Raw genomic sequence first — 72,089 nt, 5'->3', positions numbered from 1 at the left:
GCATAGATTTACACACAAGCTATACAACGCATCTAACAGTAAATACTCACTTGGTAATAATTGATAATGAAGATGGAGTTGTGAACAAATTATAGAAGGTGATGATATATCTTCCTTTTTGTTTTTCTTTTTAAAGTTTCTTTTTTTTAAGACTTTTATTCTTAAGTAATCTCTACTTCCAATGTAGGGCTCAGATTTATAGCCCCAAGATCAAGAGTCGCATGCTCTAACAACTAAGCCAGCCAGACACCCATTCTTTTTTGGTTTTATTTTTATTTTAATTTTTAAATAATATTTATAATAATATAATGTATAATAATATAATAATATTTGTAATATTTTTATATTTATGTTTAATGTTTATTATTTATTTCTGAGAGAGAGAGAGAGAGAGAGAAGAAGCAAGGGAGGGGCAGAGAGAAGGAGACACAGAATCTGAAGCAGCTCTGAGCTGTCAGCACAGAGCCCATTGCGGGGTTTGAACCGCGAGATCATAACCTAAGCCAAAGTCAGAGGCTTAACCGACTAAGCCATCCAAGCACCCCATTCTTTTTTGGTTTTAAAGAAAGAAGCACGTTTAAAACACATTCTCAGAAATTGTCACAAATAATTTACACTAATAAATATTCCTTTAAATATTTATAATTCTTAGGAAGTATAAAAAGGGAAGACATGAAGAAAAGTACCTTTGTACTAAGGTATATTAAATGTTTTATTCTGTACTGGCCCTCATTTCATCAAAGCAGTGATTCATTTTATAATACACTGTTTATATGGAAACATGAAGTAAAGGAGTGAGAAAAACAATTTTTGTTGTTAGGATAACAGCATAATGTAATGGAAAGAACATGAGTTTGGAATCTGAGGGAAGTGAATTCAAATTCCAGCTTCTGTCTCACAAGCCCTGATATTGTCAATAGATTACTTATCTTTTATCAAACCATGGTATCTAAATTAGGAAAAATAGTAGCTGATAAGATTTTTTGAGGGTGTAAAACAATAATTCCTAGTTACTTTATCTGACTCACTGATGCATATAAATACCCCAAATATACTCGTTGTTTATTATCATTATCCTTTATAGACCTGATAACTGTTATCATTGTAGTATCTTACTTCTCTTTTTAAATTATCTGTAAATTGTTCTCTGTAAATTTAGAATTAAATTGGAAAAGTCTAATTATATGTAAAGGAAGCTAAATCAGCATTGTGGAGTATATTGTTTTAGGTTATTTAAAATACTTCCCAGTTGAACTTATAGCTTCATTAGAGTAAGAATAATATAATGCAGATTTTTTAAATTAAATGAATATCTTGATATAGAAATGTAGAGATCTATCAATGCCTCAGTGTATCAGTTTACACTTTCCATCTACCTACAACCAAAATTGAACTGTTCATATATTTCTCTAAATATACATTTATTGTTATTGCTTATCATTATAACCTGAAATTAACTTCCTGACAATAACAAAACACCAAAAATAAGTTTCTCTTTCAATTACAGTAATCAAAATAAAGACGCTAATGGCCACAAAAAAAGCTTTTTTATATAGGGAAAGGCATTCTAGAATACTTGTGTGAATTTGAAGTACCATCTGACTATTCAGATGGCTTTGAAATATCTAGAGATAGATAAAAACTAAATTTGCATTGTTAATCTGATAATGTCATTGGTTTGAAAACAACATAACAGAAAATCAGAAGGAAAATAACTGATGCATAGTTGCAGAAGTTGAAGAATAAGTGCTTTATCACTAGTACTTACATGTGTGTTTACATGACCAAATGGAGAAGAACAAAGACTGAATGCAGAATTGTTTTTCTATTTTATTTTTTTCTGGCATAACAATTATAGAAAGAAATCCTTCTGGGGTACCTGGGTGGCTCAGTCATTTAGTCCCACTCTTGATTTAGGCTCAGGTCGTAATCTTGTGGTTTGTGGGATTGAGCCCCCAGTAGACCTCTGTGCTAAGCATGGAGCCTGCTTGGGACTCTTTTCCTCTCTCTCTGCTCCTCCCCTGGTCCCTCTCTCTCTCTCTCTCTTTCTTTTCTTTCTCTCTCTCTCTCTCTCTCTCTCTCAAAATAAATAAATAACTTTTAAAAATATAAATTTAAAAAATAGTAGAAAGAAATCCTTCTGAGCGTAAGTTGTACAACCAACTCAGTTTTGGAAGCATATGTGCTATTTTTTATAGAATCTTAGAAGGCACAGAAAGCATAAACACATAGAATTTAGTAATGCTGGCTTATTCTTTCACATTGGAGTGCCCTCCACCTAACAATAATATTATAGAACATGATTAAAACAAATTTGAAAATCAAGATAAAATGTGCAGACACGTGTATACACACACATGTATATGTGCACATATATATTATATTTTACAAACATTTGGGATTGTAAATGTCTATGCATTTACTTACTATGAATTGTATTAAAATGATAAAACACTAATATGTCAAAAGTAGATTTCAGCAACACTAAATTAATAGTGTGCTGAATCTTTTAATCAATAAAGTAAATAATGTCGTTTATGTCAGTGTGGTTTGTAATAAACCAAACCAGATGCTTTAAAGAACAGGATAAATGCAAAATATTTTAAGAAAATTATTTTTTTAAACATTTTTGAATTAGGACATTTTATCACACATACCATGTTTACAATGATTTTTGAATCACTATACAGAGTCCAGTAATGTTCTGTAGAGAAAGGAGAATCATTTCTGTGATCCTGAGTTAGACCTTATTAGAAATAGGCCATGTGGAGAAAAACATAGAGATTTGCTAGAGATCAATTTCTTTTTTTTTTTTAATTTTTTTTTCAACGTTTATTTGTTTTTGGGACAGAGAGAGACAGAGCATGAATGGGGGAGGGGCAGAGAGAGAGGAAGACACAGAATCGGAAACAGGCTCCAGGTTCTGAGCCATCAGCCCAGAGCCCGATGCGGGGCTCGAACTCACGGACCGTGAGATCGTGACCTGGCTGTAGTCGGACACTTAACCGACTGCGCCACCCAGGCGCCCCTAGAGATCAATTTCAATGCATGATGATCACAACTATTCTCCCACTTTTCTCCATCTCATTTTTCCAACATGTATCGCTAGTCAGCTTCCATGATTCATAAATAATTCCCAACAGCGTGCATTTGTGAGCGTTGGATCTTCACATGTACTTATGGTATTTTTCCAAATCTTAGGGGTTAGAAGTAAAAAAAAAATGAACAAACAAAAAAACAGAACTTGGATTATAGAAAAAGTTCTTTTGTTTGCTTGTCTGCTTTGCCCTCAACATATGTGATGTATTATTAAATCGTCCCAACGATCCTGTGAGGAATTTAAAATTTTCCCTACTTTGCTAATATTGGAACTGACTCTCAAAAAGATATTGTCCTCAGATGTTCAGTCATGAAAACAAATACTTGAAACCATGTTTGGTTAAGTTCAAAGTCCATAGGTTTTCCGCTTAAATATTTTGGCTGTCTTTTTTGTTTGTTTGTTTTCTTTTTTTAATGAAATGTGAAAAAAAATCAGCAAGTATATTATCATTGAAATTTCATTTTGGTCTTTCTTTCATTAGTGCGGTTAATATGGAACAAATATTTATGTATTTTGAAGTGTGCATTAGAAGATACACTTTTTTCTAGTAGAATAGTTTTATTTGATTTCTGTGGAATTAATTCAGAGATGATTCTAAATACAGTCTTTAAATGAATTTTTTAAATTTTAGAAAATATGTATTTGGATAGGTAAATTTTAATTACATAGAAAATACTAGAAATAAGGTCATTATTCTCTTCATATCCCTGTATTCAGTTATTTTTTAAAAATATTTTAAAATGTTATTTATGTACCATGGACACTGGTGAATAATAATGGACCTGGTCCCTACTCTCGTGCTGTATACTGTCTAGCAGGAGACATATATATGAATAAAACAATCATGGAAATAAATATAAAAATTTAGAGCATTATAGAGAAGAGACTAAATAAAACAAGTAGTAATTTGATATTTTTAACTTGAAAAATAATTATACAAAAATTAAAAACATACATGCTCAAGCAGCATGTAATATGATACTTTTGAAAGTCAAGTCTAGTAAATATTTATAGATGTTACACACATACAGATATATTATATGGTTTATAAGACAGGATAACACCACAAGGGAATTAATATGAATGCAAAGTAAAGGTGGTCAAACTACTGAGCCTTGTGACAACAAAATTAAAAGTCCAGAGAGAAATAGTATTAAGTAGTAATAGGAATACTCAATAGGTCAGCAGTAGTTATTACTTATTAGTAACTTAGGAGAATAACATGTCTTCTCCTGTAGGATAGATTTTTTTTTCTTTCTTAGAGAGTCCATGGTCCTAACTGTACTTGGGGGCTCAGGGTCACTAAACCTAATAATTCATCTTATTTTGTCACCAGGCTTTGTCATGCCTGGTGTAGCTCCAAAGCCTTTGGTCATACAGATTAATAGATATTCCCTCTGGAGCCACTAACTTCAACATGTTCCTACCTCTCTGTATTCTTTGTAGAGTATCCTTTGGAGGGAACTTTGTTGGGAGAGCAAAGGAAATTCTATTTTTTGCCCATACTACCCATTCTTAAAAAGCTGTTGTCTCGAGGAGCCAAGTGGCTCAGTAAGTTAAGTGTCTGTCTGACTCTTGATTTCAGCTCCGGTCATGCAATTCATGAGTTTGACCCCACGTGAGGCTCTGTGCTGACAGAGCTTGTTTGGGATTCTCTTTCTCCCTCTCTCTCTGCCTCTCCCCTTCTTGTGTTCTCTCTCTCTCTCTCTCTCTCTCTCTCTCAAAAATAAACTTTGGGGCGCCTGGGTGGCTCAGTTGGTTAAGTGTCCGGCTTTGGCACAGGTCATGATCTCACAGTTTGTGAGTTCCAGCCCCAAGTCAGGCTCTGTGCTGACAGCTCAGAGCCTGGAGCCTGCTTCAGATTCTGTGTCTCCCTGTCTCTCTGCTCCTCCCCCACTCATGCTTTGTGTCTCTCTCAAAAATAAATAAACATAAATTTTTAAAAAATAAACTTTAAAAAAAGATTTAAAAAAATGCTGTTGTCTGATTTTTTAAATTGTTTTAAAGAGTATGGATTTTTCATATAGTTACTGTGCAACATTACCAGAAACAATCCAATGCATTCATTTTAAATTTATTTTATTTATATTAATTGATAATATTGCAGCACCATTCTGTTAAAAATAAAATCTTAAGAATTATAAGTCACATTAGTCTTCAAAATATTCACTATATATGGATATGGATATCTGTACGGTCACACATGTATCCATATACACAGGCTTCTAAATTTAATTTATGTTTCTACTATCTTTATAATGAGACTAGGTCTATTCAGTTTATACTTATCAAGAACGTATATGTCAGCCTTTTACATCTCCTAATATGGTGATAACACCCTTCATAGCAATAGTGTGGACCATATGTTTCTTCACTCCATTAAACTAAAGCATGAGAATCATTTTTTAAATTGTATTTGAGTATAGTTGACATGCAATGTTACGTTAGTATCAGGTATAAAACATAGTGAGTCAACTTGTCTATATGTTATGCTATGCTCACCACAAGTGTACCTACCATCTGTCATCATATGATACTATTAAAATATTATAGAGTATATTCCATATGCTGTCTTTTATTTCATGACTTATTCATTCCATAACTGGAAGCCTGTATCTCCCACTCCCCTTCACCCATTTTGCCCACACCCCACTGCCTTCCCTCTGGCAACTATCAGTTTGTTCTCGGTATTTTTGGTCTGATTCTACCTTTTATTAGTTTGTTTATTCATTTGTTCTGTTTTCTTTTAGATTCAGCGTATGAGTGAAATCATATGGTATTTGTCTTTCTCAGTCTGACTCCCTTCACTTAGCATAATACCCCCTAATCCGTTCATGTTGTCACAGATGGCAAGATCTCACCTTTTAATAGCTGTGTAATATTCCATTGTGTTTGTGTTTGTAATATTCCATTGTGTTCCATGTATCTTCCTTATCCAATATCTATCAGTGGACATTTAGGCTGCTTCTGTGTTTTGGCTACTTGAAATAATGCTTCAGTAAACATAGGGGATTATATATACTGTTGATGTTAAGATTGATAATAAAGAAAAAAGAGGGTAATGGCTGCATATAGTACATACTTATATACCTATAAATTTATTTATCCAAGGATATTATTTGAATATTTTCTCTGTGTTTGTATCTGTGTTAGGATACTGTGTTTGTAATACTTTGGTGATGAAAATAGATAAAAACTTTGTCCTAAGGATATTTCAGTAAATATGGCAGAAATTGATGAAAAATTACAAAAAAAAATAATAGTGGAATAGTAGGATTTATCAGATCTTCTCTTTGGTATTCTAATAAGTGACTGTTTCATTCTGTGCAAATAAATTAACAAAGTAGTTGGTGGAAAATATTTGGAGGATGGTTGAAAAGGAGGCTATGAGTGACTAAGGAGAATGGCCATTTACAAAAGGGTAAATGTTATTTTTAGAGCATTATGATTAAAAAACTTTACAGGAGTCAAAAAGAGAGATTTATTTCTTGGGTGATATTAAGGGTCCACATGCTTATTTTTCTTTGCTGATGCCAATAAGATGACCTACTGATTAGCAGCTTAGTATATTAGAAATGTTTACTATATTATACAAATTCTCAAATATTTTCTCTTACTTCTTCAATGTTGCAATTTTGTCTGTTTGACATTTTTAACTACGTTTCCTGAGTCTTCCAACATCTCCTCCTTTGTTGCCTTTGAATCAGCTCTTCCAATTTGGCTTAAACGTTGTACTCAGTAATTTTACCATCTGCTTTAGAAACATCATATTTTATTTTTAAGTTGTTATTATCCATTGAAATAATTTCATTTCTTCCCACAGAACTCCTCAAAATCATTCAATGTTCAGGACTCACTTGTTCTAATACTACTTTATTATGTATTTTCATTCAGTATCTCCTTACATCATGCTCTATATTCAAAGAGTAAATGTGATCCTTGTATATATGTACTATATCCTGGTCAAGAGGCTGTAAGTATATGATAAGGGGAACAGTAAACATCTCAACATTAAGACTCACATGTGGCTTACAAATGACCTTGTATAATACTTGTTTATTTTTTGAATGAATAAAAATGTTTTTCTGCTTCTACCCCCAATAATTAAAGGACACTAGAAAGTTAATTAAAGGACACTAGAAAGTTAACTGTACTTTTAGCTAATCATTCATTTTATTATACTTCAAGCATATAGCAGGTTACTATCCATGACTCCTTAATAACCTTTGGTTTGTAGAATAATATAATAAGCTTCTTTTAATCTAAATTTTGGTCATATTGCCCATAAACTGATGAGATGATCCGCCCTTGACATGCTTATCCTTAGATGTGCATGCTTGAGGAAATTTTATCATCTTGTGTGTGTGTGTGTGTGTGTGTGTGTCTGTGTGTGTGTGTGTGTAATGTCCTATTAACACTTCTCTCTAGGAGATTCTTCGGTACAGTAGAATAATTCTCTTGAAAATGTGAGCATATGATTCCTTTTAGTTTCTTGTTGTACACAGAAAGATTTATTTAAATTCCTGAACAATCATATATTCATGTCAATTCTTGCCAGTATATGTGTCCTAAATGTCAGTTCCTTCATTTAATCAATATATAAAAGTTTGATTTTACCCAGAAATGTGTTTCCACAAGTCTCTTGTTTCCTGTGAATATCTTCTGACATTAAATGAATAGTCAATCAATTTATGCTTGTTTTGTCTAAGAGTTGAAGAAGAATGTTATGCTTATTTGATCACTATCTAAAATTGTGTGTGTGCATATGTGTGTATGAAATATCCATATACTGTTGCACAATTCAACTCCTGCACTTTAATTTATCCACCTTTGTATAAAAATTTCCACTTTTGAAACCTCTTCACCAACATGAACAACCCTTCATTTGGATTTATTTTTTGTTTCATTTGCCTAAGAAAAGTAACTTAAGGGGCACCTGGGTGGTTCAGTCGGTTGAGCGTCTGACTCCCCCTCGGGTCATGATCTCACAGTTTGTGGGTTCGAGCCCCGCATCAGGCTCTGTGCTGACCACTTGCTCAGAGCCTGGAGCCTGCTTCAGATTCTGTGTCTCCTTCTCTCTCTGCCGCTCCCCCACTCACGCTTTGTCTCACTGTGTTTCTGAAAAGTAAATAAATGTGTAAACAAATTTTTTAAATAAAATTAAAAAAAAAAGAAAAGTAACTTAAATCTAATTGCAAGAGGTTTAGTAAAGGCAGAAACAAAGGAGGAAACCATATTGACATGCATTCTAAGGTGGCTACTTAGCAACTGAGTTTTCCACCTCCCTAGCCCAGTGGTTCATTCTCACACAAAAGCCTTCTAAAATAAACTGAAAATGACCACACATCAATGACCATTGGAGTCACTTGCAAATATCTGAAGCTGGGAATGATAAATCTTCATATACCAGGTTTCTGTAATACATATGCCATTGTATAGAACCATTTTCACTATAATATTTCACTTCTTTTTTATGTTTATTTTTCAGAGAGAGTGTGAGTGCAAGTGGGGGAGGGGCAGAGAGAGAGGGGGACAGAGGATCCCAATGGGTTTCTCACTGACAGCAGACAGCCCTATGCGGGACTCGAACTCATGAACTGTGAGATCATGACCTGAGCCAAAGTCAGACCCTTAACCGACTGAGCCATCTTGGTGCCCCAACTTCTTATCCAATATTTCTATATTCTTTTTATCACAAAAGGATTGTTCTGCTCCAGGTGGGTCTTTTACTTAATTCGCAAAAGAAATCAATACCTTCAAGTGCCTGCTGAATAGTGAAAAATTAATGTGGACTTCAAGTCTCCTTCATAAATAGGCTGGAGTGCGTATTATAAATAACAGTAATCTTAAACAGAAATGAGAACTTTCCCATTTTAGAAGGTTTTCAGTAATCCAGAAATTGTTCTTTTCTTGAATTCAAACACTGCTTGTCTACAGATGAACAAAACAGAGTGCCTGACCTATTTTTTTCCGGAAACCTCTGAAGTTCTAGATAGCTACTTTAGCTCTTAGCTTCCTATTCTCTGTCAAGTTAGTACTAACTTTATATTAACTTTGTGTCTGCTATCAAATCAGTTTCAATTACTATCAGAATAATAGATTCAGCAATGTTTCAAAATTCCATGGCAGATTTTTGTTTTCTATTCTGAAAATGAGTACTGCTTCTTTGGATCATGAGCATGACTTCCCAAAGAATACATCCAACATACACTACCAAATATAAATTGTTATATTATATAAATTGTTACATTACCGAATATAAATTGTTTTCCTGTTGCTTTCCATTAAAGATGCTTGATGAGAGAGGAAGTACATTGGCCAATTCCCCAAGTTAACACTGTGATTAAAGCATTTAACTTTTTACTTTTTTTATCTGCTTCCTTCAGTGATAGCCTCATCCTTCCGCTTTTTTATAAGGAAAGCGATGACCAATGTCTGTGCTGTATGGACCCCCAAAATATCCTTAGAATTCATAACAGAAGTATTATAATTTAGGACTATGGGCACGCACACACACACACACACACACACACACACAGGTCTGTTACCAATATTCAGCAGATTCTTCATGATTTGTGTTACCTTGTCTGCCTCTAGGCCAGTGACCTTCACATTTTTTTTATATATAACAAACAAATCTTTTACTCAAGAATGAAATGTTAAGTGTAGATTCAATAAATGTCAAGTGGCTCTATTCTGACACCTCTAGTTCTGTGGTTAGAGGTAGAATGATGGGCCAGAGATGGGTCAGAGGCATGGCAGAGCCATCCTCTCCTTTATCTGAAGATACAATAAAATTGTAGTGGAAAGGAAAAAAAAAAACCTGGCTCCTAACAGCACAGTTTGAGCACTCTTGCTCTAGATGTTTCCATTGCTTTGGATTCTCCATGAAAGACTCACTTCATCAAGGTGGATAGGAAGGTATTCCAAAGTCAAACATTAACTAAAATGATGAGTTTTCATGCATTTTTCCTAAGTGACAGTTGCAACATGAAAAGACTCAAGTGAGGTTTTAATGTTAAATATTTTAAATGAGGTTTTCAGTGAATTTTTTTTTTTTATTGTTGAGAGTATGGTTATTCTTCAAATGCAACATCAGTCAAAACTTGGTGCCAAATAAAATACACCTAAGGTAGAATAAATTTATTTTAAACAAGTGCTTAAAAATGTGAGATAATATAAGTATAAACCGATTTGACTTCTTCATGTTGAATTAAAGGTCTGTATTAAAAATCAAATGTTTGAGATGTACTTAGGCAGACAGATAAGAATTAGGATCAGAATGCCAAATAATAGTATGCTATTAGTCTAAAAGGGGACAGAAGTATTGACAAAGAGCACACTTTCAGGGCTTTGTGGTGTAGTTTAGTGTGTTTGTAATTTGAATTAAAGTGTATCTTAAAACTGAGGAGTTTTCTTGAAGCACATAGGAAGAAGAAAGGAAGGAAGGGGATAGAGGGAGGGAGAAAGGGTAGGCAAAAACGTGAGTACAAGAATATTTCATGATAATCTAATAATTATTCAAAATGTGGTCTACAGAGATGTTGTTAATAGTACCTGATGAGGCTGAAAAGCAGGAGGGCCCAGAAAATAAAGGAAAACACGAGAAATTTAAGGTAGTAGAAAGTCATTAATGCTTTGTTTTCTGATTTTTGCATTGGCATGTGACTGAGGAACATGACAGAGAACACTTACGAAGCTTGTTTTTTGTTTGCTGGTTTGTGTCTTTGTTTGCTTTTAGCTAATGTGCTACTGATACTTTGTGTTTCCTTTGCCTAGGGCTGGGGTTTTCTACCTAGCAGCACATTAGAATCACATGGGGATCTTTCATTTATTTATTTTTTAAATATGAAATTTATTGTCAAATTGGTTTCCATACAACACCCAGTGCTCATCCCAATGGGTGACCTCCTCAATGCCTATCACCCACTTTCCCCTCCCTCCCACTCCCCATCAACCCTCAGTTTATTCTCAGTCCTTAAGAGTCTCTTATGTTTTGGCTTCCTCCCTCTTTAACCTCTTTTTTTTCCTTCCTCTCCCCCATGGTCTTCTGTTACATTTCTCAGGATCCACATAAGAGTGAAAACATATGGTATCTGTCTTTCTCTGTATGACTTATTTCACTTAGCATAACACTCTCCAGTTCCATCCATGTTGCTATAAATGCACAGATTTCATTCTTTCTCATTGCCAAGTAGTATCCCATTGTATGTATAAGCCACATCTTCTTTATCCATTCATCAGTGGACGGACATTTAGGCTCTTTCCATAATTTGGCTATTGTTGAAAGTGCTGCTATAAACATTGGGGTGCACGTGCCCCTATGCATCAGCACTCCTGTATCCCTTGGGTAAATTCCTAGCAGTGCTATTGCTGGGTCATAGGGTAGATCTATTTTTCATTTTGTGAGGAACCTCCACACTGTTTTTCCAGAGCAGCTGCACCAGTTTGCATTCCCACCAACAGTGCAATGGGTTCCCGTTTCTCCACATCGTCTCCAGTATCTATAGTCTCCTGATTTGTCCATTTTAGCCACTCTGACTGGCGTGAGGTGACTACAGGGCAATATCCCTGATGAATATGGATGTAAAAATTCTCAACAAGATACCAGCAAATTGAATTCAGCAGTATATAAACAGAATTATTCACCATAATCAAGTGGGATTCATTCCTGGGCTGTAGGGCTGGTTCAATATTCGCAAATCAATCAATGTGATACATCACATTAATAAAAGAAAAGATAAGAACTATATTAGCCTATCAATCGATGCAGAAAAAGCATTTGACAAAATTCAGCACTCTTTCTTAATAAAAACCCTCAAGAAAGTCGGGATAGAAGGAACATAGTTAAACATCATAAAAACGCCATTTATGAAAAGCCCACAGCTACTATCATCCTCAATGGGGAAAAACTGAGAACTTTCCCCCTGAGATCAGGAACACGACAGGGATGTCCACTCTCACCGCTGTTGTTTAACATAGTATTGGAATTCTAGGATCAGCAATCAGACAACAAAAGGAAATCAAAGGCATCAAAATTGGCAAAGATGAAGTCAAGCTTTCACTTTTTACAGCACATGGAAAACCTGATAGACTCCACCAAAAGTCTGCTAGAACATGGGGATCTTTTAAGACTACCTAAACTGAACCCCATATCAGGTCAGTTAAAATTGCATCTTGGGCAAGGGGTAGATCTGGGCACTAGCATTTCGTTATTATTATTTTAAATTCTGCAAGTTATTATAATGTGAAGCCAATTTCAAAGTATAACCTAAGCTAGGGCAAGTACTGGACTGAAATTGTGAAGTGAAGCTAAGCCTAAGCTGTCACTAAGCTGGCAGCAATAGTGGGAAAGGAAACTGGACGGAAGAGTTCAAAAGCTAAGTAACAATGATAGAATCTAAGAGATTAAAAGGTATTGCATGTTAGTTACTGCAGTCCCATGATACAGACAAGAAGCTGACATCATAACTACTGACATTTGTTTATATCGTTATAGATTAAAAAACAATTCTTCTACTTTATCCATTCCTTGTTCCTTGCTGCTTGCTTCCTGACCAGTAACCACTTCCAGCCTCCTCAAAATGTTTTACTTTTGAAGTTCATGCCTTTAGACTATAACAACTCTTGCCAGCACATGGATCATTGTACATCTTTCTGCTACAAATCCTTCTGTAATTTCTGGACATGTCAAGAGTTTAGCCATTCCTGATTTTCCAATTCCTTGACTCTGTCTTCTAATGCCTGTCTTAGTCTCTCATCCTGTAATCCAATCCTAGTCCAAACAGTGATGTGCATGACCCTAAGTTGCCTTTCAAAACGTGCAGAAGTAAATCACAATCTCATGGTTAACTTCTACCATTCTCCCTGTATCTGTATCCATAATTCTGCCTTTTCTATTACACCATTACACTGTTCTGTCCATTATTAAGCCTTCCATTTGAATTCGAGCCTCATTGACATTTACTCCAGAATGCTGATTCCTATAATTCTCCCCTATATATCCTGCAATATCCCTTTTTGCTGGACCATCTGGTAGGTCCCCTCTTGTATGTTAGGCACAGATCAGGTGGAGAGTGTTATGTAACTTAATCAGGTCCTATACATAATAGAAGTGTAAGTGATAGTAACTAAATGTTTTGATCACAAGATCATTATTCTACTTACTGAACTAAACTCTGTAACTTGTGAGATCTTCATTCTTTTACTCATTTACTTATAGTCTATAAAGTGCCAAAGGGAATTTTTCATCATACAAAATTGATAAATGTAACAGAATTTTTAAAGGTCAATTTGGCCTTGCGTGAATATATTAATTAGATCTGTTCCTCTGTGATTAACATTAAAAAAGTGATAGTCAAGAAGATTTCATTGATTTGTAGGTATAGAAAAGCAGACTATATCTACATTGCTTTTGCTAAGTACTATATTTAGAATAAAATTTGCATTTAGCTCTCATAGGTTACTTCTTGTGGCCACATAATGTATTTAGAGTTTAGAAAACAGAGCCATTCATTTGTCCTAGAAACAACAAAACTTTTGTTATAATTATTGTAAAGTTTATTGGTGTGTCTCTTCCTTGTCTGGGGAGTAGAAGTATGAAGCTTTTTATTTTTCTTAAAAATTAAAATTATGGGCCAATTTCAGAGATCAGAGCATAGCAACTCTATTCTTTAAAAATTTCTAAGGTTAAATTCTGATTTGAATACCTCTATAGTTAATATAAAATATTAAATGCTTTGATTAAATTAAGATATCAATAACTTCCTGAACCACAAAATTTTTCTTGATTTTAATAAAATAAAATGCTAAATGGAAACAAAACACACACTTTTATAAAAGAGAATCAAGTTCCAGTGCTCCACAAAGTAGATAAATTTTTGTAAGACAGTTCTGTTATTGATAGACTTTAATTTCAAGTTTATCATAACCCTTACTAAAAACATACATTTAGGATAAATGTATATTTAATACATACATTTTAAATACTCAGAACACAACATAAAAAATATGTAGTATGTTTAAAATGTTATATTTTACTTTAATTTGAATTTTAAAAATTTACCTGAAAATAAAAGAGAACTGAGATGGGAACATTGTAGTATCTGCTCTATAACCAAATAAATCTAGATTTGTTTTTCTGCTGCAACAATTATAAATTTGACAAATTGTTTACTTTCTGAGTGCTACATTTTTAACTATAAAATTACAAAGTCTCTCATAAGAATTTGTTGTAAATTAGAGAATAGAGTAAAAGTACTTGGATCAATTATTGGCACTTAGTGGGGCACTTGGGTGGGTCAGTCCATTAAGCTTCTGATCTCAGGTCATGATCATGATCTCACAGCTCAGGTCATGATCTCACAGTTGGTGAGTTTGAGCCCCATGCACTGTTAGTGCAGAGCCTGCTTGGGCTCTCTCTCCATCTCTGATCCTCCCCTGCTTGTACTCTCTCTCTCCCTCAAAATAAATAAACATTAACAAGTAATAAAATAATTGACATGTAAGAAGAGCTCTCTGAGGGTAGTGGTTATAGTTTTAGTTCAACAGCTTTACATAGTATTTGGTGTGTTCAACATATAATCTCATAACCTTATAGTTTCTCTGTGTCATGTACATAATTACCCTGAACATTTCAAACCGGCATCTTGCTAAAGTGCAAAGACTTTAGCCAGCGTTCTTTTCATAACAACAAAAGAAAGATCTTTACTGCCTCTTGGGCTTCAGTACCTTTCACGGAGTGTTTCATTGGTTCTCACAAGGAAAGCCCAATGGTCCTGTGGCTTTTCTGTTTGAAGAAATGGAAAGCCACAGGAACCCACACAATTCATTCCACACTTTTCTCTCCAACCTTTGTCAACAGTTTTATATAGTTTATTGATTGGGAAAACAAGTGAAGCAGAGAAGAAGGAATAAAAACATACTTCTTGATTCTTTATAGAAACCAATTGTATTTAACTCGTGTCCACATAAATATTTAGGGTCTATCTGTTTGCACCTCTCTATGTATATGAAACAAATCCATAATACAGAAAATATAAATGCATTTTAAATTTCTGACTTTGAAGAAAGGTACATCATAGATTGCTTTTGGAATATTCATTTGGGTGAAATGATGAAAGTTTCAAGAAGAAATTTAAGATCTAAATAAAAATTGAAAAAATAAAAGATTTCTGAGATATCTAAGAGAAAAATCTAGTTATATCTCAAGTTTTATTATAATTAGAAGGCTAGTGGATCAGGAAGAAAAACTAAAAAAATAACAATACTAATTAAGGAGACAAAATAGTTCAAAATGAAGTCACCCTTAGCATTATCTGCCCATACTAAATTGTAAGCATTATAGACTGTTAAAAAATATGGGGTGCCAGGGTGGCACAGTTGGTTAAGCACCTGACTTTGGCTCAGGTCATGATCTCTTGGTTTGTGGGTTGGAGCCCCAAGTCGGGCCCTGTGCTGATAGCTCAGAACTTGGAGGCTGCTTCAGATTCTGTGTCTCCGTCTCTTTCTGCCCCTCCCCCACTCACATTCTGTCTCTCTCGAAAAAAAATTAGAAGAAATTAAAAAAAAATAATCATAAGTGTGCTAAACATAAAACATAAAAACAATTGAAGTCTAACCTGAGCTAATTATGATTCAACTTGATAATTACAGAAAACTCAGTAAAATATTTTTGAAAAACTTAGTGAGATTTAAGTATTGCTCTCATTCTGCTTTTACCAAGAATGCCATACAATATTTTTATATATTTATTAATTATCTCTTTATTTATTTTTGAGAGAGGAAGAGAGAGAGCACATGCACACACATGTGCAAGCAAGGTAGGGGCAGAGGGAGAGGGAGAGAGAGATTTTAGGAAGGCTCCACGCCCAGTGCTGAGCCCAATGCAGGGCTTCATCTCAGGATCATGAGATCACAACCTGAGCCACAATCAAGAGTCGGACACTTAACCTACTGAGCCACCCAGGTGCCCCAAGAAAGCCATACAATACTATTTTATAATGAAACTGCAGTTATTAACTTCACATTCATTTTCCTCCAACATGTTAATACAGAGACAACATAAGACAAGATAATCTTAAGCAGCCAGAATAAGGAAGAAACATAATACAAAATGGTTGATGGCTATAAAAGCGTAGCTATTCATTAGGAGAAATAAATGTTAGCTAAATTCATGAGAGATAGAAAGTTAATTTCCTATTTAAAAGATAGAATATTCTCAAACTAAAATATACTAAATGTATGATGAAATTAATATTGTTAAAATAAACTTATTGCTTATATATAACTATTATTTTAAGACTTCATAGGACATAAATGTGAGTCATATGCCCATATGCCATAAATGATACCTTTAAAGGTGATTCAAAGACATCTAGAAAAATTAAATTGTGTACTGTATACCAAAAAAAATCAGCTTTAATATTATATAACTCCACATAATCATTATTAATGACTTCAGCTTGGCTTTCTTAGTCCATCTGTGTAATAAATCTGATCTCCCAGTCTACAAGAAATGTTACATGTGTACTTTTAAAATATTTTGTCTAGTCTTCCCAGATTTTCAAATACCCACCCTAATCTCACTGCCAGCTGACTATCTTGCCTCTGTTTTCCCTTTGCTTAGAAAAATTCTGAAGTGTGTTCCATACTGTCTCCCTGAATTATAAGTGTGCAAAATTGCCACCTATTTAATAACACATCTTTTATTTGTTCCCTTCTCTCTATTCTCTGGATTCCCCATTCTCCTCCTGGTTCTTTGTGGGATTACCCCATGTACTACTAGCCCACAATACCTTTTTTCAGGGTCTGCTTCTGGAGAACCCAATAAAGACACGTGGGCTTCAATTAAATGTATATAAGAAGATCTATAGCATTGCTGCAAATGTTAACAGTTACATAACAATATATTTTCAAAAAAATTAAGTTGTTTTTAATCTTTGTTAAGTAAAGCAAACTTTTCTTATCTTCCACGAGCTATCATAGTGAATATAAGGAAAATATAAAGTCCTTAAAATGTCAAGAGTAATAAAACATTAAAATATAATTTAAAATTACATATGCTATCATTTGATAGTAGATATCTATATAACAAAACCGTTTGCTGAATAAGCAAGTACTTTAAAATTGCTGGTGGTGCTGCCTGCTGGACATCACCTACTTAAGGCTATATAACTTATATACTGTCAAAATTAGCTTTGACAGCAAACTGAGAAATGAAGCTTTGGGGCTTAAAACCACCATTAGTATCCAGATATATCTTCCAAATATTCTTTTAATTATAAAACATATCTATATAATATCTATATGCTCATATAGATATTATATAATATATATTTATTACAGTTATGTAAATATTTGTTAGGATTAAGCTCTGTGGTTTCATTTAGTTCACGGGCTGTGCTGATGATTCCCTGCCTTTCTTGGTTACCTCAGCATGTTTGGTTTTCAGAAACTTTAACTCAGAATTATGAATCAAATGAGAGTCTTCTGTAAATTGTTTTAACATTAAAGAAGCTATAGTTCAGTCCATATTAAGTAGAAGTCTACAATTAGGTCGCCAATGCTGTCGATGTATTTCTAAATACAAAAGGAACACAAATAAAGTATTTAAGAGCATAGTGAATAGTGTAATAAATATTTCTATAAACTTTTTACCTAATGTCCTTTTTCTGTTCCAGAATTCCATCAGGAAAACACTCTGCATTGAGTCATCATATCTCCTGAGGCTCCTTTTGGCTGTGGCAGCTATTCAGGTATTCCTTATTTTTGGACTTATATTTTGACGGTGAAGGATGTGAGGAGTCCTGGTCAGGAGTTTTGTAGAATTTACCTCAACTGAAAAAAAAAATAATGCTTTTTTCTCATGATCATATTTAGAATATGGGTTTTAAGGACAAAGGCCATAGAGGTATTCTTACTGGGCTATTATTATGTGCTATTCTTATAATACCAAGTATACATTCTACCCAAATGACATCACAGTTATTATAAATATTGATCACTTAGCTGAGGTGGCATTTGTTAGATTTTTAAAAACATTTGTTGAGATAAAATTCACATCATTACTAAATTTCAACAATTTAAAATGTATGATCTGTGGCTTTTAGTATATTCACAGTATTATGCCACCATCACCACTATTTAATTTCAGGACATTTCCATTACCCTGAGAATATACCCATATTCATTAGTGGTTACAACCAATTTACTCTGCCCCGCATCCCCTAGCAATCACTGATCCACTTTCTGTGTCTTTACATTTCCCTATTCTGGAAATGTTATTTCAGTGGAATTTCACAAATGTGGCCTTTTGTGTCTGGCTTCATTAATTTAGTGTAATGTCTTCAAGGTTCAGCCATGTTGTAGCATGTACCAATACTTCATTCTTTTTTTATGACTGAATGGTGTTGCATTGTACAAATATAACATTTTATTTATCCATTCACCAGTTAATTTACATTTGAGTTGCTTTCACTGTTTGGCTATTGTGAACAATGCTACCGTGAACATTCATGTTCAAGTTTTTGGGAGAACAAATGTTTTCAATGCTTTTGGGTATATACCTAGGAACAGAATTGCAAGCTCTTGTGGTAACTTTGTGGTTAATATTTTGAGGAGCTACCAAACTGTTCTCCACTGTGGCTACCCTATTTTATATTTCCACCAAGAATGTATGAAGGTACCAATTGCTAGTTCTTTCAGCTCTGATTCGTTGCAACTGGAACCCTCTTGGTGTGGTGGTGGTGTATGGGGGAGAGGCTCCTGTATATCTCCTTCTTCTGGATGAAACTGCAGACTTCATAACTGTTTCCCCAGTGGTATAGTCCCCACCCCTTGCTCCTTTCTCCTGTTTCCATCCCTGGCTACAGGGTTCTCCATTTATTTCCTTGAAGCTCTAACTCTTATTAACTATGTTTTCACCCTGAGGTAAAATAAGAAGGCTATAGGAGAATGTATTGGGAGGAATGTCCTTCCTCCAGCAGAGATAAGGCTTTGGTATTCCCATGAATCCACTCCCCCCCAACACCCCACCCCAGAGTAGGCTTTTGTTACCAAGAAATTGCTATCATATTTCACAATGGTTATTTTCCTCTCCCCTTTTGCCATAGTCAAATGGCCATATTTCTCATGTGCTCATTTTAAAAACAATAAAATGAGCAACAGGTAAAAGTACAAAGAAAGAGTAAAAAAAATCAAATATATAGGCATATTAAAAAGTAAAGTGTTATAAAAGACAAAAATCATGGTAGTGGGCCAACTTATGGGTGGAGAAGAAGTGAGATGCAAGTTTTGTCCATTTTTTTGTGTTAAAGGGCAAGTGAAAGGACATGGACTTTAAGGGACTTCCAATTCATGAGTAACGACTGAAGATATTTTACAACTTCTCCATCATATCCCAATCCCTAAATTCATTAATCACAGTCTAGAAATGAATGAATACAAATCCTAGTCAAATGCAGGAAGATGAGTATTTGCAGTATCATGGACAATGGAGACACTTGTAAAGAAGGCACATAATTAGATTCTTACTGAAGTAGGATCCATAGTCCAGGACGGATGAGAGAAAAAGAATCGTAGGAATGAGTGGTAGAGCCACATGGAGAGGTGAAGAAAGCTGAAAGCAAAATATGGACATCTTGTGTGATTAATTGGAGTGCTATAAACTAAAACAGCCTATCTCCAACACAACTCTAAAACTTGAGCATAAACCATTAGATAAGAAGGTATTTGATTCTAGCCAGGAACAGTACAGTTTAGTTTTAGTTTGGTGTGAAAACAATCTCTCAATTAGCTGGTGTCAGTCTTTAGGGAGTAAGAATACCTTTAAAGGAACTCTGTCAAATGGCATGTCCTGCCCCTCCATCCTTCCATCCTTTCTATTGGACACATAAAATAAACTTGTCTGCCAGAACCAATATAGTATATCCAGTCAGCACCCCACTCTCATTCTTCCCATGGCAGGCTGAACAAAGAGATGAGGCAGTTGATGTAAGAGAACTCTAATTTAAAAATGAAGGCACAGTTCAAAATCAGCAAACAATTGAGGATATCCCACACTGTAAAAAAGGGACAATAAAATCTAGCAATAGAAGATCTTTTACACAAGGGAAGCACTCAAAGGGCAAGCAGGAAAAGCAGGATTCGTGAATTTTAAAAGTATCCTTAGGTGTTATTTCTTGATTTATCAAATTAATTTTTTTCTAACTAGGAAAACAAAGAATTGTAATTAACTATATCTTCTGGAAATACAGGATTTATCTCTCGAATCTTGAAATGGATATGAAATTAATTTATTTGATGATAGTTTTTATTTAAAAAATGTAATTTCTCACCCAGTGGACAATTTCACTTTAAAGACTCAAGTTTTTTTGCTGTTATTTGTGTTGTTGTTTTTAGCTTGTGAACTTTCCAATTTCATGGATTTCAAAAAATAAAAGTGTCAGTAAGAAGAGATACAATATCTTGAAAGGAAAGGAAAAATAGTTTTCCTTTGACCCTTCTAACTTCTCACTCTGGGTCTCTGTAACAAAAGACAGATTAACAAGAGAAAAACAGAGAAGTTTATTAACATGTGTATCTCATATGTACATGGGACAGACTCAGAGAAAGAGTACAGCAAAAAGGTGGCCTAGAATTAGAACTCAACATCTCAACATGTTGAAGAGCTTAGCATCTTCAACAAAGAACAATAAATGTATAGAGCAGTGACAGGATAAAGAAATGCAGTTTTAGGGGCGCCTGGGTGGCGCAGTCGGTTAAGCGTCCAACTTCAGCCAGGTCACGATCTCGCGGTCCGTGAGTTCGAGCCCCGCGTCAGGCTCTGGGCTGATGACTCAGAGCCTGGAGCCTGTTTCCGATTCTGTGTCTCCCTCTCTCTCTGCCCCTCCCCCGTTCATGCTCTGTCTCTCTCTGTCCCAAAAATAAAATAAACGTTGAAAAAAAAAAATTTAAAAAAAAAAAAGAAATGCAGTTTTAGGCTTCTAAGGGAGGGCAGCACAGGGAAGATAACTGTATAGGAGGAAAGTGATAAGAGTAAGGTTTATTTGCAGATACTCTGGTGCTATCTCTGGGATAAGAGTCTAGAGTTATCCCAGTAAAGGAGAATGCACATCCTGCCTTTAGACAGAAAGGGGGAGTAGAGAGAACTTTTCTTGTGTTTGTTCCTTCTTAAATTGCCTTCAGCTCAAAATAGTATGTCAAAAAGGCATGTTTTGGGGTGACATCTTCTGGTTTTCTTCAGTCATTTTTTTTAACAAAATAGATTAATTAAAACCAGAAATAAAACTCAAAGTATCAACCATAGGTGAGGTCACAGCTTCTTTCTTCCCCACGAATCCTCTTCTATCTCTTAAACATTGAGCACAGGTCCAGAATTTGACAGAGTACAGGCAAGAAGGGAAAAACCAGAAAGTATTGGCATATTGGTGGCATTTGAAACTGTAAGCTTTGAATCGGACTTCCCAATATATACTTTAAGCTTGATAGATGAACCATAGCTGGACAGCTGTCACTTTTCTTTAGAGCTTAATAATTATCCAGTCTGAGAAGTTTATAATATTGTCTTTCCAATTTCTAGCCAAAAATATACATTTGTTTGTTGGCTGCACTTGAGATTAAAGGAGTGTTGGCATGCTTGCTGACTTTACAAGGTAATAGGAAATCAACAAGTGATGTTATATTAGCATAAGAACAAAGAGAGTTGGATAGCATCCCTGAACTTATTTGTACTGTGAAGCCTTTTTATTAGATCTTAAATAGGATCCAGGTACTTTCTTCGTTAAAAATGCCATCTTACTAGGACAAGGCAAAGAAAAACAACCACCTTCTGGATGGTTCAAACTAGCAAATGTTAACACCTAGGGAATTGGGGGGAGGTGGTAAAGGCTTAGAAATAATCTTATCAAAGTATACTTGGAGAGGGCTTACTCATTTCCTTGAATTTAAAAGGAATAAAAAGAATTAAAATTGATTTATATATAACTAAGTTAAGTCAAATAAAGACACTTAAAAATGTTTCCAGTTTGCAAAATTAAAAGTGTGTATTGGCCTGATCACTTATAAAATGTTATCATACTCAGTTTTCCTAACATTAGTAAATAGTTTGGGCCAGCCTGACACATACTGCACACTAAACAAGTAACTAATTGTTTAATTAATTGTAATGATTTAAAGCTTTCCATGTTATATTCAAAATCCAGCAGTTTGTATATTGCTTACGTCTTCTGGTTTAGTTTGTATGTTGATGACAGTCTTCAATATCCATCCCTCTTTTTTTTTTTTTTTTTTGATCTTACAGTTCTGTTGAACCTCTGGTAATTACAGGCAGTTGTTGTTTCCTCAAATGCAAATGTTGAGGGTGTGTTTAGAGAAGAATGGCAATGAGGACATCATTTTGGTTTTTGTTTTGTTTTCCGGACTTATCATCTAATTAAGACAACAGTAGTATTAGGAAAGTAAATCTTGCTAACATTTGTTATGAAAAACGAGTTTTCCAATAGATGTTAAATTTCAGTTGCCACTTCACACTTGAAAATAAAAGTCAGGGTCCCTGGGTGGCTCAGGTGGGGTTCTGTGCTGACAGCTCGGGGCCTGGAGCCTGCTTCAGATTCTGTGTCTCCTTGTCTCTCTGCCCCTGCCCCACTCACACTCTCTCTCTGTCTCTCAAAAATAAATAAACAGGGGCGCCTGGGTGGCGCAGTCGGTTAAGTGTCTGACTTCAGCCAGGTCACGATCTCGCGGTCTGTGAGTTCGAGCCCCGCGTCAGGCTCTGGGCTGATGGCTCAGAGCCTGGAGCCTGTTTCTGATTCTGTGTCTCCCTCTCTCTCTGCCCCTCCCCCGTTCATGCTCTGTCTCTCTCTGTCTCAAAAATAAATAAATAAATAAATAATAAAAAAAAACGTTGAAAAAATAAATAAATAAACATTAATTTTTAAAAAATAATACATAGAAAAAAGAAAAGTCATTAATGCTTAGACATAGTGGAAATGAGAAAAAAAGGAGCAGTATTGCATATATCATTACAAACATCATAAAGAATATGTTTGCCTTGGCGATGACAAAAAGCAGAAGGAACTACATTTGGCAATCCAGAGACTAATTTGCAAAAGCTTATACTGAAAAATGTTGTAGCTTTATAGCTTCAGTACCATTTGGAGGTTAGGTAGATCAGTCTGTAATTCAGAGCAATGCTTGGAAGTACTCTGTACATATTAACAAAAGAATGTACCGTATTCTATCAATCCTAGTATGTGACATCATTCTCTAGAGCCAGTGAGTTTACCATGAGGTCTCATTAAAATGAAGTGCGCTAATCAAATCACAGCTGATGAGACATGGAACCCATTCAAGGCTACACAAGTCGTGGTATTTTGTTGTCTTTCTCCAGATGGTTCCTTGTTGAGTTAAAACAAAATTAAAAGCTCGATTTTCTTATTTCTTAAGAGTTTATCAGAGGCACTGTTTAAATAAGAATTAAGAAGCGTTTCTATCCTTCAGTGCAGTATTAAGTATGGGCTGCCTCTTTTCCATGTTCGAGGCACCCCTGGGATAGTCATAACCTTGATGTAAATTGTAGCCAATAGCTTTACTTCAGCTTGTGGAAACAATAAGGATGTTCTACTCTAGCCCTGCACCCACCCCCCAAAAGAAAAAAACTTAGACATGGTATACAGAGCTTACCCATAACCGCCATTATCTCCTAAGGCTCTCATGAGTGAGTTAGTTTGAAAAGAAAAGCCTACTGGTTTAAAGACTAATTTCACTATTTTATAATTTACTACAAAATAAATTTTTGTTTATCTTTATCAGAATAGGAAAATAACTTTATTTGAAAAGTGACTAATGTGAAAACTTTCACCTAGGATTCATCTAAAGAAAAATGAGTCTCCTTTTTTTAATTAGAAAAAAATGTATTGGGGCATCTGGGTGGCTCAGTCGGTTAAATGTCCAACTTTGGCTCAGGTCATGATCTCACAGTTCGTGGGTTCGAGTCCCATGTCGGGCTCTGTGCTGACAGCTCAGAGCCTGGAGCCTGTTTCAGATTCTGTGTCTCCCTCTCCCTCTGCCCCTCCCCTGTTCACACTCTGTCTCTGTCTCAAGAATAAATAAACAATAATTTTTTTAAACTAATAAAAATTTTAAAAAAGTATTAATGACATTACTGATAATGTAGTGCTAGCCACATGATGCCACATAAGAGAAATTTAAACAAAAAATTAATTGTATAGTAAAGTGGTATTTTAAGTTTGTTTAATCTGAAATCTGTATAGACCTGCAATCACAAATGTGCAGAATTATTACTTTAAGAACACATGGTTAATTTGCTGTGTGGCCTATTCATCTAAAGGCCTTCTAAAATTTTCTCTTTTAATATATGTATTTTATTTTATATGGAAAATACCTGTCTGCTTTCTTTTCTCTGACCTTTTTCTCCTAAAAATTGTTAAGCCCTATGTCATATTAATTACTGTTTTTTCAACATTTTAGGCAAAAATATAATTCCTTCTTCTTCCCAAGTTTCTTCCCAACAGGTTTCATAAAAACACTTTCTGAAAACTTGACTCCGTCTCATTCACTTCAGTGTCTATCATTCATCTCTCATTCGTCATTCACTTTGTTTTTATAGATGCTAACTTAATGCTTGTTTTTATTAACTACTATTTTTCTTGAGCCAGTATTTATGATAATTATTTTAAAGCCAAATAAAATATGAATTCTAATCATACCCACCATTTGAAAAATATATCTCAGGGTGGCTGGGTGGCTCAGTTGGTTAAGCATCCAACTTCAGCTCAGGTCATGATCTCATGGTTTGTGAGTTCGAGCCCCTGCTTCAGATACTGTGTCTCTCTCTTTTTCTGCTCCTCCCCTGCTCACACTCTGTCTCTCTCTCTCTCTCTCAAAAATAAATAAACATTTTAAACAATTGAAAAATGTATCTTAAAAAAAGAAAGTCCAAATAAAATTGTACCTATAACAACACCTCAACATCCTGCCAAATGATATTCTACAGGTTATAGATGAAGGAATTAAAAAAAAAGTAGTCTCCTGATTTTGGTGAGCAGATAACAAAGACACTATTAAAATATACAACAGTAAATATTTTTTGGCAATTCTGTCACATACAATATATGAATTTTTTCTTTCTTTTTTTGTTTCTTTTTTTCTGTTCTTTTTCATTTCTCCTTAATGATAAAACACTCTACTTTTTATCACAGGAACATTCCCCCCTCTTTTTTTTCACATTTATTACTACAGTGTTTTGCTAGTAGATTAGGTTATTGTGCCCTTGGTCATTCAAGTAGGTTCTTGTAGTTCTTGGGAATACAATATGGGAAACAAAATGCCCATCTGCTTTCCTTTACTTCTTGCTAGAAGCACTGCATTTGGCATTCCAGATGGCTATCCAACATCTATTATCCTTTACGCTGTTGAGAGTTTTTTGCCATGTTTATTATCCCACAGGGAAATATGCAATTCCTGTGTTTTATTTTTCTTTGTATTATTTACTACCGCTTTTCTTCAGCTACGTTTATCAACTAGCATTCAGCATCATATATCATAGGAAAAAGGACAGAGACATTAAATAGTGGTTTTCATTCTAGGAAAGAAAATTTGATTCCTGGAGTCACAATAAATTTGCTCTTTTTTTTCCAATCCTCTTTTAAGTAAAATTATTTATTAAATTACAAAGTTCAGCAGCCTAAAAAAATCAGTGGACCTGTAATCAGAGAAAGAACAAATAGCATATGACTTTATTTATACATGGAATTTAAGAAACAACACAGATGAACATAGAGGAAGGGAAAGAAAAATGAAGTAAGGTAAAGACAGAGAGGGGAGCCAGGCCATAAGAGGCTCTTAACTATGAGAACAGGGTTGCTGGAGGGGAGGCGGGTGGGGGGATGGGCTACATGGATGATGGAGATTAAGGAGGACACTTGTAATGAGCACTGAGTGTTATATGTAAGTGATAAATCACTAAATTCTACTCCTGAAACCAGTACTACACTGTATTTTAACTATAGTTTAAATAGAGTCTTGGAAGAAGAAAACAAAATCAGTGGACATGTATCCGAGTTACCGTTTTGTCACTAGTTTGCTATGTAATGTTGGACAAACTCTAAACCTCTAAATTTCTAATTTCTCATCCATTAAATTAAAAGGCTAATATAGCAAGGGTAAAGCACAGATTTTGGATTTACTTATTTTTTTTTTTGGTTTAGATAATCATTTTACTGAAAGGAATGTTCTTTAAATTGCACATATCTTTGCTTGAATACAGATAAGTATCAATCCATTAAAAAAATATATGCAACCATGGGTGCCTATGTGGCTCAGTTGGTTAAGTGTCAGACTCTTAATTACAGCTTGGATCATGGTCTCCTCGTTCTTGAGTTCCAGCCATGCACTGGGCTCTGGGCTGACAGTGCAGAACCTGCTTGGGATTCTCCCTCTCTCCCTCTCTCTCTCTCTCTCTCTCTGCCCCTCTCCCACTCATGCTGCCTCTCTGTCTTCCTCTCAGTAAATGAATAAACTTAAAAAATATATATATATATTTAACCAAATGTCTTATGTCCAGTATTGTATCAATGAAACTACAGGAGCAGAGCAAGATGTATCTTGAATAGCTCAAACTACGTAAAATCTCATAAACAACAGAAATCAACCTGATTGTCATAAAAGACTGTGCATATTAATCGACACATATAGTGTACTGAAATTGCAAGTAACAGGTGTTCAGAGAAAAGAGTGAATGTTGTGCCTGGTATAATCTAAGAAATAATCCATAGGGAATGTATCACTTTAAGGTAGACTCAAAGCACATGAACGAATTTAATAAGGGGCACAGTTCTAGGTTACAATTTTTTTAAATTTTATATTTATGTATAATTATTGTGTGTGTGTGTGTGTATATATATATATATACATATATACATATATATATGTATACATATTGTATACATATATACACATTGTGTGTGTATGTATATACATTGTGTGTGTATATATATATATACATATATATACATATATATATGTATATATATACACATATGTATATATATATACACACATACATATATATACAATTTGTGTGTTAATATTGGAATCTTAGGTAATAGCTCTTGGCTAGGTCAATGTCTGTTTTTTCCATTTATAATTTTGGTTTAAATTAGCCATTCTTGGGGCACCTGGGTGGCCCAGTCAGTTAAGTGTCGGACTACCTCAGGTCATGATATCACAGTTTGTGGGTCTGAGCCCCATGTCAGGCTCTGTGCTGATTCTCAGAGCCTGGAGCCTGCTTTAGATTGTCTGTCTCCCTCTCCCTCTGCCCCACCCCTGCTCACTCTCTGTCTGTCTCTGTCTCTCAAAAATAAATAAACATTAAAAATTTTTAAATTAGCCATTCTTACACAGTTACACTTTCCTGATTAATGAGATTAATTAGGTTCAATTGTTTATAGTCATTTTTACATTTTATTTTGTGGAGTGGCTATTAACTCTTGCTCATTTTTCTATTGGGCGATCTCTCTAAAATCAGATAATCTTTCCTTTGATTTTTGAGATAATCCTTCTAGATTTGCTGTAAGAATTGTAGAAGTAACTAGTGAAGTATTTAGAATAAGGAGAACTTTAAGTTTACCTAGACACCACAGAAGTCATGATTAACTACCATTTTGCTTCCCTTTCATTCATCATGTCAGCTATTGGACCCAAAGTTTTTGAAACAATAGCACCTCACTTTGTTGAAATTGGTATACTTGAAATATGTACTTGAGAGAATAATACATTAAATTAAAAATTAAATGTATTTTTAAGTTAAATGAATGGGGAGAGCAGGTGAGGGAAGATATGTTTTTAGTTATTCTGTTATCATGAATAAAGCAATAATAAGAAAGGGGAATCATGCTGTAACAGGAGGGTGGGAGAGATGCTGGTCCTTATCTCATGAAGAATGGATCTCGCAGACAACAGAGAGTGGGCAAAGTGGTAGAGTTTATTGAGAGAAATTATATAGCTCTCAAGAGTGAGAGCAAGACTGGGTAGCCGCCAAGGATTTTTGTCCCTGACTTTTATTGGGACCTTACCAGAATGTTTGTGAGACTCCATTCATGGCATCTAGCCCAGGCAGGTCTAGGGTACCTTTATCCCTTTTTTCTTTCCAAGCCTTGCCTGCTTCTTTAGCCTCCCACTTGCAGCTGCAGTCTGCCTCCCAGAAGGTCCTTTATTTCTCCCTGCCTAATGTTAACCCTTTCCCCACTCAATGCCATGATAAATGCATGTTATAAAAAGTCAGCCTGGATTTCAGGCCCGGTTTTGCCTCATAGTTGATCTGTGAAACTGAGAAAACAACTACTCTAAGGCTGCTTACTCTTCTATAAAATGAGAAATATTATTATTTCAGGATTAAATTAGGTAATATAAGTAATTGTATTATTCTGAAAACTATTAGCAATATTCAAATACCACTGTTACAGACTTTAAGTCAATAATGAGTGGAAATATAGACAAGATATAATATAAAGGATATTTTTTCTCAAGAAACAGTGACTAGAACTGAAATCGTATACAGCTTAAAATGTGGAGAAATAGAATAAACTTGATGCAAACTCGATTCCCCACTAATACAAGGAAAGCATTCAGAAGGTGAGCACTTAGTGCAAAGATAGCCCTGCAACCCTTCCAAGCCTCAAATTTTTATATCATATTTGTATGCAAGGTTTTCTATAAGTAAAAATTAGTGACAAAATTGAATTCCATATGTGAAAAGAGAGACAAGTTTTGCTTCTGAGCTGACTAGGTAAATATTCATGGAAGAGACAGTATTTGAATTGTAATTTTAAAAATGGATGAGAATAGAGTAGCTATATCACTTAGGGGAGGCTGAAAACACTTTGTTCTGTGGAAAATACTCAGGTTAAACTGGTAAGACAGAAAAAATGTAATAGTGTATGTTCAGGTGGACTGAATGGACACAAATAAATAAAAGGATGATTCAAAGATTTTACTAGAGATGGTAGGTAACTAGGGCACTAAAATCACTAGAAGAGATTAGAAATCCAACCACAGATTAATTTATATAATGATACTATATATGAATTTCTTGAAAAAAACTATTGGTATCTAAAATTTAATGTAAATACATTTAATGTAAATGTAGGTAAATGTAAATTTAATGTCATGTAAATATAATAATGCTAAATCTGACTTTGAAAGGGCATAATTGAAAAATTTCTGAATGATTGGCAGTTAAAAAGATAAGGTAGTTGGCAATTAATAATTATAACATATGCACGGTGTATGTTAATAGGACCTGAAAGAGTTTGGTAATTTCAGAAATAATATTTGAAAAAACTTAAAAATATATAAACATGTAAATACTGCAATATATAGTCTGCATACATCTTAACCATAATGGTATTTGTTGGGAAACCACTTGGGAAAAAGCATGATCTCTGGTTTAAAAGGATACAGGTTGCCTTTCTGTCTATTTCACTAGACTATTTATATTTTTAAGGAAAAGTGCCAAGTTGATTAGTCATTACGAGTATATAGCCTTTCTTTAATATAATAGCTTTAACCTGTCATTGTGGTAATTCTAATTATAAACCTGTGGACAAATATAACAATCAGCAGATACTATTTTTCATACATAAGTGGTGATTTACAATAAAATGTAACACTTTAGTTTAATTACATAATAAAATTTTTCATAATGTAATAAACAATAGAAGAAGAAATCCACTGATTTGAGAAGTGCTTTAAAATCTATCACTTCACATGAGAATCTGAAATGTTAAATGGGATAATTTTAAGGCTGAAGGTTCTCAGTCACTGTCAAGTTCTAGGCATTGCGTATGTGAATCTGGCACTTGGCCTAGTAGGAGTATCAATTACAAAATAGTAGGTATTATTGGCTATCCCAGCGTGCATTACTCTTAGATTCATAAAAGGCTGAGCATGGTGGTAGCCAAAAGATTAGGTGTTTTGTTTGTTTGTTTGTTTCTGATGTATACAGATGTTTAGAATATCTGGAAAGTTATATGTGAGGTAGGCCAGGAGCTGGATTCAAAGTCTGATCTGGGTTAAGAATGATGGCTTATATTCAGCTTGATGTAATTCCCTTTGCTTTACTAACAAACCAGAAAATGAAGAAAGAAAGGATACACCGAGTAAAGATACTAGCTAAGTATATGGAAATGGATTCTTGAGCTCTTCCAAGTTCTCACAAGTAAAATCACAAATGTTGAGTGGCACACAGAGATATGTGATCACAATTCAAAGCAACAAATTTCCCTGACTGTTGTCTTGAATAGCATGAAGTTTGAGAAAGACCTCAAAAATTTCAGATCTGATAAAATACCTGCTTTAAAAATTAAATAAATAAATATTTTGTAACAGTAAGCCTTCAAATAAAATCTGTGTATAAAATACCCTCACTCACACACATATATCTAATAATGAGTCTTTTAAAATAGAATAATAAATAAAACTGAAATAAAACTATATGTTTCATCTGTTCTGCGGTAATGAAAATTAACTCAGGCATGATGAATAATATCTATCAGTCAATATAAATATTCTCAGCAAATTAAAGTTCTGTACCTTCAAATAACAAAAATGAATGTAAAATATTTGAACTTGCTGCAAGCCACAGACTACAGTGTATACAATAATCATTGACTCCATGCTCTTCTACTTGGCTCCATTTTGCCACAAAGTCTGTCTTGGGAGAAATTGAGCAATAAACATGCTACGATGTGAATCACAATTTTCTACCTGGTGCATCACATCATCTCGTGAAAAGCCTCTAACTGCTTTTCCACCTGAAATCTTCTGATGATGATAATGACCCTCTGCCCTCACTTCCATAAAATGCCATCTACCTTCAGAGTTTCCAACAAGATAACTTTACTGTTTTCCATAAGCGATAAAGACTTCTACTTGTTATGGCACTTCTCTATTTATTATGAATGTAATATATCTTGTTTTAAATAATATTGGTGCTCTATTAGTCTTGTTACTGCTTTTGCTAGTGTTCTTGTCACAAAGTTGCATAAGTTTTGGTTGGTCTTTTTCTAATCTAATCTTCCCGAAGCTCAGTTTTTGGTGCAAGATGTTTCAGAAAAGTGTATGTAATAATTATAGCAGAATGCATAAATACCAATATGAGTATCGTCTATAGTTAAGTATAAGAAACATAAACCACTGAAAGTATGTTAAGCATCAGTGATTTCACATAAATATCGATGTCTACAAAAATATTGGAAGGTTGAAGAAGGTCTAGACTCCAGAAAAGATACCAGAACAGCACAGAACTGAAGTAGAGGACAATCTACCTCTTTGGCCACCATGAACTTGTGCTGAGATGCGAGCATGCCAATACTAAGGCTTAAACTTGGCATTACTCAGCAATCTTAAGAATGGACACACCTATCTGTTGCCCACATTGAGAAACCATATTGGAAAATAAGGAAACCATCACCATCAACACCAAAGTACTTTTTGTCATTAAAGACACTGGAATGTAGGAATTGTAGTGTTTTTGCAGAGAATTCTCTCATTTGCCCAACTGTACTTGTCACCAGATAAAGACAAAAGGAAAACAGCATGAGGTTATCGATGATATGTAGCCTTTAAATTCCCAACTCCTCAAACTAAAAGGAAGTAAATGAAAGCTGAAGGAGTCAAATACAGCATTCAGCACAATATGTAAATGTTTGGACACAACTACACTAGAAGACACAATAGAGTAATCAGATGCTTGTATCTATTTATAGTGAGTAAGTGTGTATTTAAGTAATATGTAAAGACAGAAGCCACTTTATTTCACATATGTTCTCACAATAAGTAGGACCTTAATTAGAAATGTTGTGTCAATAAATATCTCTCCTATAAAATGAGACAGAATGCATGAGAGAATAAAATCCCAGTGCTGAGTTTCCATCACATAAGCATGTATTAAGGCACAATTCACGTGTTGATAGTGGCGTTGCAAGGGTGAAGTGTCAGGCAATAAATATGTGCTTTGTCTATTAATGACCTTTCAGGTATAATAGAAAAAAAAAACTAAAGAATTTGTTTTTTATTAACCTTTGTGCCACCAACTTTAAATAAAATCAGAGATTCAACTATAGTCCCCCCAAATCTTTTTCTGGTCTAGGTTCTTAAAAATTGTTACGATTACAGATGAGGTTTGATTATATATATGTAAGCTTTAAATTAGTACATTTGGTCACTTTTCTTTTAATAAATGTTATATTCTACATGAAAGTTAACTTGGAGAACTCTGATATAGTTAGCCCCAACACAACCACACATTCAGCAGCATGGACTTGTTTTAAGAGCAAGTTTGTAAGTGTTTTGATCCTTGCTTTGTTCCTGTGTGTCCAATTTTGTGGGACTACATATTCCTGCATTCTCATAAAAATAAAACAAAAACAAAAAACAAAAAAACAAAAAAACAGTGGTAGCACAGTAGCTATAAACAATGAAGGAAAATAATTTGTGTTACTTCCATTTTGATATTTTATATGATTATGTAACACATTTATCTGTGTTGAAAATGTAAAAACCCAAAGTTGTTCAGTCTTTTCTATATGTGGTATCTTTTTGTCATTACATTTTGCTTTCAGTTATTGTCATTAAGTCTCATCATGAATTGGTTTAAAGTGGACATGAACAGTCAAATACAGAACCATTATAATTTCTTTAAAAACAGTATTGTTTGACTTGTTTTATTAGCATTTTTATAATGTCTACATTCATGCTTGCTAGAAAAAATAGTGATGGCCTTGTTAGCAGAGAGTTCTGTTTCCCACCTGGGTTCTTGAGTTCAGTCAAGAAGGAATTCAGACCCAAACTCTTAAGCAAGCATTTAATAGCGATCAAAGTGAAAGTACACTCTCAAGGTGGGAGAGCAGGTGGGTCCAGAGGTGGTGTGCTGGGGATTGGAGTTGTCTTTTTCGTCATACTGTTATACTTGCATGGGTTATGGGTCTTAGCTAGAGTGCTCTCTAAGGTTTCCTCCTATCATCTAAGGGACTCTTCCTACCAATGGGGAGTGGAAGTTTTGGGGCCTATATAGACTTTGTTGAAACTGTCATGGCACCCATCCCCTGCCAAGGGAGTAGTCAAAACTGCAATGTGAATGTATTATAATGAAGATATAAATTATTTTAGGGCAGTGGTTATACAGAAAGGCGCATGCACGCTCCCAGGTTATTTCCCAGCTGTTTTCATTCTGGAAGTGGTTGGCAGTTTCTTTCTTCAATAGTCGAGGAGTTCCGTTCACTGCTCTTATCTAGCTAACTGCCTACTCTATCAGCTTAATGACTATCGTAGGTTTCACAAGATATTTGGTAAAAATTCATTTAGAAATCAGCTTATTTCAGTTATGTTACAAACTTTCTTTCTAATCCTGTATCTTTTGCCTGAGAGGCTTTCCAGCTAAATCAGCTATTAGAGAATTAGCTTTAAATCCTGATACAATTAAAATTAACAACAGAAACTAAACAAAAATAGAAGATACTAAAGAATGAATGACTGAATTCTCTCATTTCTTCCTTTACTCATTACTGATTATTTGTCAGAATTTAAATGAGAATGGAGCAGAGCTGAATATATGTCCAAGTTTTGACTTTTCTCATTGTCTGCCCTTCAGCACTTCCATTTTAAAATAAGTTCTGTAAGTTTAAATCACTGGATATCATGGAATATTAATATATGTGTATTTTCTATCATCTCCGAGTATGTTAGAAAAAATCTAATTGCACATTTTTTAAACTATTGAGGGAAGCAGAGAGAGAGAGAGAGAGAGAGAGAGAGAGAGAGAATGAGTGGGAGAGGGGCAGAGAGAGAGGGAGAGAGAGAATCCCAAGCAGGGTCTGCACTGTCAGCACAGAGCCAGATGCCAGGCTTGATCTTGAACTGTGAGATCTTGACCTCAGTAGAAATCAAGAGTCGGACGCTTAACTGAGCCACCAAGGTGCCCTAATTGTACATTTTATATAAAATAATCTTAACATATCTTTCTATCTGAAGTAAAATGATTTATCATGGCTACATAATCCTGCCAATTATTCAGAGTCCAAAATTACATTGGTGTGCATATGATATTTGCTACCTCTCAGGGAATAAAAATAATCAGATGTGCTTAAAAACCTTCATAGTATTTTGTGATAAAGCTCTGTATTCTGTGTTTACCCCTAAAACATATTGATATTCCACACATGATCTGAATCATATTTATCAGACCTTCATTTTTATTTGAATTTCAATCTTATTTTTTATCTTCAAATTCAATTTTTTGCATGCTTTGGAAAGGTAGACTACTTATTTCTTTGATATGGATCAGAAAAACTTACATTCTTCATAATAGTGCATTACATAATCGTTAGAGTAATTATTTCCGGCAGTTATAATTGATGGCACTTGTATTTTATTAGTAAGAAAATGCTCCATTTCATTTGATTATAACTAGATCTTTGAAAGAAAACAGTTTTTCTTTTACACAATGTTAGTACTACAAATGAATTAGCTAAATTTCTCCTTGATAATGAAAGTCCTGCTCCATGCCTTTCTCTGCCTCGAGGACATTAGAGAATTCTTCCATCACATTTTCCCTGCCCCTGAGCTAGTATTATATACGTCATGCAATACAGGACAATCCTTTTCTTTGTGTAAGCAGCAGTATGAAGGATTTATGACAGCTGCTCCCTCCTGCCAGTGAGGGGAGAGTAAGACTCAATATGTTTTAAAATCGCGTATAAATCAAAGTTGGTGAAAGGCAAACTTGAAAAAATTCCATACTCCTATAAAAACACCCAAACATTTGTGAGGATTTCTCTTTATGTTTTCACCAGATGGTGGAGAGCAGAAATGAGAGGAAAGAAAATTACAATCCATAATTTCAACTGACTTCATAGATCTCATCATTAGTGACAGCTGAGGTAGCTGAATGCTTTTTTGATGTGATTTGGAACAAATCAACTTTCTTCTCTCTGAGAATCCTGGTTTTTTTTTCAATTTTTTTTTTTAAACAAAGAGGAATTTGAACAAGAAAGCCAGTTATATGGAAAGTGTATGAGCTTTGATGTCTGAGGCCTGTATCCAAATCCCAGGTCTGTTACATATTTACATAGGACACTTAACTACAAGTTACTCAGCTTCTCAGAATTGATTCTCCCATCTGCGTCCCTGTCCATGGAGTATTGCTCTGTACCTAAGTATTTCCATTATGTAGAAAAAATTCCCAATATATTAATACCACTATTTCCATCCCATTTTCCTTTAGAAGCTACACCACACAGATACACATTGTTTTTGAAGAAATAAAAAAGAAGAAACATAATTTCTGAACAGTGAGCTACACAAGGTCCTCTCTTAGGAATGCTAGCACATTTTTTAAAATGTATGTCTTTTGATGATATTAGGGTTAAATATTTCCATTTATGTTAAAGATGATTTTTTTTTTTATGTTTTGCTTGATGCCCACATTTCTATACTAGAATCTAATGTAATATCAAATCACTTCCCGGTCCTTTGTTTTTTTTTTTTTAATGTTTATTTTATTTTTGAGAGAGAGACAGAGTGTGAGCAGGGGAGGAGCAGAGAGAGAGGGAGACACAGGATCCAAAGGAGGTTCCAGGCTCTGAGCTGTCAGCACAGAGCTTGATGCAGGGCTTGAACTCACAAACTGTTAGATCATGATCTGAAGTGAAATCAGAGCTTAACTGACTGAGCCAGCCAGGCACCCCACTTCTCCGTTTTATTGGCTAGGAGTTCAGTGTTCCATTCAGTGGCTTTCTGGTAGGTTATGTCAAATTCCTAAGACATCCTATCTAGCAAGAATATAACATGCCATTTATAAATGGTAGCAATTATTAATAAGTTATAATGATTTGTGTTTTGAAATACCAGATAAAGAATTAGTTGTATTTCTATTGTGTAATATTTGTAGTGTTTTTCACTATGTTGAACACTATTAGTAATGTTTAATTATGTTGACTTCAGATGCTTAAATAGAACTTTAAAAATACTGTAATTTATAAAAACCCCATGATTGTTATCTTTATTACCAAAATTTATGTTGAAATGTGTAATCCGGTTTACCTACATATATTCACTAATTTAGCCATTCACATAACAAATGTAATTTTTAATCTAGCTTTTTCAAATGTTGAGTAGTGAAAAGTAATTTGCAGAGAAACAGTAATAGTAAGAGCTTGTAATGTAGTGTAGTATCTTAAACAATCTGATATTTTCATTTCTTATTTTCTTTGCATAAAAAAATTAATGATTTCTCATTCCTGTTAAAACCTCATTTCCTTAGGTCCTTAAAATTGAAAATTTGATGTTTTTTTTTCCCTTTATTCTTTTTTGACACTTTCAGCCGTTCATTGATTAGTGCAGATATTATCAGTAAATTGAATGCCTCAAAGAGTTAAGTTTTTAGTTAAAAAATCACACAATTTAACATCCTGATAGGCTTCAAATTACTTGTTATTTAGAACATGTATTACTTAAGTCAGCATACTCAAATGGATTAGTAGAGAAAAAGAATAGCAGAACAGTAAATGAGCTAAAGGTCAATTTTTTTAATCTTGATTTTAATTTGGAAAAATATATAGATTTATTACATATTAGGGATCACGTACAACTGAGCAGTTTTTCATCAGTGATTTTAAATAGCCACATCTACTCTTGAAAGTTTTCTTTCAGGAAAGAATACATTCTTTTCAATCTAACTTTAAATACACAGAGAACTTCCAATTCTGCTAACCAAGGAAGCCACTATCTAGGTCTTTCACCAACTTATCAACTTCAAATACTATAATTAAACAAATTTTATATATTTGTTAACTGTAGGCTTTATTTTCAGGTGCTATAGAGAAACCCATCTACCCTTTTCTACTTCTTTGTCCAAATTTGTGTTGGTTGCATTATTGTTATTTTAGTTGCTATATTAATGTGCTTTATAATATAAAGTAGAACTAAGAACAAGTATGAAGTATGATGAGCACTGTGATTGCACCAGCCTGTTGCTAGAGAAAGATTCTAGGCTGTGGATCAAAGAGGGAGATCCCAGTGGAAGCCTAGAATTTATATCCCTGAATTGAAGAGAATTGAGTGTCTAGAGAAACTAAGGAGGCAAGGCAGAGTATCCAAGAAAGAGCTTCACAGAGAGAAAAGTCTAGATCCTCTGCCTAGAACTGTGGCTGGACTCCTCAGTTATCTGTAGAAATATGAGAGAACTATCCAGGACAGGGGAAAAAATTCCTAAAAGGATAAGAGGAAGCAGTAATTGTATCTTGCACAGTACCAGAAATTGTGCTGATTCCCACCAGCCAGATGTGAAAATTTCAGAATTCATGGGACACTGTATAGAGTACACAGAAAAGGCTTTTCCTTGGAGTATATGGAATAATTAGCTCTTTTCTAAAAGCTGCTTATGTCTTCCTAACAAATCTTAAAAGCAAGATCCAAAAACATCAATAGTTTTCAAGTAAGTAAACTGTCTCCCAGAACAAAACTCAAGAGTATTTATAGCAATACAGACTATTAAGCATGTTTTAAAGTAAAATTAACAATTCTTGACATCAAACAAAAATTACTAGGCATGCAAAACCAGGATAATAGGAATGAAAACACAATGCAACAAAAGTCATGGGATACAGTTAAAGCAGTACTCAGAGGGAAATTTTGTAGCATTTCTTAAATGCCTTTATTAAAAAAGGAAGAAAGTGAAGAATGGCTTCAAATCAACAAAGTCTGATTGCTTTTAAACCTTTTTTTCCAAAAAAGAAAAAATAAAATCAACAGAGCAAGAAAGGGAAAGAAAGGAAAAGAAAGAAAGAAGAGAAAAAAGAGAAAATAAAAAAAGACAAAGATCAGCACAACAATCAATGAAGTAGAAAATAGAAAAGAATAGAAAAATATCAATACAATCAAAAGCTGGTTCTTCGAAGAAATCAATGTAATGGATGAAGAAACCAATGTAAACCAATGGTCAGAGTAATAAGAAGGATTAAAACAATTATAAGAAACATAAGAAATGAGATAGATGAAATCATTACAGGTACTACTGATCTTGAAAATATGGGAATATTACACAAGAAATTATAATTTTGTATAATTGACTATTATGCAAATAAATTCCACAATTCTAATGAAATTATCATAATACTTGAAGGACATGAACTATCAAAACTCACTCAAAAAATAATGCAAATAAATATACTGTGAAACGAAAACAGATCTGAATTTAGGGAGATAATTTTTTTCCTCAAAAGAAAGGTTATTTCCATAGGGAGAATACTGTGATTTTAGAAAACTGGAACAACACAAAATTGAACAGAAAAAGGCTCTTCTGCTATAGGGTAAGGAAAGATAAGCAGGATCTTTTAAAAGAAAGTTGACCAGCCTGCTTTGGATTCGGAGTCTTCCTCCCTCTCTACCCCTCCCCTGCTCATGCTCTGTCTCTCTCTCTTTCAAAAATAAGATAAACTCTAGGTCCAGATGCCTTCACTGGTGAATTGTTCCAAACCTTTATGAAGAAATAATACCACTGCTAAATATTTTTTCGAGAAAATTAAAGAGGATAATATTCCCAACTTATTCTGTGAGGACATTTTATGAATCATTATTTTTAAAACAGATTCAGACAAGGAGATTAAAAGAAAAGAAAGCTAGAATTGAAAATCCCTCATGAATATAAGTCCACAACTTTCTAAAATTATTTTAGTAAATAAAATGCAAGATTATACAAAAGGAACAATACTTCATGACCAAGTGAACTTTATTCCAAGAATGAAACATTGGTTTAACATTTGAAACTCAATCAACATCCTAACAACAGGAACTCTAATTCATTGCTAGGGGGAATGCCAAATGGTAAAGCTATGTGGGAAGATACCATATGACCAAGCTATCACATTTCTACATGCAAGCCTAGATGGTTTGAAAACATATATCCACTCAGAAATATTCACATGAATGCTTATATTAGCCCTATTCTCAATCACCAAAAATTGGAAGATTTTTGGTCCCTCAATAGGGTAATGGATAAACAAACTGTAGTAAATCCTTAAAATGTAGTATTACTCGGCAAGAGAGGGAATGAGCTCTTAAGCCATCCAAAAACCTGGATGAATCCTAAATGCATATAGCTATTTAAAAAAAGCCAGTCTGAGAATTCCATGTACTGTGTCATTTTAATTACACGATATTCTGGGAAAAGCAAAAATGTAGAGATGGTAGAGATCAATGTTTGCCAGGGGTTTATTGATAGGGGAAGGTTGAATGTTGACACAGGGAAGTGAAAGTATTCTGATTCTGTATAATACTCTGACAGTGGTTGCAGGACACTACTTATTCGGATATCTCTGTAGATCTTTACAGCAAAAAATTGTACCCTAAACTAATGTATGTAAATTATATACAACATTTAGGGAGTAAAGACAATCCCAGCATGCAATGAAAACCATAACAAAAGAAACTAATTGTATTACAAATGTATGAAATCTCCTTAAGAAAGGAATAGATATAAACACTACGAGCACTGTAACTGGAAATTAATGCAGTCCAGAAGATTAAAGTAAAATGAAATGTACTGAAGCACTGAACTTTAGTTGATAAAGTCATTTGTTTCCTATTGCACACAGGTTAACAATTCTGAAGGTGCCTGTATCTTTATACTAAAATAAAACAATGAATAGTGGATAGCAGCAGCCAGATTCCTTATTGAAGTGACAGGCTACAGATTAGCAAAGGGAGGAAGAAGAATGATCCATGTGGGAAGGATTAGATTTGGACACATCAGCATGAAGGCATGTTTAACTTAACATAAATGCAGGTTTATAGATAGATAAAGAGAGATCTGTATTCACATGGGTTAGCATACACACAGAGATAATCTTGATCTGTTAGCAGAGAGGACCTAGAAGTAATGACACTCTAGTAGCAATCACTACACATGGTACCCACATCCTAGTTTCTAATACTTATCTCCAATGACAGGAATTAGGGCTTCTTGTAGAAATGGTAAATTTTAGGGTTAAGGCAGGAATTACACAAAATGTACCTGCTGTATCTTGCTGTGACAGAAAGTAAGAAAGGGCTCAGTTAAAAAACACTTAAATAATTTGAGTATGTCAAAAGGATAAATTAACCAATTGAAAGAGTTCCCAAGGGGCGCCTGGGTGGCTCAGTCGGTTGAGTGTCCAGCTTCGGCTCAGGTCACGATCTTGCGGTCTGTGAGATTGAACCCCGTGTTGGGGTCTGTGCTGACAGCTTGGAGCCTGTTTCAGATTCTGTGTCTCCCTCTCTCTCTCTGCCCCGCCCCTGCTCATGCTCTGTCTCTGTCTCTCTGTCAAAAAAAAAAACAAAAACAAAAAAACAGTAGACAAATTTTTTTTGAAAGAGTTACCAATATTCAAAGCTGGACAATTTAGGCAATAAAATAAATAAAGTAGTATTGGATTATAACTCAAAGTGTACAATACATATTCATGAGTCTTATAAAAATAAATTATTAGTTAAGTAAATATATATTTTATATTTATTTAGAGGATAGAAAAATCTCCTGTTTGGAATTCTAAACAATTTATTTAGATACTCCCCAGAAGGTAGAACATGACTTTCCACTCCTCAAGTATGGGATCTGCAGAATCACTTCCTTCCTAAGATTACGGTATGGAAAGGGTAAAAAAGAGTGACTTACTGGGAGAGAAACCTAACAAATACTGCCTCAGCCGTGGAATCAAGGTCAATATCAACAGTGATAAATCTTGTTGATAGTATGTACTTTTGATATGATGTGAAAAAAAAAGACACTTTATTTCTGTGGTTTCCCAAAAATCCATATACCCAGTCTAATAGGAAGAAAAACATCAGACAAATCCCAGTTGATGGACATTCTATAATATCCCTGACCAGTACTCTTCAAAATTGTCGGGGTCATAAAAAATAAGGAAAGTCTGAAAAACTGTCACAGCCAAGGGCAGCTTGTGGAGACATGGCAGATAAATATTACATGGGATCTAAGAACAGAAAATGACATTAGGTGAAAAGTAAGAAAAATTTTTTAAGGTATGAAATTTAGGGGCACCTGGGTGGCTCAGTCCGTTGAGTAGCCAACTCTTGATTCCAGTTTGGGTCATGATCCCAGGGTTGCAGGATCAAGCCCCATGTTGAGCTCTGCAATAAGGGTGGAGCCTTCTTAAGATTCTTTCTCTCTTTCCCTCTGCGTCTCTCTCCTACTCATATGTGCTGTCTCTCTCTAAAACAAAAATAAATAAATAAAATAAAATAAAATAAAAAAGTAAAAGTATGAACTTCAGTTAATAATAAAATGTCCATATCCATTCACTAATTGTGACAAACGTACCATAGCAATTTAAGATACTAATAATATAGAAAAAATTGATTGTGTGGTGTATGAGAACTCTATGTTTTCATAATTGTTGTGGAAATCTAAAATGATATTAAAATAACATATTATTTAAAATTGTATAAAAACAATGTAATTCCACATGTTAATAATTAGAAAACAAAAGAAAAAAAATATATTGTCTCAATGCCTGCGGAAGAAGCTTTGGGCAAAATCCAGTATCCATACTTGGAAAAAAGAAAAATAATAATAACCTCTCAGTTAACTAGGACTGCAAAGGAACTTCCTCAACTGGATTAGGAACATCTATGAAAAATCTGTGTCTAACATCATACCTACTGGTGAAAGACTGAATGTTTTTCCATCCAAAGCTAGAATAAGGCAAAGATGTCTTTTCTCACCATTTCTATTCAACATTGTACTGGATGGTGTTAGCCAGTGAAAAGCAAGGAAAGTAAAATGCATCCATAGTGAAAATGAAGAAATGTAAATACTTCTATTCACCAATAATATGATTAATATAAGGAGAATTTATAAAACTTTGGTTAAAAATATGAAATAAAAAAATCTGTAGTTGGGGCACCTGGATGGCTCAGTCAGTTCAGTATTCAACTCTTGATTTCAGCTCAGGTCATGATCTCACTCTTCATGGAATTGAGAATTCTCTCTCTCTCTCTCTCTCTCTCTCTCTCTCTCTCTCTCTCTCTCTGCCCCTCCCTGGCTCACATGCTCGCTCGCTCTCTCTCTCTCTCAAAATAAATAAATAAACTTAAAAAATATCTATAGCTAATGAATTTAGCATTCCTGCAGGAAACAAAATATACAAAAACTCAATATCTATATACTGCTGTCACATAATTTTACTGTAGTAAAAAATATCAAATATAATTGCATCTGAATGAATGAAATAATTAGTAATAAACTAACTAAAATGTACCATGAACTGTACACTAAAAAGGAAAAAGATTGTTGGGAGAAATTAAAGAAAAACTAAATAAATAGTTAGATGTTCATGAGTTAGAAAGACAATATTTTTAAAATTCCAGTTCTCCCCTAATTGATCTATGGGTTCAAAACAATCCCAAACAATAACAATCAGGCTTTTTTCTCTTTCTTTGTGTCTTCATTTCTTTGTTTGTTTCTTTCTTTGGGTTGGGGTGGAGGATAGTGGGGCATGAGGGTGAGACTAATGGAAGCTGATTCTGAAATCCATATGGAGAGGCTAAGTTTTTAGAATAGCCAGAGCAACATATTAAAGACATACAAAGTTGAAAGAGAGCTAAAAGTTAGAAAATATCAAGATTTATTTTGAGATACATTATAGTAAACCAGTGTGTTATTAGCATAAAAATGACATGTATATCAATTGAACAGAAAAGAGACTCCAATATGTCAGTGAATGCACACTTTTTTTTTTTTACAAAGATGCAAAGACATTCCATTGGAAAAAGAACTGCCTTTCAACAAGTGGCTTTATAACTATTGGATAACTGTATGTAAGAAAAAGTTAACTTTGACCTATTTCTCATATCATATGCAAATTAATCATAAGTTTAAATATTAAGCCTACAACAATGAAACTTTAATGAAAACATAGAAAAATCATTGAGATCTTGGATTAGGCAAAGATTTTTTTTTATAGATACACCATAAAAAGTATAATTCATGAAAGAAAAAATGGGTAAACTGGACTTTATCAAAATTTAAAACTTCTACTCTTTTTAAGACATTCTTAAGAGAATGAAAGATAAGCACATACTGGGAGAACATACTTACAAATTATGTATCTGGTAAAAAGACTGGTATCCAGAATCTATAAAAACTCTCAAAACTCAACAGTAAGACACCAATTCATTAAATACATAGGCAAAGATTCGAACAGACACTTTTCAAAAGAAGTCATATGGATAGAAAACAAGCACATTAAATGATGCTCAGAATCATTAGTTATTTGGAAAAAGTAAATTAAAACCAAAATGAGGGGCACTTGGGTGGCTCAGTCACCCAGTGTCAGTTAAGTTAGTTGACAGTCAATTAAGTACTGGACTCTTGATTTCAGCTGAGGTCATGATCTCTAGGTTCCTGAGTTCAAGCCCTGTGTCAGGCTCCATGCTGACAGCACAGAGCTTGCCTGGGATTCTCTCTCTCCGTCTCTGTCTGCCTCTCTCCCGCTCCTGCATGCTCTATCTAAAAATAAATAAATAAACTTTATAACGTAAATAAGTAAAACCAAAATAAGACACTACTACATACTTATTAGACTGTCTACAATTTAAAAGACTGGCCATTCCCATTGTTGATGAGGGTGTGGAGCAACGGAAATTCTTTAAGTTTGTAGGGAATTTAAAATGGTGCAACCACTTTTGAAGACAGTTTGGCAGTGTCTTAGAAATTTAAACGCATACCTACCATATGGTTGAGACATTTCGCACCTAGATATTTATGCAAGATAAATGAAATCATATGTGCTGGTTTTTCTATTGCTGTAACAAAACAAAGTTAGTGTCTTAATATGAGTTTCAAACAGCAAAGAGAAAAAAAGGAGAGACAAACCAAGAAACAGACTCTTGACTGTAGAGAAAAAAACTGCTGAGTGACCAGAGGGGAGGAGGATTGGGGAGTGGATGAAATATATGATTGGGATTACAGAATGCACTTGTCAAGATGAGCACTTGGTGATATATGAAATTGTTGAATCACGATATCATACACCTGAAACCAGTGTAAAACATATGTTATAACATGTATGTTAAGTAACAAATTGAAATAAAAAGTTAAAAAAATAAATTAAATTATGGGGCGCCTGGGTGGCGCAGTCGGTTAAGCGTCCGACTTCAGCCAGGTCACGATCTCGCGGTCCGTGAGTTCGAGCCCCGCGTCAGGCTCTGGGCTGATGGCTCGGAGCCTGGAGCCTGTTTCCGATTCTGTGTCTCCCTCTCTCTCTGCCCCTCCCCCGTTCATGCTCTGTCTCTCTCTGTCCCAAAAATAAATAAAAAACGTTGGAAAAAAAAAATTAAAAAAAAAATAAATTAAATTAAAAATTAAAAAAAATGAATGTATTATCTAACAGTTTATTTTTAAAGTTTATTTATTTATTTGGGGGGGGTGGGTAGGGGCAGAGAGAGAGGGAGAAAAGAGAGAATCCCAAGCAGATCCACACTGTCATACTGTAGAGCCCCATGCAGGACTCAAACTCGTGAACCATGAGATCATGACCTGATCTGAAATGAAGAGTTGGCCGCTTAACTGACTGAGCCACCTAGACACCCCTCTCAGATAATTTTTGATAATCTCCCCATGTCAAGGTCAGTTAATTAGCAATCTTAATTGCAATTGCAACCTCAATTCCCTCTCACCAAGTAAGGTAACATATTCCAAGTCTCCAGGATTAGGACTTGGCTTTTGGGAGCCACTATTCTGCCTAGCACAGCATATATTCATACAACAATTTGAAAACAAATTTTACCATGGCTCTTGGTCTTGAGGTTATGAGTTCAAACCTCATGTTGGGTATAGACATTACTTGAAAACAAATTTTCCCAGAAGTTTAATTTGTAATATTCCCCAAATTGGAAAAAAAATGGTTAATAATGGTTAATAGGTGAACAAATTGTGGTATACCCACACTCAGCAATAAGAATGAATGAACTATTGACATATGCAATAACGTGGGTAGATCTCAAAATAATTATGCTGAATCAAAGAAGCCAGATAAAAAGTGGTATACACTGTATGACTCTAGATACATGAAATATTAGCAAATGCAAACAAATCTATAGTGACAGAAACATCACTGGTTGTCTGGATATGGGGGGTAGCAGTAGGTGGCTAGAGCGTGGTACGAGAGTTGGTTTGCAAAAGGGCATGGCATATCTGTCTCACAAGAATGTATCAAAACTTATCAAATTCTGTACTTTAAATATGTGCATTTATTTATATATCAATTATACCTCCTTAGTAAATCTCTTAAAATAAAAACAAACCAAAAGAGAAGGCAGGGTATCCAAAGTATAACTCTTAACTGACAAAAGAGAAAAGGGGGGAAACTTATTCACTTATCCATAAATCATTACATAGACTATTGGTCAGCAGTTGTTGGGTAATTTATAGTACCAGGTATTTTATGGAAGTTTTACTCTTCCATGACAGCAAAACTAGCTCCTAGGTAAGTCAGACTTCGCAAACTATTTCTCAGAGACTTCTCTTTGAACAATATCTTCATGGTCCAAAATCTAGAGGAGTGAAATTCTGGGTGTTCCCTAGCTTGAGTTGGATATTAACCTAGGGGCATAATTAGTTGAACCAGAAGGTAAAATTGTATTGTAGTTATATAATGGATCCAGCACTAATATTTGAATAGGGGGGTTAGCTGTTCTAAGGGAGGCAGTACTGGACAGACAATTCCAGGTATCCCGTAACAATTGGTTAACTGTACAGACTTCCACTTGAATTTTCATATTTCTGGTTTTCATACAGCTCAACACAGCAGATATGTTTTTAAAACACACTCCTAAAACAATCTAATGTGTTTTAAATTATATTCTGAAATGCTTTATAACAGCTATATAAAAATAAAATAGGGGTGTCTGGGTGGCTCAGTCGGTTAAGCGTCTGACTCTTGATTTCGGCTCATGTCATGATCTCACAGTTCCTGAGTTCAAGCCCTGCGTAGGGCTGTCTGCTGTCAGCATGAAACCTGCTTTGGAGTCTCTGTTCCTGTCTCTCTCTTCCCCTCCCCCACTTGTGTGTGCTCCCTCTCTCTCTCTGTCAAAAATGAACATTAAAAAAAAGTAGAGATTTTCTTAACATATCAGCATGTCATTTATAGCAGACTTAAATATATATATGTGTGTGTATATATATGTAATATATATGTGTGTATATATGTGTGTGAATATATGTAATTTGATTTCACTGAGCCATATAATTTAAACAAGACAAACTAAGATTTACAAATTTACAAATGAAGCAAACTAGTTCTTGTGGACTGAATGTTTATGTCCTCCCAAAATTCATATGTTGAAGGACTAACACCCAACATGATGATATTTGGAGAGGAGGCTTTGGGAAGTAATTAGGTAGATGAGGTACTGAGGATGGGACTTTATGATATGCTTAGTACCCTTAGAAGAAGAGAAGGAAAGGCCGGAATGCTCTCTCTCCATCAAGTGGGGGACACAGAGGAGGAGGTCATCTGTAATCCCTGAAAGAGGGCTCTCACCAGGAACCAAATCTCTTAGGATCTTGATCTTAGATTCTCCAGCTTCCAGAATGTGAGACATAAATGTCTGTGATAGCCACCCAATCTATGGTATTTTGTTATTGCAGTCTAAGCGGACTAATGCATGAGATTAAGTAAAGCATGATTTGGATGAAAGCCCAGAAATTTGAACCAAAATGTAAATTTTCACCTCAGCAATCTTTACTTATTTGTGCAACCCTGACAACAAGTGGTTTCATCAGTCACCAATCCAACTGCAACTTCCCTACTTCCAAGCCTAGTTAACATGTCTTGCATGTCTACTCCAAGAATTAGTTTAATATACTGTAAATAACTGAATGTTGGCAAGATTTGTTTTCCAAAATAATCTCAGAGAAGACTCTTAATGAAGTCTACGTATTTATATATAATATGTATGTATAAGTACTGGAAATATTTTTAATCCATGCTAATTTTGATATATCTATCTTATATATCATTTTAAAGAGAATTTTAAAAATTATTTTCCAGGGCTGCCTGGGGAGCTCAGCTGGTTAAGCGTCCAACTCTTGGTTTTAGCTCAGGTCATGATCATGGTTCATGAGATCAAGTCCTTCATCAGGCTCTGTGCTGACAATGCAGAGCCTGCTTGGGACTCTCTGTCTCCCTCTCTGTCTGCCCATCCCCTGCTCACGAGCACTCTTTCCCTCTCTCTCTCTCTGTCTCTCTCAAAATAAATGAATAAGGTTAAAATTTTTTTCAATTATTTTCCAAAACAATATATTAAAAGATTTACATTTATGTATATATGTGTGTATATGTATTTATGTATATATATATATATAGGATTATGTATATTTATGTATATATAGGAATATATATTTATGTACATATAGGATTATGTATATATAGGAATATATATTTATGTACATATAGGATTATGTATATATAGGAATATATATGTGTATATAGGGATATATATTTATGTATATATAGGAATATATATTTTTGTATATGTAGGAATATATAGGAATATATATTTTTGTGTTTTTGTGTATATATTGTGTACATATTTTTGTATTTTGTATAAATATATGTGTATATGTATATATGTATACATATATGTATATGTATACGTATATGTATATGTATACATATGTATATATATGTATATATATATTTCTAGAAAGGTATATATGTGAAGAAATGTATATATATATATAAATTTCTAGAAATGTATATATATGTGTGTGTGTGTGTGTGTGTGTGTGTACATTTGTAGAAAAAGAATGGGAAAAAGACCCAGGATCCTTATATTATGTAAATATTTGTATTTTGAATAAACTAAAATATCCAGTAGAGTATCAGATGTGAGTTCTTGAAATAGTGAATCTCAAGAATTAGGTGAAACCAAAACTGTGAAATATTTATAAAATAGCTCTAATACTGATGAATATACTCAACACAAAAATATATGGAAATAGTTTGAATGACATTTTTCCATGACGTGTACCAACAGAATACACAGAGTGATTCAAAGATACATGCATATCTATGTCGAAGGAGAGAAAATAAATTAATATTCCACATTCTCATCCTCATTCTTGAATGTTTATATATTCATATTGGACCAACAACTTGTGTTTGAGAACTTCTTGTTGAAGAAATAATGAAGAATTGAGTGGAAGATAACATTGTACTTTAGCATGATTGAATACTTTTTTCACAATATTGAGCTACTTTCATGAGAAATCACTTTGTAAAGGAGAATTCTTTAATGATCTATCTCATTTAATGTTTTTTTGTAACTCAAATTTTTACTTTCAGAATGAAATAAGATTACTTCAGTATTCTTCAGTATTCTTTAGTAGTCAGTTCAAATGCCACTTGTGTATCATCTTACCTAACTTTTATAGCTCATTTAAGTAATTATTTTCTCAGTGATCATTAGGGTTACTTTAAGTATCATTTTAATTGGGTTATTAATTTTTTCTTGTGTTTTATGTAATGTTTACTTAACTTTAATCACATACTAAGGAACAAGATATACTTTCTGAAAGTAAAAGGTAATATATTCCATTAACAAAATTATTTCTGCCTTGTTATAATGCCCAGCACAGTGCCTTGTCCAGAATAGATGGATAATAATATTTCATGGATCCTGAACAAATAAATATCCCCATTTGAGAATATGTACCTGGTTTGTGAGAATTGCTTTTGCTTTTGTTGTTTTGTTTTGGTTGTGTTCACCTAAAATCCCTAGGTGCACCTTTCTCTACAGTTCCAAAGCCCAGGGGAACCAGCAGCTCTGGCATCTCTTTGAACCTATTACCATGTATTTAAAATAACTTGCTTAAGATGTGGGTCACTTGGGTGGCTCAGTCGGTTAAGCGTCCAACATCAGCTCAGGTTATAATCTCAAGATTTGTGAATTTGAGTCCCGTGTTGGGCTCTGTGCTGACAGCTCAGAGCCTGGAGCCTGCTTTAGATTCTGTGTCTCCTTTTCTCTCTGCCGTTCCCCCGTACACATTCTGTCTCTTTCTCAAAAATAAATAAACATTAAAAAAAATTTAATGTAATCATGTGATATGTGATGGGGAGTTCAAGAAACACCATAATGTGTTATTTCCAAAAAATCACTCCTTTTCCGGGGCTTCAGCGTGATGAATTTTCAGAAAGGCTCTTTTAAATGTGTGGGTATTGGATGAAGTATTTGTATCCTTGTTGATAAGCATGAAATATTTAGGATTGTGTCTGTGTGTCATTGGCTGACAATTATATTTAAATTTAAATTAGCTGGCATTAGGTATTTATTTTCTCCATGCTCATATATTATTATAATCATTTCCATTATCTTCATTAGGTTTATTTTCATGCCTTATCATTGTGAAAAATTAAGTCTGCAAGTTTGTTTTCTTTATAGGTGGTGCTGCTTTTATCTGTAAAAATTCTTGAAGTGATTGAATATATAGTACAGAACAATTCCATCCTTTGCATAAAGTATATTTGGACATAAGAGTAGATATATCCTTGAGAATAAATATATTAAATACAAAAGTCTCTGGATACATTTATGTATGGAAATAGATATTGTTATATAGATATATGGATAAATTGCTCTAGATTAACAAACTTAAAATCCATCAGAATATATTTTCTGATCCCCAAAATTCACCAACCCACACAATTTGTAATGTAGCACCTATCATATCATAGGTTTTTGTTCTGTTCTTTTTTTTTTTTTAATTTTTTTTTCAACTTTTTTTTTTTTTTTTTTTTTTTTTTGGGACAGAGAGAGACAGAGCATGAACGAGGGAGGGGCAGAGAGAGAGGGAGACACAGAATCGGAAACAGGCTCCAGGCTCTGAGCCATCAGCCCAGAGCCCGACGCGGGGCTCGAACTCACGGACCGTGAGATCATGACCTGGCTGAAGTCGGACACTTAACCGACTGCGCCACCCAGGCGCCCCTGTTCTGTTCTTTTAATGATCAACAAGGCTCAAGGAGTACAGAAGTATCATGGTTTTTAATTTGAAAAATTTCTGTGAATTATGAAAAGATGAATGTGTCTGTACTGCTAGAGGAAACATGTTTTTAACCCAAAGCTCTGGAGATACAAGAAGCATGTAGATTTGCCCTCTCGGGCTTTTTCACAAGAGAGTTATTTTCAGAGTATTTATTTATTTATTTATTTGTTTAACACATCTTTAACAGTGCTTATCTCATAAATATAAAAAAAAATGCTTCAGACACTAGAACAGGTTTGCCCATAAAGAATTCATGGTTAGCAAAATATACATAGGATGATTTAAATTTCACAAATACATTTTACACACATTCTTGTTCAGTTTCATTGTCAATTATACAGTGATATTGTCTCTATAAAATAAGAGGATTGAAAATTATCCCGCTTCAATGAGAAGTAATTAAAGTAAAACAAGTCTGCACCCCCCTAAAACTCAATACGAAGCTCTAATAGGTTGAACTACACTGTGGGGTTATTCACGCCAACAACTAACCAACTAACCAACAACTAACCATCCTATTTAGGAAGAATGACCTATCTATCTAGAGCAGCACAGTTGAGAGAAGTTATAAAACATTTTACTGAGGCTTTAATTTGTATTTCCTAGCCTATTCTAGAGGAGAAAATTTGAACAGTTTGAAATGTTTCTTTTTTCTTACTTGACTATACTCTTCCCTCAATTCTTATGATCACAAGGGCTCAATTCTGTACCCCAGTGCTACGTAAGTGACTGTTAACTCCTGCTCAATAGGTCTCCTGCACACCCTATGTCCCCCTTCCCTCTTGTTGGCCTTTTAAAAATCTTTGTCTCTCAATTTCTCACTCTCAAGCTTTTCTTGTCATTTTGTTAGTCTTTCAGCTCCAAAATATTTATTAAATTCAGGAATGCAAAATGGAAAAATGAGAAAGTGACTTCCAGAGTTTTCTGCCTTCAGTGTGTGATAACTGCAAAATGATTAGATCTTTTGCACTGCTCTGATTAGCATTTTTGTGAGGATCTCCTGTTCTATATCATGCTAAAAAAGTACCAGTTACTGCTTCATCATAAACATATAAATTACTTAGATATTTCAGCAGGAAATGATTCAATATAGCAAATTAGATGGCTTACAACACCATTAGAATGTGTCAAAGAGAAACTGACCTTCCAGGAAATCATGAAAGACCAGAGTCATAGGAAGCCACCTCTGAAAATCTCAGCTGTATGTCAGATGTAAGCAGGTGATTGGCATCAACTTACTGGAAAGCTGATGCAAAAGACACATGTGTCTGTCTACTGCTGCTTCAGTAAAGTAATTCTTTCTCTTGCATATAAGTCTAGCCACTCACAAGGGGAAGAGATTACATGAGGGTGTGGATAGGATCACTGGGAACTACTTTAGGAAGGGTCTATCACACATATTTTTCAGGATGGGTTTTAATTGATGCCACTCATTATTTACTCACTTGCACTTAGAGTTGAGTCCACATAATTTAAGCTGGAATGTGTTGTTTTTGTTTTTGGTATGTTACAAACCCATTCGAGCATATAAAAGATTCAGAAAACAGTACATCATTTCGACCTATAAGAAACATCTTGGATCAATTTTCTATTCTGCTATTTTTCAGTTTGTCAAAGACACTGAAGTGCAGTTAAAATGTTCCATTTCCGCTATATTTGAGATTCAAACCATCTGATGGACCATTGGTCGAATTAGAAGTTAATGATTTTTTTGCTAGAGGGCATGATGGTATTATATATGAAGAACAAAATGTGTGATTAAAAAAAATACCACTTCTAAATATTCTAAGGAAGTAATGAAAGAGTGATCACATTTATTGTAAAGTGATTGTGTTAATTATATTAACAGAAAATAGAATTTTATTTAAAAACACATTTAGATTAAAAATAGGCCCTTATGTAAGAGAAATACAAACAGAAATACAAACAGAAATACAAACGTTCCAAAGGAGAAAAGAAAGTTTTGGTTCAGTGGTGGTTAATAAATCTATTCCTCCTATTTTTTTTGTAACTTGTGAGATGAGAGAAAGCAGGAAGGGGGGATTATGGATACCTGTTTACTTTACCATCTATGCTAATGTCCTGATCATTATGCTTTTAACCACCTTCTCCTGCAAACCTCAGCATTTAGCAATTCCTCATTACATGTATGGCCCATTACTATATACGTTGTCAGTTAGAGTAGGAAGAAATTAAGACATCAATCACATTTCTCAATAAGTTTGTATGACTGGATACCAAAATATTTATAATTTTGAAGGCATTTGAAATCAATATTGTCTTACACATTAAACATAGATATTATAAAGTTGTTTATGTATATGTATTTATGATATCTCCTCTATAGACTTAATACATATTCAAACATTCTTGATGTTTTAGACAAAATAAAAGGCTAATCATTAAATGGTATGAAAGAAGTCACTTAATATAACATTTTTTCTAAGGATATGGAAAATGTCTACAATATTAAACCATGTTTTGAATTAGCTTACACTCAAATCTATATTTCTAATTTTGATAAAGCATAGTCCAGAGAGATTTTATCTGAGGAAAAAGCAGATCATTTATAACAAAATTACTAAGTATGCAGTGATAGTATTGAAACATGAGGGAAAAAGGCAATTAGGCAAATTATCTGGGTAAAGGAAAATATAATGCGTAACCCTCTAAAATTTAATAACAACAGATTACTTGCATGTGGAATCTTGACATTATCCTGTTTAGAAACCTAGGGTCTGTCACCATTCTTTTGCTTATTATTGTTTTATAAAGCCTCAAATCTTAGGAAGGAAATATGAAACAAATCATCAAAAATGAGGTTGAGTTTCTACTGGTATTGAAAAATTCAAACTGAACACATTTCTTCCTTCCTTCTCTACTTCCTTCTTCCAGGAACTGCATATTTACTTGGCCTAACATAAATATTCATAATATAAATTTTGGAAATACTGTGACAAGTCACCTATAAAACTCTGTGAGTTTACCACCTTGAGCTAAACCACATTTATTTAATACCATTTTGGTTAAAACACTAACTCCTATGTACTCGCATGTGAATATTTGTTGAGTGTCCACAATGGGCAAGCGTCTGCCTCTCTGTCTGCTTGGGATACAACAGTAAAGAAAGCAGGGATCCCTCCTTTGTGGAGTTCTGTTCTTTCACACTGACAAATAAACAAAGAGCTGATAAACACAGCAAACAAGAGAGGAAGGAAACAGAGTACATTGGAAGGATATATGTCAGAAAGAAACAGAAAAAGAGTTGGTAGGGCTGACTGATGGATGAGGGGGTGCAGCAGTTTAAATAGGGGTGAGGATCATTCTGTTGAGAAAAGTGGTGATTTGAGTGGAGACTTGGAGGTGACAAGAGAGGTAGCTCTCTGGATATCTGGGGAGAAAATTATGCAGGCTTGAGAAATGAATAAACTGTCACAGAGACAAATAGAATGAGAAGACTCGGGTGACGTGAGAGGAATGAGTGAGAAGGAAAACAGTAGGAGATGGCATAGGAGGGATGATACCTGGGAACTAAATCACGTGGGGCCTTTCAGACAATGGTGAGGACTTTACTCAGCTTACACTCTGAGTAAAATGGGAGCCACTGCATGATATTTAGAAAAGTGGAGTTGTCACCTGGGTTTTCGTTGGAATGGGTTACTCTTGAGAGCGATGTTGTGAATAGATTGGGGGTGGTGGCTCAGATTAATGGGGGAACAGTGGAGACAGGGAGCAGTGCTAGGTTCTAGATCACACACACACACACACACACACACACACACACACACACAAACGTTTTTGAATTGAAAAAGGGAGCATATTATATGTGTGTACGTAGTGTGTATACACACACACAGTTGAACAGAATACATTTCTTTTAAATTATCACATATTTCATATCATTGAACATTTGATCTTTATGATTTTAATATTGGCATCGCATCCTATTAGCTAATATTTAAACATTAAGATGTTTCTTAGATTTAGCTATTCAGTTAAAATTTTACACTTTTCTTATTTTTTTTTAATTTTCTTTTAACCTTTATTTATTTTTGAGACAGAGAGAGACAGAGCATGAACGGGGGAGGGTCAGAGAGAGGGAGACACAGAATCTGAAACAGCCTCCAGGCTCCGAGCTGTCAGCACAGAGCCCGACGCGGGGCTCGAACTCACGGACCGGGAGATCATGACCTGAGCCGAAGTCGGCCACCCAACCGACTGAGCCACCCAGGTGCCCCAAAATTTTACACTTTTCTATGGATCTTTGCTAAGGATAGATTAACAGAAGAATATTTGCTGAGTCAAAGGATTTACACAATTTCTTTATTTTTTTAATATTTATTTTTGAGAGAGAGAGACAGAGAGAGAGAGAGAGACAGAGAGAGAGAGAGAGGAGGGGGAAGGGGCAGAGAGAGAGGGAGACACAGAATCCAAAGCAGGCTCCAGGCTCTAATCTGTCAGTGCAGAGCCCAGTGTGGGGCTTAAACTCATGAATGGTGAGATCATGAACTGAACTGAAGTCAGATGCTTAACGGACTAAGCCACCCAGGCACCCCAGGATTTATACAATTTAAATGATTTAAATTTTTGTCCAGGGCCTTCACAAAGAGTATGACAAATACATGTCTATGAGAAATATCTAAGAATACTTAGAGGGGGTGAAGACAATGAGATAGTATTAAGATTACTATCTCAGTTTTGCAATTTTGTCTCAAGTGGTAGAATACTTTTCCCGTTTGTTTGTTTCTCTCTTCTTCTCTGTTCCCCAATATGTAAATTGTTTTTAAGGTGCTCCAAAGAAGAGTTAAGAGTCTGACATTCAGGAAAAGACAGAAATTAAAAAAAAAATAAGCAATGTAGTTTTCCAAGTAGTTAATAGAAAACTAAATTGCCCATTCAGAAAAACTAGAGTAAACAGATCTCAAAAAGTAATTAGCCAACTGCTGCAGTTAAGAGAAAACCCTGGCACCACACAATTCTGACTCTACCTTAACTACAATAGGACTGTGGACAGCTTCCTGGCCTCCTCCTGTTCTAACATTTCCTGGGCTTCTTTATACCAACGTAATACTATTTTATAGCAAAACACTATCACAGCAGCATATCGCATATTTCCACTGAAGCAGTAAGCTTTTAAAAAAATGGGAAAACATTATATGTGTAGGTGGAAATCCATTATTACTGAGCCAAATTAAAAGATGGACATACTGTAATTTTCTGACACAGTAGGAACACTGTAGAAAAGAATCTCTCTCGAAGCGGCACCTTCCTTTCTCTATTACTGGCCATAAAGTGCACTTTCTAATTAAAACTTTTAAATGACTTTAATTACTGAAATAAAAAAGGACCTATGTCAAAATTAGCTTTGTGCATACTGACTAGTCATTAATGTGAGGTCATAAACTTGTTTAGCAGAAATAAAGGTAAGATTCAGCCTGAAATCTGAAAATAAGGAGAAAAGTATTTTATTTGTGGTTTTTGACTTTAGCTAGCCCTGTATTACCAGTGACTTACAATGGCTCTCAAATATAAATTGTAATATAAGCAAGATAAATTAAGGTTTTGGAAATAGGAACATACAGTGATAGGAAGACTAAATGGCATGTTTGTTTCAGGGAAAGAAAGTAATTTGCCTGGCTAGAATATACTACTTAGTACTCTACTGTATGACCTCCCTGGTCATCTTTGGGAAGAAAGTTTTCACAAGCAAAATGTATGAGTTGCTGTGAAGTAGTTTCCACATGCTTTAAAAATAAATTGAAGGATTAGATCTGCCTGAGATAGATGTCTCTACATCGTTCACTGATGTTGAATTGGCTAATCAGATGGATGGAAAGAACAACATCACCGGACACAAAGAATCTTTTTTCTACAAGTAGAAATAAGCATTTATTATGTTTTTTTGCAAGAAGCTCAGAATGAATATATTCTCCATGTTTATTTGAGCATTACAAGCAGAAAATCGCATGATAGCAGTAACAAGAAGTGTCCATGATACGCTTAGGTCCTACTTAACTTAGAATCTACTATAAACCCACAGGACACTCATCCCTGGCTATGTATGACATGCCCCCCAAGTCCTCATCTTCACCTAAACTCAGATTTTACTTCTTTGTTATTACGTATGATTATAAGTCACCACTGTGGTATTTGTCTTTAACTTCACGGAATATAATACCCACAATGCTCCTTTTTTTCTTTCTAGATTCATTGTCAAAGTGGATGGCAAAATAGTCATCATTCCACTAAGAAAACATGAACAAATTTACAGTGAAAAAAAATAGTGCAGAGAGCTCTTCCAAAAGATACTACCTTGTTTTAAAGTACTATTTGGGGGGGGGGTGGTCTTTTCATATTGTTTTGTTTTATTTTTGGTGGTAAAGAGATGAGTTTTAATTCAATTCAAGTAACTGGTGTCATGAATATTTTAGTTAACCATGTTCCTTGCAACAGAAACGTGTGTGTATATGTTCCTGCCCAATATCAGGGTTCTATGAAATGTAAGAGGGGAGATATCTAGAATTGCTTTGCCCAATAAATAGTCCTCTCATATAATATTTATGTTATTGAGAACATCAGTGTCATTATTCTCCACCCCCACCTCTCTCTGATATACTTTAAAATGTTTCTTTTCTTTTAGAATTGTTTAAGATTTATAGGAAAATTGTGAGGATAGTACAGAGAAGTTCCTCTAATCCCCCACAGTTTTCCTATATTATCAATATCAATACTGTGGTAAGATATATTTCTCACAATTAATGAACCAATATTGATACATTATGATTAACCAAAATCCACATTTTATTCAAATTCCCTTAGTTTTAATTTTTTTCTGTTGCAGCATCACATTCAGGATACATTACATTATCATGTCTCCTTAGGCTCTTTCTGGCTTTGGCAATTTCTCAGAAATTCCTTGTTATTCATGACTTCGACAGTTTTGAGGAGTAATGCTCAGGTGTTTTGTGGAATATCCCTCAGTTGACATTTGCCTGATTCTTTTCCAATGATTTGCCTGAAGTTTGTGTTATAGACAGGAAGACCACAGAAGCCAAGTGCATCTCTTGTTGCATCATATTAAGAATATATATTATTGGGGCGCCTGAGTTGTTCAGTCGGTTAAGCATCCGAGTGCAGCTCATGTCATGATCTCGAGGTTCATAGGTTTGGGACCCACGTTGGGCTATATGCTGACAGCTCAGAGCCTGGAGCCTGCTTCAGATTCTGGTTCTCCCTCTCTCTCTCAAATCCTCCCCCGCTTATGCTCTGCCTCTCTCTCTCTCTCTCTCTCAAAAATAAATAAATATAGAAAAAAGAATATATATTATCAAAATGACATTACTGCCGTTGTTAACCTTGATCACTTGGCTCAGGTGGCATTTTTAAGTTTGGGTATTGTAAGGTTAGTCTGTTGTTCACCTTGTGCGTACTCAACTCTTTGGAGGGATGTTATGCGCAGCCCACACTTGAGTGGGGAGTTACGCTCTAGCTCTTTGAGGGTGGAATATGTATATAAATTCTTTTTAATTATGTGGCATAGTAATTTTTCTATTTATTCATTTATTTAAATATTCATATTAATATATGCTAATGGAATTATTCTCTTGCTGACATTGGGAGCTTTTTCAGCTATCTCTTGAATCCCTTTGACATCTCCATAATTGTAGGGGTTGGATTTTTTTTTTTTTTTTGGGTTTTGAGAGCTTTATGTTGTTTTTTTGGTTTTAGGTTTTGGGTTTTTTTTGTGTGTTTATTTGATTGTTTGTTTGAGGACTTGACTTTCCTTCCCTACAAAATGCTCCAGGCTTGTGTCTATCTCTTGCTCAAACATGGAATCAGTCCTCTTGCCAAGGAGCCCTGATATCTTTCTTTGGAAAAATGGTATTAGAAACCAAGATCTGGGTGCTAGATGTGCTCTTTGATACTGTGAGTTCATGTAAGCTCTCTGAGGTGACAGAGAAGGAAAATACCTGTGTATATATCAACCAATGTATATTGGTATATGCAAATCTATAAAAATCCCTGTGTTTTATCAGCTATATCTATATTATACTAAATAAACTGATATCTCCAAATTTAATCCATAATCACATGGATCTTTCTATCTTCTTCCCCTTGCTGGTATATAATTCTCCACTTTAATTATGAGAAAATTGGCTCCTACCATCTGCCATTCATTTATTTTATCGTTCAGTTCCAAAACATATGTATAGTGATTTCAGAATCTTTAACTTGTACTCTCATGAGAAATATTAACCAACTACAGTAAAGTACTTATATGCAATTTCTTTTGCCTTTAGTCTTACACACTCCACTCATTTCCAAAGTTACTTAGTTCAGCATCTTGTTTCCCTGTCCCCTTCAGTGAGACTTCTTTATACATTTGAATACAGTTAGATTACTTTGTCACATTCTGCATTCATCGCCAGAATCACAGACCTTCTAAGAGACTTTTTTTTAATGGCATGCATTAAGTTTCAGTCTTATACATTGCTGTGTAAATATTTTTTTTATTATCCTTCCCAAGCATTAACAGGTGTTAATTCCACCCCTGTTAGAAACTAGCCCTTAGCAGAAATGCTCACTGGGCTCCTGCACCTAGATTCCTAACTCTGACAGTGGGGAGTTTTAAGGCTTTGGTTTATTTCACATTACTTTTCTTTTATTTTTCAAAGGCAAACCTACAAAAACTTCTTGTCTGGCTGAGTTTTCCACTATATGCATCCCTCTTCATAAATTCCAAACTGCTTTTGGGTAATTGATCTCAAACACAATGACTCAAAATTTGCATATTTCAGTTAGCATTCCTTAAAAGTGATAAATAGCATAAAATAGTAAGAATCCTCACCGTAGAATTTCATATCACAAATTATCATTATGAAAGAGATTTCTGTATTTGCACCGTGTGTATGTATGGGTGGGTTGTATGCTAAAATTTAAAAGATGACATTAAATATAAAGTTCAATTATATGCCATTATGTAAAGTAGGCACAGTGTTTTGAAAAAAATCAAACAACCTTTTGTCAACTAGTTTGTGCTTAAAATACAACCATTTTTTAAAATCCAGTTTCTGGGTCTTTAAGATAGTTCTGCCCCATTCGTTTATTCTTTTATAAAATAGTTAATAAATGTATGTAGCTAATGTATATACATTACATTATTTGCCAATGCTGCAATAAGCATGGCTGATCAAAGAAAAAAAAAGGGGGGACACGGTGGGGGGGTGTCTGGCTGGCTCAGTAGAACATTCAACTCTTGATCTTGGGGTCATGAATTTGAGCCTCACTTTGGCTGTAGAACTTACTTAAAAAAAAGAGAAAAAACCTTCAGCTTAGTTCTGACTGGTTTCCACACCCCACAAGCCTTTCTAGCTACTCTGCGGGCAGGCATAACACTCGAAGGCCTTCAACACACCACATTCTTTAAATTAAAATAATAATGATAATAATAATAATAATAATAATAATAATAAAATAGTTAAATCATTAACTTAAACATTTTATAAAGATTATATACTATGAAACACTATTTTAACATTAAACACATTAAAATTTACCAATTTTGTTATCAACTATATAAAATCTTTAAAATCTGCTTCACACATTGATGAATGTAGACAGAGACTAATTAGGTGATTTGCTTAAATGTCAGAGACAATTCTAATGCCAAAAGATAATCTGGGAGCATATTCATGTTAATTGCATGTTACTTTTCATTTTGTTCAACAGAGAGAATTATTTTAATAGAAAAACTGAAAAACAAGGGAGAAAAAACAATTCCAGCTGGATGACTATGCTGACAACTGCACTAACAATCTGTCTCTTTAACTCAGACATTAGCTTTACTCCCAAGGCTAAAAATATTAGTCATTCTTGAGCTAAAACTTGTTTTCTTAATACATTTTGTCTATATTCTTAAGATGCTGTTAGGCTTATGCATAATCAGCAATCATTCTCTCCTTGACCTGCCCATACCTTAATTCTTGCTTGTGCTGTAATCAATCTTCACCTAACTTTATTTCATTCTCCTAGAACTGTCACAACCCTTACCCCATATGAATTGTAGCTGTAGTTGAAGTTCAGGATTTACTTTTGCCAAGATGCAAACTTTTCAAAATAATTTAAGTGTAATGTTACTGAATCCAAGTAAAATAATTTCTGTAGAGACACTTCATTTTTTTTTCAATTTGAAAATCCCTATGTGTTGTTCTTAAAAAGAGTTAGGTCTACATTTAATTCAGACATATATACATATGCTCTAAGTATATTAATTTATAGTCACAATTAGCTACAAATTTATGTTATAGAATAACTTTATTTTGTATACCGTTTTAGCATGAAAATATTGTAGGTTAATATTGTTAGGTTAATAACATTTGATGCTTCTTAACGGCATTTAAATTGTTAAAAATACCAGTTATTTCATGATATGAGTTTTATATACACTGTTCAAAGGACTTTTCAGTATTTACCTGAAAAGATGTGACCTCTGTTTTCTATTATTTTTTTATGTATATAGTATCTATTATTTAAATACTATCTGTTGGGGTGTCTGGGTGACTCAGTCAGTTAAGTGTCCAACTCTTGATTTTGGCTCAGGTCATGATCTCATGGTTCCTGTGTTCAAGCCCCACACTGGGCCCCCCTCTGACGGTGCAGAGCCTGCTTGGGATTTTCTTTCTCTCCCTCTCTCTCTGCCCCTCCCCTGCTTGCACTCTACCTCTCTCTCTCTCTCTCTCTCTCTCTCAAAAAGTAAGCTTTAAAAAATAAATAAATACTGTCTTAAATAATTAAATCAAACATGCTATAGTAAAAGGAATTATATAAAAACTATTATAACATTAAAAAGAGTTATGAAGGGTGCCTGGGTGGCTCAGTTGGTTAAATGTCCAACTCTTGATTTCGACTCAGGACATGATCTTGAGGTTCGTGAGATCGAGCCCTGTGTCAGGCTCTGTGCTGACAGCATGGAACCGGCTTGGCATCCTTTCTCTCTGACCCTCCCTTGTTCATGCTGTCTCTCTCACTCTCAAATTAAATAAACAAACTTAAAAAAATTAAAAACAAAGACAGTTATGATTTATCTGCCCATTGTATATTATGATAAATAGTAATTTGGATAGTGATCAGTATAACTTTCTGGATACTTCGTAGTATTTACAAGATAAGTCAGTTTCTTTCTGTGAAATCATAGTGCATTTTCCTTTTTTCAATTAATATCACATGTAAACTATTTAGGAATTCAAAATAAAATATTCTATCCAAAGTCATGTGGTTTATTTGTATGTGTGTACATGTGTTTATAAATATAAAAAAGGGGAATTCAAATTTTAGGTCCAAAGTCAGCAGGAGACTTGAAGGCAGTTTACTTCTAAAGAGTGCCTGGGTGCTTCAGTTGGTTAAGCATCTGACTCTTGATTTTGGTTCAAGTCATGATTTCAAGATTCTTGAGGTTGAGCCCTGTGTCAGACATCATGCTCTCAGCAGAGCAAGAGTATGGAGCCTGCTTGGGATTCTTTCTCTCCCTCTCTCTACCCCTCCCTGTGGTTGCATGCACACATTTCTAAAAGAATGTGTTCAATCTTCTGTCTTCTGAGTAACAACCAAAGAAGTATATATATTATATAAATATAAATGTATCTATATGTAAAATATAAGTATATAATATAATTTATATATGTATACATAAGTATATAATGTAATGTACTATAATGTAAAATACATATAATTATATATATGTAACATATATTACATATAATAATAAATTATAAGTATATATGGTTTATATATATTTACAGTAACTGAATATCTGTAATTAATATTAAGAAACATTATCAGTAATTGCTGGCTCAGTTCTAAAATGCAGTTCTGCCGTATTGGTTCAGCAACAAAAAGGAAGATTCTCAAGTGACCATATGTTTGATATTCAATGAATGATTTTTGAATTGTTCTGCTTTTTTTTAAACATTTAAGTATATCTAACATGTAAATGTATTAAATTTTATTTATTTTTAGAGCTATTAAGTTTGATCTGGGAAAAAAACATATTTCAAAAGTAATCACATTCAAGAACCTGGATATTGCTTTAAAAAGTACTTTCTTTTATCCATGTCAGTTTTCTTTTATTTCTGTCATAGAGTCCTTGCATAAAAAAAAAAACTAACAAATAATTCTTAATACTTCCTAACCAAAATATGTCCCACATTTAGTTCTCTACATGATGTTTTCCTAGGTGCATTAAGAGTACACATCCACATACTTCTGTGGTGGAAAGTGGGTTGTCACCAACTGCTTGTTCAAGTAACTAAGCTTATTAATAACACTTCTTTTTTTGAACTGGGAAATATTTTATATCAACAAATGCTTGTTGATCTAACAGACTTATCAGTTGGTAAGTCAATATACCACTTAGTACATATAGAAGAAAAACAGTATGCCAGTATGGGAAATAATAATTTAATTGTATAATTATAAATGTATATATTAGGTTTATAATATATTAAAAATTATGTTGTATAATACATATATATGTATATATATTAATAGTTGCAATAATAATGTAAAGGATTTTGACCTCTGGTTATGGCTCATAGCTAATAGAAAAGAGGAACTAAATATCCAGGTTAAAAGAGAGATTTCAATTATTTGGGCCAGATAGTCCATTCATGACTTTTGGGGAGTTAAAGTCAAGTTGCCCCCAAGTAGCATCATCCTAGCTTCTCCAATACCTCCATTTATCAAAGTAAATTAATCAGAGAATGGAACAAGAGTGGAACAATAATGAGGCTCTAAGAAAACTCCAAGAGTCTGATAGTACGTTCCAGAAAGAAAAACTGGCATGATGGCTACATGTTTGTTAAGCCCACTCTGGTGTTCCAGTGATTAGGGAGAAACATGGCAAGAACTTTTTTAGGAGAATATAATTTGTATCCCCTTTAGTGTTGAGGAAAATATTAAAACAGGGTGTGGTGACCATTTAGCAGTAGACATCTAGAAGTGTGAAAATACCATGTTGTAATAATGTGCCCAGGATGAAAACCAGGAGATGGCTAACTCCAGCTACTTGTGATCTTTAAAACTCAAGTGAAGTGCTTCAACTTTTATTGTTAGTCCTCCTAAAGAAGTACGGGAATTTTGAATTGTAAAGAAAACTTAGAGGCACTTAAGGTTTGACTCAAGGAGTGGCTATACCAGCAGAGTCTGATCATGCTATATGTTATGTGTTGAAATGAGCTGTAAACCCGTATCAACCGTAATAAAACAAAATACCTTTCTGAAGAGCTTTTTCACAGCTGAATTTTCAATGTTTATAGTCATCATGTGAGTACCTTTCTGAAGAACTTTCTCATGCCTGATTTTTCAGTATTTTTAGCCATCATGTGAGTAAGGCATTGTGTCATATCTCTGATGCTCAAACTGTAAACCAGAGAAATTAAAGAATTCCTCAGAGCCATACAGTAAGAAGACGTGAGTTTTCAATGCAGAATTATTGGTTATATCCACTATTTAATTATAAAATTGCCTCTTCCCTATTCTTTGATGTAAGTTTATACATTATTTCTTCATTAATTTTTAGATTTTGGAGATGTAAAATGAGCCATAAACTTCAAAATTTAAAATGATGGATTTTAATTTTCTTCTTTTATTTTATTTTCTTTTTTATGGAGATATAATTCACATGCCATAAAATTCACCATTCCAAAGTGCAAAATTTAATTGTTTTCAGTATAGTCACAGAATTGTACAACCAACACTACTAAAATAATTTCAGAATATTTTCATCATCCCAAAAAGAAACCATGTATCCATTAGCCTCTGTATTTCCTACACCCACAACCAATGGAACCGCTAACTTACTTTATTTCTCTCTAGATTTGTTTATTCTGAAAATTTAATATAAATAAAATTGTAAATGTGTGGCCTTTTGTGTCTGGCTTCTTTCACACTACTTTTAAAGCTTCATCTATTTTGTAACACATAACAGTACTCCATTGCTTTGATGGCTGAATAATGTTCTGTTACAGGGATATATGACTTTGTGTTTCTTTGTTCATCACTTATGGTCATCTGTATTTTCCCATTTTTTGGCTATCATAAAAAATTCTGCTTTGAACATTCGTGTACTTAGTGCACGCATAAGCTTTCAATTTTTTTTTTTTTTGCATATATTCTTAGAAGTAGAATTGCTAGGTCATATGGTAATTCTACATTTAACTATTTGAAGAATTGCCAAGCTGTTTTCTAAAGTGAGTGGTACCATTTTAAATCCTAACTAGCAAATTATGAGTGTTCCAATTTCTCCCTATTAACACTTGATATTGCCTTTTTTAATAAAGCCATGCCAATGGGCATGAAGTGGTACCTCATTGTGATTTTGATGTTCATTACCCTAATGACTAGTATTATTGAGTATATTTTCATGTGCTTATTGGTTATGTGTATATCTTCTTTGGAGAAATATCTATTCAAATAATTTAACCATCTATTAATTGGGTTATTCATATTTTCATTGTTGAGTTGTAAGAATTTTTTTCTCCCAGTCTGTGGATTGTCTTTTCATTTTCTTGATCATATCTGTTGAGACATAAAAGTTTTTAATTTTGACTGAGTCCAATTTATCTATTTTTTTGTTATTTGTTTTCAGTTTCATATCTTACAGTTTTCACTTTCATTTAGGCCCTTGATCCATTTTTTTTCACATCATACTCTCTTATTCCTCTTAAACTCCATCCCTCTAACTTTATTTATTATTAAAGTTAACATATTGTGATGCATCATTTCAAACACAATAAACTGAGCAAAATGCAAAGTCTCTTTTATAACCATAAGTAATCCTTCAGTATTCTATCTATAGTTTCATAAGTGGTATAGATCATATACATTAGCATGCATATGTATGTAAATATGTATTATATATCTATTTGTCAAATAATACACTAATATTATATTATTATTCTTGTCAAATGAGGTATTTTATACCTGTTAGGTCAAAAATGTCTTTTTTTTAGCTTCAAGTTTTTTTCAAGATCATGCCAATTTTTACTTTGCCTTCTAACTGGACTATGACTGTATGAAGAATATGTAAAATATGACTATATATGACTAATATGACTAATATATAGACTGCTTGAGTGATCTAATTACTTTTTTCTTGTTTATCACCTTCTTTATAAAATTATCACCAATTTGCTCAGACCAAAATCTTTGAAGTCATCTTTGATATTCTTTTTTTAAACCTCATGCTTGGAATCCATCAACAAATCCTGTTACCTCTACTTTCAAAATGTGTTCAGAATCCATCTATTTCTGATATAGATCAACTCCATGTCTATTAGTTTCTCTCTAGCCTCGATTATTGCAAAAGCTTCCTAAATGTTCTTGCTGCCGTTTATCTGCTATTTATGCTTACAGTCTATTCATGCTACAATATTCAGAGTGTTCCTTTGGAAAGAAGACAGGATTTGTCACTGATTTGATCAAATTCCACTCTTGACTTCTGTCTTTTTCCAGAATAAAACTGAAAGGCTTTATGTCGATCTAAGTGACTGACGTTAGCTGGGCTTCTCTACTTCTCTGACCTCTTCTCTTCCTCTCTGTGCTTTTCCCACTCTATCTAGCTCCTCTTGCCTCATTTCCGTTTTTCCTCTTCATTTTGCCTTCTCAAATTCTTCATTGTTATTTACCAAAATAATGAAGAAAAACGGTGTATTTCACCACCTTGAATCTGCATTCTCAGGTTTTCACTTTTCCATTTAAATCAAAATGCATCTATTGAAACCAATTCTGGTTTTTACTCATGTTAGGGGATGTCACCAAGAATATCATTAATCTTGACACCAGCACTGCAACTGTTAAGTATAAGTGCATATAAAAATTGCTATTTTTGGAACATGGCAAGAGTCAAATTGTAATCTATTTACTGAAAAATTACATGGCTTAATTCCTCTATTTTATTTGGATACATCACTTATGTATTTGACTATTTCTGTCATCACCCTAAAATAAATGTTACATGTCTTAAAAGTACACTTTTATAGTAACTTGATTTTCATGCCATTGGAAAACAAATTCATCATTCAATTGATGAAACAATCAGGATTGAAGACTTTGTTGACAGAGTACAGCTGGCAACTTGTGCATGGCATTCTGTAGCTGTATATCTTTGTGCAGGCCATTTATATTTTGAGGCTGGCTTTCTTCATATGTATACTTCCAGTGCTGTTGAGAGAGTTCAATTAGGTTATGTATTTAAAATCTCTACCACAGAGCCTAGGACTTTATAGGCAATCAACACATGACAATTAGCCCCTTTTTTCCCTTTTTACAAATTTCTATCAAATGTCATGTTTTTAATTGCATTAATGTTGTTTTTGTGCCTCTAAAATTAAAATATTATATATTTTTAAAAAGCCTGTTATCAATGTTATATTTTCTAACTATTGGTATAATACCATGCTTTTCACAATGACTAGAAAACTTTAAAAAAAATATTTATGGGAGCAGGTTTAATTATCTTTTGGTCTAAATAGGGAATGGAGGAAAACAATAATCTCTTTGCTTGTAGAAATATGACATAATCTTATGAAGGTTGATTGAAGCATTTGATTTAAGGAAATTACTTTCCCACATTAAGAAAGGTGTTTATATAACAAGTTGACTATTAACTATCAAGCATGGCAATTTCATCACTCCACCAGCTGTTCACATTTAATATTTGCATAATAGAATGAATAGTTTCTATAGTTACTGGTCTAGATATTCATCTCTATTCCATGTGGACACACTTTTATCAAAATAATCACTTCTTTCATGAGCTTTCTGTTGGGTCTAATTTACTTTTCTTTTGTAGTTATATGATTATGAGGACATAAACTTTTCCATATAAGGAAGTCTGCTGGGTATTATAAAAACATATCGAGTTTCATTCTATTGATACACAGAGTGAAGACTATTTGGTTCAAGATTTAATAAATATTCAGCATAGTACAAAACAGCTTGTGCTTTATGGTTTGAATATGGTGTTTATATTTCTAATAGCATGTTGGACATGCTAGCTCCTTAGAAATGTTGAAATAGCAATCAAATTACTTGTTTTCCCTGATGTATTATTCATCATTCATATTCTTATGTACTTACTTTTGATATGAATCTGTAAATTGTAATGGAAAACAATGTGTTATTGTACTTACTCTTCATATGACTTAGTAAAAATAAGTTGTGAGTATGTGTGTGTATGTATGTATGTGTAAGTATGTATGTATGAAACATACATTCATGTGTGTGAAACAAAAGGGATTGAAAAGAATATGATTTTTTTATTTCTCATTGTATGGGATACTGGATGCTCAGAACAGATCTGCCAATTAAAATTTAATGCAGCATGGATCTAAAACCAAATTTTTAATCACTGATACACCCAGAAAATAAAAAGCCAAAATGAGATTAAAGTGGAAGGCTTGGGAATTAGTAAAATTCCCATTTTACCTATTTTGCCCTGGCTACGTAGATGAATCTTCATCATACGGAATTAATGGATTCACAGGTGACATGTAATAATAAGTCTTGTATCTAGCCCAGGTAAGAAGGCTCATAGAACATCCCAGAATAAAGTAGAAACTCCAAAAAAGACATACCTTAATTTTACAGGTGAAAAGAAGGCATCAGCCAGCGACTTGCTTACCTTGGCCTTAATACTGGCTTGAGGGGGATAAGTCTCCACTAAGAATCTATGATCATAAGCTGGCCTTCATACAAGGTGGTGGGATGGGGAATTCTTGCAGACAGTTTTGATTTACTATGATCTAGAGTAGTTTCTGTTTCCATTTGTCTGGCAGAGGCAAAGGTAAACACTTTTGAAGTGGTAAAATTTCAACTCAGCTGTAAACATTTCCATGAATTAATAACTCAATGAAAAGTAATAACAACACAAAGAAGGAAGCATCATGAGACTAAGCCAAAATAGACAATTGTGAGCAGAAAAAGAGCTAAAAATATTTACAATATTGGAACTAGGATACACAAAAGTGCTATATCATTTATTACAAGAAAGAAATAACAAAACAATGTATGAGAAATACAAAGTCGATAAAAATGACTAAGAAGTTTTTAAAGGTTAGAAATTTTAGAACATAAAAATTTAAAAAAATTAAAAATTTAGTGAATTAGTTAAACCACACATTAGACCAAACTGAAGAGTAATTTTATATTAGATATGAATTAATTCACCAGAATTCAAATCAGATAAACAAAGACATAGGAAATGTGAAAGAGTAAGACATGTAGCAATCAGAATAAAAAGATATAACTTTCATTTTTTTTTTTAGATTTCAGAGGGATGTCATGGAAATTTATGAAAGAGAAAATAGTCTAAGCAATATTAATTGAGATTTTTTCCAGAATTTCTGAAAAAAAATCTCAGTTCTAAGAAGACAAAAAAAATGATAGACATGTAATAGTGAAAATGAATAACACAAAAACCAAAGAGAACCCCTTAAAAATGAAGACAAAAGGAAGAATAGACTATTTACAAATGATTCCAATCAGATTGATACCTAATTTCTCAATAATTACAAAGAGAGGGGGAGGAACTTAGCATGTTTTCAAGACTGTGCTCTTACTTTTGATATTTTGTGAAATTGTCTTTTAAGAATATTGGTAAAATGGTTCCAGTAAAGACAGAGTAGACCGTATCTATAGTAATCCACCTTTTTGTAACAATTACATACTCTGGACAAAATATATAAGGCAATTATTTTCAAACAACCAAACATATGTTTGGTTTTCATTTAATTCTGTCAATAAGGTTACAGACCTTTACAACACTACATAGATATGGCAGCGATACTAATGTTTGACACACTATACATCAATAAAATTTACAGTATTATTTTCTATTCTGTAACAATAGAAATTATTTTTTTCTATGTACCATATGTTCTCAATAACTGAGGTAGTGAATAGAAGTCATTCTTTAGTAAATTTTAGATTCCCATCCTCTTTTTCAAAATTCTTATTCAGATATTATAGTGTAGGATTTTGCAGACAAGAGCTCCCAGGTGTGGTTATGTGACTTTGCTCATTTTTCCCAAAAGAGATGACACGCTCTCCTTTATCAGTCTAATACTAGCAGTTTCACCACAGGGAAGGTGTTAGATAACACTAACCAGGAAGATGTTAGAGAACAATAGACACCACGTTATCCAGTGATGTCCTGTCATAACTTAGATTTACCAGAGTCTTTCTATAAATTCACTACTATAGCCTGGCTTTCTAAATGCCCAATAACTGTCCTAATTGCCTTCCAGCAGCAAAAGTAAATCTTCCTTGCAGAATCCTCAACTAATCTCTATAAGTTTTCAAATAATATATCCAGCATTTAATAATAAAAAAAAATCCTTAGGATAATGGAAAACATGACCAAATTACCTAAATTGAAAGATGGGGGGAAGAAAGGACATTAATCCCATAAGCGATTCATATATTGCTGTTATTGAGAAATTGAAAACAACACAGAGAATTTTAAGAGAAGAATGTAGAATTTAAAAAATCAAATAGAGGGGCGCCTGGGTGGCTCAGCTGGTTAAGCGTTCGACTTCAGCTCAGGTCACGATCTCACGGTCCGTGAGTTCGAGCCCTGCGTGAGGCTCTGGGCTGATGGCTCAGAGGCTGGAACCTCCTTCCGATTTTGTGTCTCCCTTTCTCTCTGCCCCTTCCCCGTTCATGCTCTGTCTCTCTCCGTCTCAAAAATAAATAAACATTAAAAAAAATTTTTAAAAAATCAAATAGAAATGGTAGAACTGAAAAATACAATAATAAATCAAGAATTCAAAAGATCAGTTAACAACACATTAGACATGGAAGGGGAGAAGATTAGTAAACTAAAATCACATCACTAGAATATATTATACAGAGGGAAAGAAACTGGGGGAAAGCAGCAGGTTACAGATAGGACACTTTCTACAATAGAATATTATTTCATCCTAAAGTATCTCACATAATTTTATTGGAGATCCAGAAGAAAAGAAAATGCAAAAATATACAAAAGCAATATATGAAGAGATAGTAGATAAAGTTTCCCAGATCGATTAAAACATCAAGCCACATATAAAAGAAGCACAATTCAGGCAGGATAAATACAGACACACACACACACACACACACACACACACACACACACCTACACACACACACAAAAGCCCCACCTCCTGATATCATCTGTAAAGCTACAGTAACCAAGATATTGGTATTATCAAAAGGATAGAAAGATATATTAATGAAACAGAATAGGGCCCAGAAATAAACCCACATAAACATAATTCATGATCTTTGACAAAGGAGCGAAGGAACAGAGGTAGTCTTTTCAATACATTGTGTTAGAATAGGACATACATGCAAAAAGGTAAATCTAGATACAGCCTTACACCATCTACAAAAATTATCTCTAAGTGTATTATAAACCCTAATAAAAAACACAAAACTATAAAAATCCTAGAAGACAACATAGAACAAAATCTAGATGATCTTGGGCATGCTGATGCCTTTTTAGATACAATATCAAAGGCATGATCTGCAAAAGAAAGAATTGATAAACTGGACTTCTTTAAAATTAAAAACTTCTGCCTTGCAAAAGACCGTGTCAAGAAACAAGCCACAGACTAGGAGAAATATTTGCAAAACACGTATGTGATAAAGAACTATTATCCAAAATATGCAAAAATGATTAAAACTCCGGTGCCTGGGTGGTTCAGTCAGTTAAGTAGTTAAATGTCTGACTCTTGATATCGGCTCTGGTCATGATCTCCTGGTCATGAGAGCGAGACCCACATTGAACCCCTGCTTCACGCTGAGTGCGGCCTGCTTGGGATTTTCTCTTTCCCTATCTCCCTGTCCCTCCCCAGCTCATGCTCTATCTCTCTCTCTCTCTCAATCTCTCTCTCTCTCTCTCTCAAAATAAATACATAAACTTGTAAAAAAAAAACTATTAAAACTCAATGTTAAGAAAGTAAACAACTACATTTAAAAAATGGACAAGAGACCTGACCAGAAAACTCACCAATGAAAATATACAGTTGACAAATAAATGTATGAAAAGATCTTCATCATGTATATTAGGGATCTGCAAATTAAAACAATGAGCACAGAACCATCATCAAAAATATTTTCTAAAAAAACATTTTAATGAAAGAAATATCTCCCCTGTCTTCTTTCCTTCTCCAGATTAAATGTTCCTTTAACATATGGGTGTAGCATTTCTATATACATGTTTATAGAATTTCAGTATATATCAAACCACATATATGAAATTCATATATTTTATTTTATCAATTTGAGAACTAGATAAAATAAATTAAAAGACTGATGTATAGATTGACATATAGTTTATGAAAGAAACTATCTTCCTTTTATATATGTTGGAAATATAATTCCAATAAATTATATTTATTCAAAGGAAATAGTTATCTATTTCCATATTACACAGATAGTGAAAACACTCTAGTTTCATATTGTGCAGAAGAAAATCAACTACTTTTGGTTTCTTAGCTCAAGAATATTTAAATAAAACTGAAATGATGTACCAGTTCATCATGCTTATGCATTTACCATTATCTTCTTTTTGAGAAAACTAAGCCTCCTGCAAAAGACAGTTTGACTTTAGGTAGCTGTGTTTTTTAGTTCTTTTTGCTATTAAAACTTTTCCTTCTACGCCATATTGCCTGAGGGAAACAATAAATATTTGAGAGACATATGGTCTTCTTCAGGTAAGGCACTTCATCCGTTTAGTCTGTTATGTTCCAAGTACCTAGCAAGCAGAAGACATAGTAGATGTTCAATAGTCATAGTTCTTTCTGTCACATAATAAGTTGC

The sequence above is a fragment of the Prionailurus bengalensis genome, chromosome C2 (assembly GCF_016509475.1).
Source record: "Prionailurus bengalensis isolate Pbe53 chromosome C2, Fcat_Pben_1.1_paternal_pri, whole genome shotgun sequence".
NCBI lineage: Eukaryota > Metazoa > Chordata > Mammalia > Carnivora > Felidae > Prionailurus > Prionailurus bengalensis.
Note: the sequence above shows the minus strand (reverse complement) of the source record.